Source organism: Dipteris shenzhenensis, chromosome 11 (genome assembly GCF_047967505.1).
Source record: "Dipteris shenzhenensis isolate YYH24624 ecotype China chromosome 11, Dip_SZ_1.0, whole genome shotgun sequence".
In the NCBI taxonomy this organism is placed as follows: Eukaryota; Viridiplantae; Streptophyta; class Polypodiopsida; order Gleicheniales; family Dipteridaceae; genus Dipteris; species Dipteris shenzhenensis.
Window position 1 is genome coordinate 22,287,943 of NC_141606.1, and position 72,089 is coordinate 22,360,031.

At 42.3% G+C, this 72,089-nt stretch overlaps 1 protein-coding gene across 1 annotated transcript; it reads right to left on the reverse strand.

Moving 5' to 3' along the window:
• Positions 1–3,110: 3,110 nt before the first annotated feature.
• On the reverse strand, positions 3,111–35,215 carry LOC147896771 (uncharacterized). The gene is made up of 6 exons (XM_087381147.1): positions 34,964–35,215; positions 21,058–21,101; positions 20,859–20,960; positions 20,301–20,426; positions 3,536–3,607; positions 3,111–3,281 (listed from the first exon to the last, which is right to left on the reverse strand). Exons 2-6 carry the CDS (start codon positions 21,082–21,084, stop codon positions 3,111–3,113), a joined length of 498 nt encoding a protein of 165 aa, XP_087237273.1. The 5' UTR covers positions 21,085–21,101; positions 34,964–35,215.
• Between the last annotated feature and the right edge of the window lie 36,874 nt (positions 35,216–72,089).

Below are 72,089 nucleotides of genomic sequence, written 5' to 3' on the forward strand. Positions count from 1 at the left end.
CCGATCTTTACCATGACATATGCAGCACGAGATAGGATTAGTAAAGGGTATGCTTCGTTGGCTCATCTTGAGCGTCAGTGTTTTCAGTCCCACTTTCAGCATCCCGATACGAAATCCCTGCTATTTGACACATTGGTGAGACCAGCTGCGATGTATGCAGCTCCTTTCTGGGCAGGAGACCTTGGCGCTGCAGATTGGAGACGAGTAGAGAGGTTACAGATCATCATGTTCTCTCGGCTCATTAGGGCCAAGGCTACAGTTCCGCACGAGATCATGCTAGCAGAGTTTGGAGCTACTCTCCTTGCATTGGATGCAGCGTTTCAGTCGGTCATGTATTTGCACAGGGTTAGGGAGTTTGGAGACTCAGCAGCAGGCAGGGCTCGGTTGCCATGGTTAGCACTTGCATCTTCTATGGAGTTGGCACGATCTGGGGCCCGATACTGCTGGTACTTCAGACTCACTAGGTGGCTCACATCTCTTGGACTAGACATGGATAGACTGCCTCCCTTCCGATACAGCATAGATGCCCCTCATCTCGAGTTGACTCGCCACGAGCTTAGTCAGGTCATGAGAGCAGACTTGCTGCAGCTTCATACGTACCGCACTTGGATTTATCCCACGCAGCTTCCGACGAAGATGGCCACATATCGTGACCACTTCCTTCGGATCTCAGAGGATGGATTTGTCATTCCACCAGGCTACACAGGTATCCACATGTCCCACTCACTGAGGATTGCCCTTGGCCCAGCTTAGAGTCTCTTCGCATCAGCTCGAGATAGAGGCTGGTAGGATGCGACGCATGGAGGATGGACGGCGTCCAGGCCGAGAGACCAGGATCTGCCCTTGTTGCACCATGGGAGAGGTGGAGTCAGAGGAGCACTTCATTTGCAGATGCCCGCTATATTATGAGATCAGAGGGAGATTCCACTGTCTCTTCACGGATGGCTTTGGACCTCTCTCACGAGTGATGGATTATGAGGATCAGCATTGCCTAGCTCTTTATGTCAGGGAGGCCACTATGCTTCGACGACACTACCTCAGAGACCATCAGCACAGACCGGAGCGTGATAGAGCCCAGCCCGATAGAGCTCAGACACACGCTATACCAGATGACAGGTATCAGGAGGAGCACGAGGAGGTCAGAGCTCACACAGGACACATGCCTCCACCCTGTGGATGTACATATGAGATGGTTTGTAGACGCCGCAGGATCTTGTTACATAGGGGACGTACTCGCCGCTTCATCTCCAGACGATCCAGGATGATGGCAGCTTTTCGGAGGAGACTTACTCATGGAGATCTCGCCCCACCAGCCGCTCACCTCACTTTTGCTCAGATTTGTACTCTCATAGCAGGAGGCAGAGTCGATGGACAGGATTTCCAGTATTATTTTGGTTCTCAGACTCCGTGATACATGGACTTGTATCTTTGCATTGACATATTGTACTCATCCCCCCATTTTGCACCCAGGGGCGGTTTCCTTGCATCTAGCTTACTTTGTATTTAGGCTCGGATTTGACAGTATGTACTTTCACTTGCATTGTATTGCGTAGCACTTAGATGATATTCGATGATGCCTCTTCTTTGTGGCACGTTGATTTTGTGCTATCTTGTACGCAGAGTTCTTGATGTCCCATGGGCCCATTTTGGCCTTTAGTGGACAATAATACACTTTCTTTCTTTCTCTCTATGTGTGCAGGTTCTACTTCTTGCTCGAATGATTCATAGCAAGCTGTAACATTCTGTTAGCAAAGGTTGGGTTACCCCTCTATGGCTTTGATACAGCCTTTCAGGTAGTCACATATCTTCACATAGTCACGGACTTCGCCACTACAATATCTAAACGACCTAGGTTACCGTGGCTGGCCTTGACCTCATCTATGGCACTAGAGACAGAGGGGGATTAGAAGAGTCGGTATGCTTGAACACGTAGATGGTTTGTAGACCAAGGACTCCATATAGATAGATTGCCACCATTTCAGTATAGCTTTGTGGCTCCATCCACTCCGCTCACCTATCATGAGGTGAACCAAGTCATGAAAGAGGGTCTGTAATAGTTCCACATGTATGGGACTTGGCTAGCACCTCATGATCTTTTGGTAAAACTCAGCTTCTACAAAGATCATTGCCTACAAATCTCTGAACCACCATGCTATACTCAGATCCATCTTCCACATGCTGTGAGGATCGCGATTGGGCAGTTCCGAGTGTCTTATCATTCGCAATGTATTGAGACAAGACGGGCAGCAGGCACTCCACATGACATATGGATTTGCACTTTGGGTGATATGTAGGAGATTGGGAAAGAGGAGCACTTTGCATTCGGATGCCTTGTGTACTATGTGATCCGTGGATGGAACCACTATCTATTCAAGAGCAATTTTGGCCCACTCACAGATTTCTTGGCCCATCCTGGTCAGCCATGTGGAAATTTTCCTCCTTGAGCCCTGGTGATAGAGATTGCCTCGTGCAAGCACATATGAGAGCATAGGAGAGCCCATCAAAGCCCAACAACTAGAGGGCGATCACGGACTTCTTCTCTGACGATTCGAGTCAAGCATAGCATGGACAAGATGCAGTAGAGACCTAGAGAGTGTGACTTAATAAACTTGACCTTTAGACACCAGCCTTGGGCATGGGTGCCTGTTTTTAGTGGCCCCACCCTTAGCTTTCATTGTGTCTGGTTGTTTCCAGTCTCATAGACCCTTTAACTTTTTGAAAACATCTCTCTCTCTTTGTGTGTGGGCGTGCACGTTTGCATGTGTGTGCAGGCCTGTGAGATGCTAGTTACACGTATCATTACCTCATTACAATAAAATATTTCATGCCATTTCTGAGGACTAAGCATGACTTTGATTGCCCCAATATCATTCCTTTCATGGCACTATCCTTGCAATGCATTTCATAGTATTCAAGCCTGAAGAAAATGAGAAATCAAGCCAATGCTATGGATTTATTTATTGCTTCTTTTTTGTTGTAACAGATTGCCCCCCTTTCACGTACAAGGACTCAATCTTTACCTTCAAACTTCAGCTTTGCAGAAATCAGAATGTGTTAAAATTATCCTTTAATTACAGAATGATTAACTGCTTGTTCAAGAACGTCCATGTCTACAAGAAGAATAGCCTTAAAATATGTGAGGATTCTAACTGCATTGTCTGAACTGCAATGTCCTTCAATACTGGAATTGACTGTATTCCGATTTCCTGCTCTGCAAGAGCTTTGTCATATGATTGGTCTTTGAAGGGTCGACACTCCATTGTGCCACTGCTGAACGTTTCCTGATAGATACACATGTGTTTCATATAATTGCAGACATTTACTTCTCATCAGTATGATTACTACCCCTGGAGAACCAGATTTTGCAATCATATGTGGAGAAAATAAGATCACAGTCTCGATTCAAAGGTTTCACCATACTTTACACATAAAAACATGGAGGTCCACATCTTGTGGAAACTCTCATTTCTACGGACTGAAACTAGAACAAATTTGAATTATCAAAACAGGCTTAAATGTTGATGCAAATCGGTACCATGGCATCTCTGTCCCCAAAGGTACAAGGACTCGCAAAATCCTTCCATTTCCGGGTTGCCCTTATGGCTACCTGCAAAATGGAACCCAGGACATTGAATATATGTACTATGGACTTCAATATGTAAGTAAATTATATAGGCTCATCCTTCCTTATGCTATCAGAAAAGCAGCATATAAACAATTGTTTGTAAAGAAAATTTGGACTCAAAATCGGTGTAGTGCACGTGATGTGCGTTCGGATGAAACCTAATGCTTCCATTTACCATTCAAACAAGCACCAACTCTTTGTATTGCAAAAGAAACTATGCTGGATACTATTGCGATGACAGGATGGTGAGAGGCAAATGCCGTTGGACTACAAAACAAACCTCTTTGCTCCACCCTTTCCCCCTGCTGATCCTCCGCCACCCCCACCTACCACAGCTCTTCCACACACCATGCATCTGCACCTCACTGCTGATCTTCTCTCTTCCGTTCCATCTGCTTCTGGCCCAAGGTCTCATCTGCTCTTCCCAGCTCCATCTATTGCTCATCTACTCCAAACTGCTGTTGGTGCATACACCCTGCATGAGGCACAAGTGGGCCAATATGTGTGCCTCTTCTTGGTACTCTCCAGGTAAGAGAGGACAGTATCAGGGATAGAACCATTGCTGCAACCTATCCTTCACCTGCCATCTTGTGTGAAGAAGGCTGGCATCTTGTGGCACAAGAGAGGTGATGGATAGAGGACTCGCCATTCCATTTTTGCTGGCAGCAAGGAGGATGTGGCAATTGATCTAAAGAGGGACTTTTGTTCCTCCAGTATTGGTAGAGGGTTTCATGTGAAGACTCGAACATAGGGCCAGGGCGGCAGAGGAAGCGGGGACCTTGACTGTGGCAGGAACACAGACATGGCTTGTTGTACTTGTTTTGTCATGAAAATCACGGAGACCCTCAGTCTAGAGCCAGAAAACTTGGAAAATCACGCCAGGAGGTCCAGAGGGAGGGGACACAATAAGTTCTTCCCTTTGTGAATGGACTTTACAGATATTTAAAAAACAAAACATGGAATGCTACAACACTTCAACTACAGCAGTGAAAGCAAGAAAACAGAAGAACCATGGGGAGGTCCAGGCCATGATAGGAAAATCATACAAGTAGGGGCCAGGATAAGGACTGCCCTTAGATTTTGCTTGCCACCCCTGCCCCCCGTACCCCCTCTACAGCCCCCTTTATGATAGGGATTTAGAGATCCAAACTAAAAGGATAGTATTGGTTCAGATACAGCAGTCGAAGCAACCAAACATAAAGTGATGATGTCTTGCAATCATCATCAACCCAGCCTCTCCCTCCCTTGCTCTTTTCCACTCCCTCTGCATCAATGCCTCATTCCCAGCTCCCCTTAGTGGAATTATTATGGACAGAAGAGTGTGACCAAGCCTTTGAGCTTTTAAAGTGGTGCCTAATCACAGCACCCATCCTTATATCTCCCAATTGGGATATTGATTTTCATGTTCATACTGATGGATCCAAGTATACCATTGGGAGTGTGCTTTATCAAGCCGGTGACCATAAGAAAGACTACCCATTCTACTTCGCTAGTCGACAACTCAATGATGCAGAGATCAACCATACCACCACTGAAAGAGAAGCCCTAGCAATGGTGTATAGTGTTAAGAAATTTTGGCACTATCTATTGGCAAATGATTTTGTCTTCTACACCAACCATCAAGCATTGCTTTATCTTGTGAACCGTCCGTGTACAATAGGAACACTACATTGCCGATCACATGTCTCGTGTAAAGTCGGGAGAAGAAGCCACTGGAGTAAAAGATGACTTGCCAGATGCCACACTATTTCAGATAGATGTTGTTCCACATTGGTGTGGAGATATCATTGGGTACTTAATGGCAGGACGACCACCCCTGAAATGAAAGCACTGGATGCCAGAAAACTAATTTTAAAAGTTGTACCCTGTCAACTCATTGCAAGACAACTATACAAGATGAGCAAAGACCAGGTTTTAAGAAGATGTGTAATGCCTCACGAGATCATGCCAATTCTGAGTGAAGTTCATGGAGGCATTGTATAGGAGGACACTTCCAAGGGGAAGCCACGACAAGAAAAGTCCTCCTCGCAGGCCACTGGTGGCCAACACTTTGGCGACGGTAAGGGGATGCATGTCATGATGGGCATTCCTGAGCATATGCTTCAGCACACCCTAAACCCACGATGAATAGGATGCTTTGCTTTTGAATCGTGTTGTCATTGCTCAATTGATGAACACTTGTTTTGGGCACTTTTCTACAGATGGAAGTGTGGTTTTCAAGACCAGGTTGAGACAGGAGACAGTATGGTCCAAAATGCATGAAGCTGGACTCCACATTTTATGGCGCTCGAGAAATTTCTACTCAATTGAGTGCGATGAGAATGAGTTCTTCATACACACGTAGAAAACCAAGCGCAAACACAGGGAGCACCTCTTCATGCATGTTTACAAAAATTTCAAGCCCGATACTGCCTTAATAGCCCAGGAAGGCGCAAAGCTTGCAAGCTGGAGGCATGTGTATTGGTATGCTTTGATGACACACGTTTTTTGGGAGATGTATTTTTGTTTCATAGTGGAGATGTTTACTTAACAAAATGTTTAGTAGCTCCTCCTCGTTCCGGCGAACAAAGTCTAGTTTCTTTCTGCGTACCAATCAACGGTACTCGCATAGCGTCTCTGGTTCGCTCGTAAGACTGTTTTTTATTTCAAATCTGAGCTGACGGCGTAAAGCCTTACACTCATCATCGTACCAGCTATTATAGGGTATGGTCCCAGGGGGTGGTGGACGGGTGGACCAGGAGGTGGTGTGGGGGAAAGCGTGAAGAGCAGCCTCGTGTAGTGAGCGGGTGACTAGGGCAGCACGATCCTCTAATAAGGGTATGAAGTCAATGTAGGCGAGAAGTATGTATAGACGGCCAGAGTAAGTAGGTGAGTGATCGTGATCAAAGCGTATATCATGGTAGGTGGAGTAAGAACTCAGCAGGGTGGAGAGCGCTTGCGACCAGGAGTGGAAATGCTAAAGAAAAGATAGGTATGATCAGCCCCTGGAGGGAGAGGTGCTACAGTAAAGTCAGTGATGCAAGATGTGAAGGCAGGGGATCCCATGATGTAGTCAACAACATTGAAGCCTCCCCCATGTGGAAAGCACATGAAACCACCTGAGGCGGGCCATCTGTCAAGACCATTATAAATAATGAGATCATGCATCCTACCGAGGTCTAATAGGGCCTGCCCATAAGATGTGAACAGTCCTCGTTTGTCAGCCAAAACTCGTGGAATACCTGCCTCCTCAAGGTCAATGTTTGGTAGTAGAGTGGAATCATCCCTGAAGTCCAGGAGTGGTGCTTGACAAGCACTTGTCCTCGCGTTGAAGTCCCCAACTAGGAGGACTTCCCCGTGGCTAGAGAAGTCAACAATGGAGGGGGTAGGCTAGAGAGAGAGAGGGGGTAGGCTAGGGAGAGAGATAATGATACTCAAAGAGAGACATAATGAAATGGAAATGAAATAGCAAGAGCAATGAACAAAATGAAAGTACTCACATGTAGACCAAAGAGCTTGAAGGCTTGATACTTGATTGATTTGACACTAGACAAATATAGCTCTTATATAGAGCACACACACACACATACGAACACCAATGCATATGGGATAACTCCCAATGTGACACGTGGCATCCATAGGACACACTAGACTAGAACTCACACTAGAACACACCAAACTGACTCATCTTGACTCCATTTCCTAACAAGGACAGCCTAGAGTCTTCCAAGCATCACGCATCGAGGTCTGTTTCAATTGTCTTCTCTGGCAATATCCGCAGCCAATTTACTAACCTGAGCAATGAGATCCCACTGGCTGATCAACACAAATCTTCCAGCCCAATTGTTTCTCCAGAAAACCTGGACCATAAGCTCTAGATGATCTCCGAAGTAGGTGATCTTTTGATTATAGCATACTCCTTTACTTATAGATGTCCCCGTGACCACCACCAAGGCTTTAATAGGTTCATCAAGTCCACCTTCCAACAACCTGCAACCGAGCTTTGAAGAAGCACCAAGTCTTCCCCCTCTACCTTCCAGGATGGCTTTCACCCTCCAATCTCTTATTACGTAAGAAACATACAGCAAATTTTGTGCCCATAACATGCTACTAAGGTCAGAATGTACAGACAATGAATATACATACTAGTAGATCCACGCATTTGTTCACTTGCTCTGAAAGCAAGCCATGTACCTCATGGAGGCACTCACAACTTCCCTATGTAATCCTTAGTGCTTTCTTCAGTTTCCCAATTCCATCTGACTCTGACTTTTGTAATCCTTTCAAAGATATTTCCCTCATGCCAATGGTATCCTCTTTGCAATCAGAGAAATTCGGCACTCTTTGTCCTTCATCTCCACAAAGGTTATTGGTTCCTCTCCAAACCACCTTTCAATATCAAACATATATATTGGTACACCAGGTTCTGCAAATCTTACCTCAACAACGTTTGGAGTTGTTACCAAGAAAAGCTCCTCTTTGAATACCACATTTACTGCCAGTTTTGACTCTTCTGATTGCTAATTGGACTCCTTCCTCCTCTTCTGGTCAGCCTTCTTCATTTCGCAGTCCCTCGCAAAATGCCATGGCTAGTTGTAGTAGAAGCATTTATTTTCCTTCTTGCTCCCATCTGAATGAAGAGTCTTCATCATCATCATCAATCTTGTCATTTGTCTTATTGTTGTTGGGCTTGCCCCATTGCTAGGCTGGCCCTTCTCTATGCCTTTGCTCGTCTTGAACATTCAAGGACTTGTCATCGGATCCGTCGTATTTCTTCTCCTTGGCTTCCTCTTGCAAAAGCAGAGGCACTAGCTCCTCAAAATTCACTAGTGCCAATCACTGCCCTGCAATCATGGTTGTAACAAAACCTTTGTAGCTCCTGGGAAGCATGCCTAGCAGGATCCCTAGCAATCCTTGGAGAATCCTTCTTTTGACCAACCTCGGAGGGTTGATCCCTCACCGCCTTCATCTTGGTGATGCGCTTCGAGTCACCTCATCCACGTGCATGCTATACAACTTTGTCTTGAGGTTGAGAACCCTCGCATCATTGTTCACCTCATACATGTCTTTGAGGATGGCCCATGCACCAAAGGTGGTGTCGGTAAGATGAATATGTGGGAGGATTGAATCTGCAGTTGTGCCAATAATAGTGGCAAGGGCTGCAGTAGCCAATCCCTCACTGATGGGATTTGCTGCTGGTGTCACAAATCCAGCCGCATTTGTGATAGATTATGGCTTTAGCTCTAGTTTTTTCATGATTTTCCAAATCATCTGAACCACCATGTGGCTCTGGATCTTCATCTTCCATAATGGGTAATTTGTTCCATTGAGCTTACCTGTTTTGCCAAAGCTAGGGATCACTATAGTAGCAGCCATGATAAGGATGTGGGAGACTAAGGAATCTGTAGACCTACTAGAATCTGGATCTTACCTGTCCTTTAAACTTAGACGTTGATTTCTACAAGGTGAACTTTCTCAAGCTTCTCACCTTCGAGCTTCCATCACTTGTGAATGTCCCTAAGGGCTCTGATAACATGTTTGAAAGAGATTACTTGCTCCAGCCAACACTCCTGTCATTTGAATCTTCCTCAAGGTTCTCAATGCTTGTGAATCTCCCATAGGGCATGATAACATGTTAGAAAAGAGAGGTGGAGGTTGCTTGCTACAACCAACACTCTCCAGCATTGGAATCTCCCTCAAGGCTCTCAATGCTTGTGAATCTGGACCTTACCTGTCCTTTAAACGTAGACATTGATTTCTACAAGGTGAACTTTCTCAAGCTTCTCACCTTCAAGCTTCCATCACTTGTGAATGTCCCTAAGGGCTCTAATAACATGTTTGAAATAGATTACTTGCTCCAACCAACACTCCTATCATTTGAATCTTCCTCAAGGTTCTCAACGCTTGTGAATCTCCCATAGGGCATGATAACATGTTAGAAAAGAGAGGTGGAGGTTGCTTGCTACAACCAACGCTCCCTAGCATTGGAATCTCCCTCATGGTTCTCAATGCTTGTGAATCTCCCATAGGGCATGATAATATGCTGAAATCTCCCTCAATGTTCTCAATGCTTGTGAATCTCCCATAGGGCATGATAACATGTTAGAAAAGAGAGGTGGAGGTTGCCTGCTACAGCCAATGCTCCCCGCATCGGAAGACAAACAAAGAGATAGTGCCCAAAAATCACATAGTGTTAGAATCACATCCAACTTCTTTCCGTGGTATATAGTAGTTGTGCTGAAGAGAAAGATGCAGAAACAGCAATTTATATTTGTCTAGGGATGGACCAAATCATATACAAAATATGTACACAGTGTTGGAGTATAGATGGTCACCTCCCCATCTAAAGGCCCCCAAATGAGGGGTGCACGAAACATACAGCAAATTTTGTGCCCATAGCATGCTACTAAGGTCTGAATGTACACACAATGAATATACATCTAGTAGATCAACCCATTTGTTTGCTTGCTCTGAAAACAAAGCCATGTACCTCATGGAGGTACTCAGAGCTTCCCTATGTGATCCTTAGTGCTTTCTTCATGTGTCCCAACTTCCATCTGACTCTGACTCTTGCAATCCTTTCAAAGATATTTCCCTCATGCCAATTATATCGTCTTTGTACTCAGAGAAATCTGGCACTCTACATAAAATCTGTCAATTCGTGCATGAATGGGCATGTGTATTCTCCTGTTCGACCAAGAGTACAGGAGTGACTGTGCATAATATGAAAGGCATCATCCAACCAAGTGTCCCTGCCACTAAACTGAAAGAGGAAGGCATCCCAGGTTGCCCTCTCCAAAGAATGAATTCCACCCTGTCTGCCTCTCTTTTTGTTTGAAGGCAACTCAACCATGTTGAAGTCGCCACCAATGATCCAAGAATCTGCAATGGGGACCCAAGAGAGTAACTCCTTCCAAAAGGAGATCCGCTCCCCTCTGTTGTTGGGAGCATAAAGATTGAGAAGACCAATCTTACGCCCTCCAATCAAAATAATGATCCATTGAGCTCTAGAAGGGGAGATAATAGCATGACCAGCAACCAAGGGGAGAATAGAAAGAGAGACCGCAATGCAAGTACCTCCCCTTGTGTCCATAGCAGGCGAAGGTATGTCCTGAAAGCAGTTCGCCAGACTTAGAGCAATCACTGGCATCCAGCTTGTGCTCCTGGATAAAAAGGATATCAATAGCACCTCCAGTGACGCCTGGATGAAGCTGGTTCCGGATCAGCTGCCTACGGCGACGGTGTGGAACTCCGCCTAGGCCCTGTATGTTCCAGCTGACTATCATCATCGACAGGAGGATGCTGGATGAAAAGGCTTACCCGACCTAGTAGAGGAGACCAGCTTCCCCTGGGCCGAAACACTCCTGCTGAGGGCAGGAAACTCAACAGGTGAAAGGATCCCCACACCTGCTGAAAGGGAGGCCCTGTCAGAAGGAATCCCAATGACCGGGACCCCTAAGGTGGAGGGCACAAACTCCTCATTATCCATGAAAGTCGCCGAATCTGCCAGTGCCGAAAAAGAATTCCTGATAAGCAAGTCTGGCCAAGGAGTGCGAAGAAGACCTGCACTCGTGGAAGATGGAGGAGAAGGACCTGCCAGGCCTCTATCAGCAGAACTGGAGCTGGGGGTTGAGGAGGCCTGTGGCTGGGGTGAAGAGGAATCAGGAGCCCTCATCTGCGCCTGCACTTTCTCGGTTGTCCTGACTGTGGCAGGAACAATCTGTGGGGAAGAAGTACATGTAGCCCCCTCGTGGTCAGAAACCAAGGGGTTAGAAACCAAAGTGACTGGGGCTGGTGGATAGACCTCTTGGGTCTTTTTCTCTTCCTTGGGCAGTCTCTAGCAAAGTGCCCAAGGGTCCTGCAAATCCTGCACTGGTCCTGTCTACCTAAAATCTCGACTCTCTGTCGAAAGAGAGAGCCGTCTGGACGCTGAAGCATAATGTGGTCATCTGAGATGTTAGGGTCAGAGACAATGAGCTACTGCCCCCCCCTCTCCCTCTCTCAGCCAGCCCCCTCTCCCTCTCCCTCTCAGCCCCCCCTCTCCCCCCCCCTCGCTGCTCCTCCTCTCCCTCCCCTCTCGCCAGCCCCCTCTCCCTCCTCCCTCACCCTCCCTCTCCCCTTCCTCCTCCCCGCCCTACCTCTCCCCCCCCCGCTGCCCCCTACCTCTCCCTCCCTGCTGCCCCTACCTCTCCCTCCCCGCCCTACCTCTCCCCCACCCGTCAGCCCCCCTGCCCCCCTTCTCCTCCCCCGTCCCCTCCCCCGTCATCCCTCTCCCCCCCCCCCGCTGCCCCCCTCCCCGCCAGGGAAAGGCTTGGAAAGAACCTGGAAGGGGTCTAGAAGAAGTCGGTACTGCCAGATCGGTATGAAACAATGCAAGAGCCTGGAGAGGACTATATGGAGCTGGAGCAGAAGCATTACCGCTGGAAAAGGTCTGGCAGGTAGGCAGGATGTCAAGGGCAGCAGACGACTGGTTGGAGTGCAGATTGAACCAAGTCAAGGGCCTGGAAATAGGCTAGAACCAAGTCAGATAGGCCTGGGCCAGTGGCAGGCGGGTCATAAACTGCAGCAGGCCAAGAGGGTCGATTGACTTCAGTCACTCATTTTTGGGCTCCCTTGGGCCTATAAAAAGAAGCCATTGTATGGATCGAACCATCCATTTGCTGAGCATATTTTGGGAGCACTTCAGCCTGGTTCAAGGTGCTGTCGAGGATACATAAGGCAGCAAGGGACCTGGCAGAGTGCAGCAAACGAGGAGCTCATAGGTCTTCACCATTGACTGTCCTGTTAGAAATTATCCAACAGAGGGTACGCACATCGGAAGACTGATAGTAATGCCCAAGAGCTCACACAGTGTGGTGTGGGGTGTGGAATCACAAACTTCTTAACTTATGTGCATAGATGTGCAAGCCAGTAAATAGACAATGCTCAGAGACGAATATAGAAGCAACACTTTATATTTCCGTCCACCGTCCAGAAACTAGGACAGGATACAATACCAAAAGGTTCTTCAACTACAAGCCTAGCACTTCTAGATCTCTGAGCCCACGTGCTCCACCTCGAGCATATGTAGACTCTCTGTCTAGATCCCTTCCACCTTGCTGCTCCTGTCCGCTGTCCTGAGGGCTGCTCCAAGTGATGAGTGAATGAGGAATGGTCCTCTTTTATAGGCCCAAGGCCTGCATGGAGAAAACCGACCAGCAGCCTGAATCTGGCCGACCCAATCAGGCCGACCAGGCTGCTATAAAACCGCACTAAAAGGGCTAACTTAAGCAGGGCCCTGGCCCACAAAACTAGGGCTTTGGCCCTCACTTCAAGGGCTGATGCCCTCTTATATATGGAGGGTCCAGCCCCCTCTTGCCCTGCCATTTCTAGGCTGGCTGGAACCAGCCCTACCAGCCCTACACCTGGCCGACCAACCTGCTGGTAACCCCCGCCACGTTGCGCTTCTGCCAGCCCCTTCTTCAGCGCCGTACAGCTCCGTACATCCTGCTGTGTCATCGCGCCTTTCATGGGGATCTGTTGCAAGCCGTACGCCTGCCATGAAGCTTTGTCATGCTAGGCCAGATCCAGGGCTACATGCCCCCGCCATCTTTCCTGCACAAGGTCTTCTTTGTGCTGCCCATGTAGCAGCCTAATCATTCCTTGGTCTACCTCTCCCATGGCTGGTATCACTAACATGAGCGGGATTAGATGGGAGTTGTGATATTGGAATGGGCATTATATGATTACACAATGAATACAATGGCAAGCCCCACAAACAAGAACATTGCTAAAAAGCGTGAAGACACGGAGAAAAAGGACAAGGAAATTGCAAAGAGCTTAGGTTTGATTTTTTGTCAGTAGAATAATGCCCTTGGTTGGCTCTAAGCTTATGGCATTTGGACTGTCTCTTGTAAAGCTAAAGTCTTCATTGTTAGGATTTCTTCTCTTGTTTTTGTGAGGGTAACCGTTTTGGAGACACATTCTTATTTTGTGATACACACGTAATTTGTGGCTGAATCTTCTGATTGGCTGGCTTCTACCTTTCACCCATGATTTACTAAGTTTGTGACATCCACCGTTGTTTCCTTGCTCCAAGACTTCTCCAAATGGCTTGTACTCGTTGTAAGGCTCTTCTGTCAAGCTCTTCACACCCATGATTTACTAAGTTTGTGACATCCACCGTTGTTTCCTTGCTCCAAGACTTCTCCAAATGGCTTGTACTCGTTGTAAGGCTCTTCTGTCAAGCTCTTCATTATGTGACCCTCCTACAAGCCCCGCACGGATACAGAGGGAGAGTATGGAGTCCTTTCTTTCTTCTTACATGCAATATATTTTGTTAGTTGCTTTATGCTTACCTCTATGCTACTTTCGTATGCTGCAGCATACTTTGAATTCTCTTCGGGAGTAGCTCATCGAAGCAGGAAGTGAATTATGCCAGCAGAGCCAATGGTTGAGGTAGAACGTGCTACTTTAGAGATTTTAGAAATGCAACTAGACATGCGAGATGAATAGCCTGCAGTAGCTTCACAAGGTGCTTTTGCTATGCAGCCCACAAATAGAACAGCTAAGACTAGAGGGTACACAAATGCTACACGAAGACCATGACAGCTGTGCAGAGGCTTTTTTAGGTCAACTAGGGCAGCCAATTGCAAAGTTTCAATGACATATATACAAGAATGTGTTTAGGATGGCTATGTGGATCTCATCTATAGTACCATAGAGGACAATCTGGCGGATCTTCACTAATAGTTTTGGGGGGAGAATTTTCAAAAATTTTCAAATGGGTTGGCTATGAGAGACCTCTTGCAAAAGGGGTATTGATGTTGGAATGGTCACCTCCCCATCTGTAAGCCCCCATATGAGGAGAGCGTGGGGGAGGGAGACCTAGGGCAGAAGATGCCCAAAGAAGAGAGAGAGAGGGGACTGCCACATGGGCGGCACCTCACAAGAGAAGAAGGCTGCAACAGATGGCGCGAACTACAGTGCAGATGGCGGGGCATCCAAGTGATGGAGTGGGCCTGCAAGTGGGCAGATCAGAGTGGTGCAGCAGAGGCGGGACAGACCAGCACATGGGTCTCGGCCAGGAGAGAGGCTGGTTGGGCTGCTTTGAGGCAGCCAACCAGGCCTTATATAGGGCTGACCTAGGGGCTGGGCCCTTGCCTAGATTGGAGGGCCAAAAGCCCTAAAAGTGTGGGCCATAAAGGCCTAGTTTTGTGAGCCCTTAAAGGGCTGGACCAGCAGCAGACCGGTCGGCCAGTCTGGTCAGCCAGTATGAGGCTGGCTGGTCGGTTTTCTCAGCAGGCCTTAGGGCCTATATAAGCAGAGGCCTCAGGCCTCATTTCATATCCAGCAACCAGCAGTTCCAGGGCAGAAAGGAGCAGCAGGAAGCCTACTCTCTCGGCCTATCTACAGAAGGTGAGAGAGTGCAACAGGTGCTGCAGACTTAGCTCTAGGGAGAGGCTGGACCTTGGCTGTCTTCTAGGGCAGCAAGGTGCTGAGATCATCATACCTTCTGGAGCAGCCATTCACAAGCAGGCTGGAGCAGTGGAACAGGGACCTGTGTGCTGCAGACAAAGCTTGGCAGGGGCTGCCCACCTAGGCTGATTCACAGGCAGTAAGGTGGAGAAGAACACACTGGACGGAAAGTCTATAGACGCTCGAGGTGGAGCACGCGGGCTCGAGTCTAGAGATAGCCAGCAGATAGGAGAAGGACCTTGTGGTAAGATCAGAGGACCACATCATTGGTGGGACTCTGGATCTATTTCTTTTGTATTGTGTCCATAGTTTTGGACGGAAATATATATTTTGGTGGTTTCTCTATTTGGCTGGTTCATTGTCTATTGATGAGTCTGCACATCTAATCTATGTGACGCACATTAAGTTAAGAAGTTTGTGATTCCACACCCCACACCACACTGTGTGAGCTCCTAGGCATTACTATAAGTCTTCCGCTGTGCGTACCCTCTATTGGGTCTTTTCTAACAATTGAACTACCGTTTCAATCTATATCTGATAACTTGGGTTTGGGATATTCTTAGAGGGTTTGTAAAGATCAAGCCCTTAAATACACATGAAACCACTGCTCTAATGTCAAAATACCATTGTGCCACATGGCACGCCTTCCTAGTATCACTAGAACTTTTACAAAGGGCATTTTTGAAAAGTTACAGATTCAGGATATCTCATTTTGCTCCTAGCGTATGGTTCAAATCACTAAATCTGCAGTAGTCTCAATGATCTTTGAAAGTTCCTCAGCGTCCATGAGCATCCACTCTTTGATATCAGCTTGATCTACTGCTTTGACTTTTGCGCTTGTTGCATCCTCTTGATCTGCAGGCTTCACCTCTACTGCTTCAGCTATCTCCAACAACGCATGTTCAATCAATGACTCTGGACGTTGATCTTCCCGTTTGGATAGTTGTCACCATCTCATATCCATGTTGTGTGAAAATTTGTAATCGGCACTGAACATCATGTTGCACCATGAGTTCATTGCAATGAGAATTCCTTCATACAAACATACTCACATTCATGTCACACCTTCACTGAGCAGAAGTCGCCGCTCTCTTTCCGTTGTTGAAGTTGATCTCTAGCTGGATGGCTTGATCACCAAGGCAGGCACCTCCTGGTTTCAAATCTCAGCTTTCTTTGGATCTTGGCTCTTAGATCTCTCATCCAGGCACGACACCATGTCTTTGACACCACAGCTATCCAAACTCCAAATAGGCAATACTTCTCTAATACCATGTTTTTTTGTCCAGAAAAAAGAACATTCTATTAGTAAACTCCTAGTGACATGGACGCCAAGGAAAAACCAACCCGCCAATGAAGGGTGCAATCTTAAAATACAAGGATATCTCCCTGGCTGGCTGCTCCATGGGGAGTTACCTCGTACAAAGGGCTGAACAAATAGCCAATGCAGGGGTCTATAATGCCATATTATACCACCATCTATGAAATGAAGGAAGGGCGTGGCTCCCATATATTGATAAAAGCCTCCCTCCGGTGCCTAGCACAATCAAAGTCTCCCTGGGAGCTATCCCATCTATCTTTGAGAGTAAGAAGTGATATCTACCAAATGCTCGCTAGTGTCTCCGAGGCTGATTTGGTTTGCTACCGATGGCCTGCTTGTACCTAGCTGTCCATATGTGCCAGGCAATGATGCTTGCTATCAGCTCCCATCTATTACAATGTCTAGGTATCCACACCATCTTTGAGAAGTCGTAAGTATGGGTGAAGGTCACTCCAGCCCTACCAATCTAAGGGACAAGCTTTCTCATACCCACAAGCAGGTCCTCGTTCTGTAACCTAGGCCACTGCTCCCCAGGTCAGGACCATCTCATCCTGAATCCTAGCAAAGACCATCCTCAAAGCTCTCCTCCAAACCTCTTGTGCCAGCGGGCAATCCCATATGCAGTGCCTTTGAGACTCCTCTGGGAAACCATATCATGAGCACGTAACTACAAAAAGACCAAACCAAATCCAAGAGCCCACTGCAAGGGCTCTGTGTGCTAACATCCAAAGGAAGTGGGAGATCTTCCTTGGCCTATAATTGTCCTAGAGCCTGCACCAAAAATCCTCAAGAAACTCTGAGAGAGTCTCTATCTATGCCAATGCTTTGCTGCAGTTGGCATGCCATCAATCCTTCCCATCAAGATCCTCCTACCTAATCTCTCCTCTAAGTCGATGAGCTATTTGTCTCTGAGCAAGTGGGAGCAACTTCGTAAAAGAAAACCACTCTCTTACTGTACTGGCGACGGTCCAAGCAAAACCTCCTTAGGAGAGGTGGTGTTTTTGCCCAATGGTATGTCGGCATGCCGACTCTAATCCACACATCGATCTAATCAAGGCCCTCCTCTGGCTGGATCTCATGAATCTGTGAAGGAGTAACTCCTTCCATGGCTCACTGCTAAGCATCATTCCTCTGATAATGAACTTCGTGAGCAACGGTTTGGTCTGGCACTCTGGGTCCACGATGCCTAGCCCTCCTTTGCCAAGCCACCTTCGCCCTAGCCATGGCTCACTGCCAAGCATCATTCCTCTGATAATGAACTTCGTGAGCAACGGTCTGGTCTGGCACTCTAGGTCCACAATGCCTAGCCCTCCTTTGCCAAGCCACCTTCGCCCTAGCCATGCAGCCATCCCTTCCTAACCACATGAAGTTCTTGATCAATCGCTTCACTTGACCGATGCAAGGTCTAGAAAAGGCCCTACAAGAGGTTATGTACCACATAGTAGCAAGCAAAACCTGGATAGTAACCACTACTCTACCTACTGAGGATAGCTTGGCCAAGCTCTGATGCAAGAGCTTCCTCTAAATGCTCCTACAGCTTTGACATGATGTCCAGCCCTACATGGCATCCCAGATATCGAGCTGTTGTCTCTCTAGGTATCCAAGTAAAATCTTTGTGCTATCTCTAGTCTGGGTTTCACAAATCATTGAACCAAATCCCGTAGGACTTGTGTCAATAATGCTCCTACAGCTTTGACATGATGTCCAGCCCTACATGGCATCCCAGATATCGAGCTGTTGTCTCTCTAGGTATCCAAGTAAAATCTTTGTGCTATCTCTAGTCTGGGTTTCACAAATCATTGAACCAAATCCCGTAGGACTTGTGTCAATTAATAAGAGCTCCCAAAGACAAGCAAAAAACCTCTATGGCTGAAACAAATGCCCTGAAATTGTCTACCCCTCCATCAAGATACACTGCCATATCATCTGCAAACTTAGAATCAAGAAGCTCCTCCAAAGCTGCAATGGGCATCCTAATGCCACGAATACCCATGCCTCTTCTCTCAGAAAATTGCCCATAGCCTCTGCGATAAATAGAGTAAGGGGGCAAAAGGGACATCCCTAACTCACTGATCTAGCTAAATGAATCTATCCCCTTGGGCTCCCTTGACTAGAACTTGGCTATGTGCAAAGGAGTAAAGTGCTCACACCTCTACCTAATGTATCGGGGGAAGCCCATCCTGTCCAGAGTCCCCTCAAGAAACTCCCAATCCACCCTATATAGGCCTTCTCAAAGTCAAGAAGCAAAACCAATAAGTCCTCATGATGGAGCCGTGCCAATGTTGTGGCCTTCCAAAAAGTAAAGATGTTATCGAAAATGCTCCGGTCCCGTAAAAAGCCTATCTGCGTGGGATGAATAATGTTTGGTAAGAAAGGGACAAGTCTTAGGCTGATGGCCTTAGCTAGGATCTTGTAAGCAAATCCTAGCAAAGTAATGGGCCTTCACTATGAAATCTCATCAGCCCCTCTTAAAGATTTCCATGGTCTTCATGACGTCTTGAAAAGCTATGGGAATGCCTGAGCTCATAAGCTCCCAATGAGACTGAAAAGGGATCAGCCAATAAACCATCCTCTCTTGGACATTTGCCTTTAGTCAGAGTTGTGATTGCTCTATCCAGCTCATCGGTAGTGAAAGGCCTCATGAGACTAGCCGTGAGCACTCTCCTCGTACTTGTTAGAGAAACCTAGTCTAATATCCTTCTTTAGATGCTTACCTCGTAACTCCACGTAGTGGAAATATATTGTGTATGCAAGTGTCCAAACTCAAGAAACACTATGATTGAACTTCAGACAATACATGTACACAAGAAACAACTCACAGCACTTAGATCTGTTGGAATAGACAGCAGTAGGACAACCATACTTTCTCATGATGTATCACATATTACCATGCAGCAGTGTGTTGCATTGGATCCTCCATGGTGAGCACAAGTTCTGCTTTGCATCCTCAGGTTGTTGCTCCTCAGTGAGCTTCAATGACCTTCAGCAAGTGCACTACAAGGTCCTAAATGGGCTCTATATATAGGCATGGGGACCTCAGTTTGTCCCCCTCAGCCGCTGACCGACCAGCCCTGTAGGGGGCTGACCAGCTTTAAATTAGTAATCAGGCCGACCAGATCTTCTTGGCTGACAACAACAGGCCTTCCCAACATCTGACCAAGGGACTCGTCCACCGACGAGGCCTTTTACCTTGGCTAACCAGGTCATCTTGTCGACCATTGGTTGAACAAGATTGAGTATACGATCCATGGAAATGCTCTCCCACCTCCAGAAAGGTACTTCCGATGGTTGTAAAAGGCCAGGTGTCTTGATTCATTGTAACATATTCATAAACACATTCTTTCATCTTTGGCATTACAAGCTCGTATGTCTTCTCCAAACATGGAGGTCCCACACATGGCTATCATGGCACCAATGAATGATCAGCTACATGAGATTGTTCCGACTAGGTGTTACCACAACCTTACGATATCTTGCAAATGTATGGCCTCTTCTAGGTAAAAGACATCAATAGGCCCCAAACTTGATCGCAATAGCCTTAGACGGAGGCTCCGGATATACTTGTTCACCTTTGGAGTCTCTTTAATCTTCATTAGAGCACTCTCTAATACCATGAAACTCACAAGCATGATCATTGGAATTCGGCAGTAAAGGCATTAGCAATCAAGCTGTTGGAGTGTTGTTCATATTGTGATGGCGATACTAGAAAAAGTTAGATTTGTAGCACAAGTTGAGACAAATGCTGGTGTTGCGACACAAAATAAGGAATGTGTTGGAGTTATGACACAAGAAGAGGCTGAAAAAAATGTAGAACAAGTCTAAAATAGATGATCTTCCATATAAAACCAATTTGAAATAAAGCAATCATTTATTTGGGTTAATTATGATATGGTCATTCACAAATTAATTTATGAGACAAACCTTTTCTCGCATGGGTTTCAAATTCATTGCATCGATTTCCTTCTCACTACCCAACGAAATCCACTCTCCTCGTTCATATATCCTTTGGGCCCCATCTTTAGTTGGTTTCTCAGCTGTTGCAGCCTCCTAGAGAATGAAAGGTAACATTCATGGTCATGAGAGTAGTGTTGGTTTGCATCAATAAGTTTTAGTACAATCAGGAATATTTGTTTTGCAAACAGAACTGATACAAGGCAGCAGCCTTTCACTAACACAAATTGTTATAGCCCATGTAAACACACACTCACACACACATAGAGAGAGAGGGAGATGAGCATACATACATGCATGCATGGATGTAGACATGCACACATACATGCGTGCATATGTATACAAACGTGCACACATCCATATGTGCATATTCATGCACGCACATAGGTGCTGCATGCATGCATGAAAGTCCCCATGGCATCCCAAAAACATTGTGCAAATTTGCAATAGAATTGCCTTGTTACTAGACCAAGCGAGGGATTAATTGTTTACTTTATCTGCCTTGCAAGTTTGCAAAATATAGGTCACCTGATCAATTATTTTATGTGCCTCCAACGTTGTGCAAGCTTCTGCATTGCTATCATCACGATGTTTGTTGTCATTGAATCCAACTGTCTCCCCCTTGTAGTTCTACACAATATTTATAGATGTGAGTGGCATGTTGGTGGAGCATCAAAAAAAGAGAATACTCCTAAAGTGATCAGACAGCCAAAGGAAACATAACTACCTTGTTTGATGGCATATCTGCTCCCATAAAGCTTCACGGAGACCCTAGGAAGAAGCGATCAATCAGATTAAGTTTTAGGAGCTTAAATGTTTTATCTAGATCAATTATCCATGCAAAAGTGGTGAGGATAACGCATTAACAATCACATAAAGATTTTAAGCATAGAGCGCCATGCAAGCAGCCAGCTGTGGTTAGACATACTGCATTTAATGAAACTTTAAAAGTGGCAAACCTTCAGATCATGACAACATTATGGGAGTAAACTGGGAAAAGTCAAAACAAGGGCTTCAGCTTACAATCCAAAAAGGTTTTACAGCTTAGAGTACAATATGAGACCTCCTAAGAAAAGACAATGAGCAACAAGTATGAGCAAATGCTACAGAAAGGTGGACAACTGCAAATACACACAAACCCAACAAAGAGTTCGATCCTAAAATGTGGTTACACATGGGAAGATCTGGGTGGAAAGGAACATCCACGAAGGCTGCCCTATGGTCAATACAGGTTGTGGAATTGAGGCTGACATGTAGCTGAGGGAAGGATGTCACACAGCCAGCAAAGCATCCTTTAAGACATGGAGATTGGCTGCTGAGAAGGGAGAGAGATCCAGGAGAAGAGAGGCTCGCAGAACTGCTGTGTATGCAGAGATTAAGGGCAAGCTTACGTGGCAAAACTGTAGGCCAGGCTGGGGTTATGTGTGAGCCAAAAAAAGGAGCCAAGTACTAGAGCGGTTGGGGCATAAAAGCCCCAACTTCCTTCCGCGCCCTTTGCCTTTCCATTTTCTTTCCTTCCTTCCAGCCTGTTGGAAAAGTAACCCTCCCCATCTATAAGCCCCCAAATGAGGAGAGCATGGGGGAGGTGTACTTAGGGTTAATGGGGCTACCACATGGGCAGCGCCGAGGCTGCCATGTGGGTAGCAAACTCAGAGGGAAAACCAAGAAGAGAGGGCTGCCACATGGGCAGCGCATAGGCTGCCATGTGGGCAGCACACTTCACGTCTTACCTGGCAGTATGGGATTGTTGAAGGTGCATGGTGGAGAAAGAAAGAAAGAAAGAAAGTCTATTAATGTCCACGGGAGACCAACAGGTCTATGGGACAACAAAAAACCATCTAGTACATATGCTTTAGGGAGGGCACATGGCAGCTCCTAGGGAGTGCAAAAGCAACCCTGATTATTTAGAGTACCTGCATAATAGTCTGAAAGAGTAATCAACCATACATCAGTTTAAGACCGAGAGTTTTGGATTTAAACTCTTTGATTAAAACTGCCCATTTTCCATCCTTCCTAGCAGCCCTAACTTTAGATAATTCCGTTGCCTTATTCTTCAATTGAACTCGTGTAAGTTTCTCAGCTAGCCATATCTTGGTCTAGACCCTTTCAACTTTTAAGATTGTCGAAGAAGCTTGATCCGTAAATATCACGACTTAAGCGTAAGAATAGCATGTCCTTTGGAGTGCCGGAGATTAGTTGTCCCGTCTTCATCATCATCATCATCATTATCATCATCAAACTTCCATTCAATATTAGGCATGGCTGCTTTGACATGTGCTAAAGTCACATTGAAAGAGTCATCATCTTTGAACCATCATTCAGGGAGCCCCCCCAACTCTAATCTTCAATGCATTTTCACGTCTGGCTTCGTGTTCTTTGATCTCTTCTTGGATATTAGTCTTGTTTGCCTTTGTGTCGAACTCCTCAATCACTTCTTTCTTGATTGATTCTACTTCAGTATGAACCATATCTTTGACTGTAGAGACTAGTTGAGGAGTAGCAGGAGATATCTTACACGAGTTCACAACCTCAGCAATTACTGCCTACTTGCCAGGTCCCTCTAGAACTTTAAGTCGAGGTTTTACTTCTACCAGCTTACGCCTTAACTCTCTGGTTGCTTGTTGCAAATAATAAATATGTTCATGTTATCCAATGATCGGTCATTTGGACCCTTCTTGCAAGTAATTGTGTGCATACGGAGAGGGTGTCATAGCTGCAACTGTAGAGTACCAAGTCCTGATAGTTGAGGTCGATGGAGTTGAACGGGATTTGGAGGAGAGGGTAGGCCATTCCATATTGGCTATTTCTTTAGAACTCCCTAGTTGAACCTAACCCCCAATTGGGTTGGGGGTTTAGCCCAACTAAGGGTTAGAGACCCTAGGAGCTTACCCTGAGAAAGTACGGGGAGTACGAAAGATGTACAAAGAAAGTACGAGATTGGTACTACGAGTTGGTACGGGATGTACAGAAAGGATACAACGGATTGTACGACAGGATGTACAGGGAGGTTACAAGAATGTACGAAGAGGCTACGAGGAACTGTACAGGACTTTACGGAGAAAGTACGACGGGCTGTATGATGTACGATAGGTTGTACGAAGCTGCAGGAGGGAGAGAGAGAGGGGGTAGGCTAGGGGGAGAGATAATAATACTCAAAGAGAGACATAATGAAATGGAAATGAAATAGCAAGAGTAATGAACAAAATGAAAGTACTCACATGTAGACCAAAGAGCTTGCAGGCTTGATACTTGATTTAACACTACACAAATACAACTCTTATATAGAGCACACACACACATATGAATACCAATGCATATGGGATAACTCCCAATGTGACATGTAGCATCCATAGGACACACTAGACTAGAACTTACTAGAACACACCAAACTCCCTTATCTTGAGTCCATTTCCTAACACCTCCCCATGGATGAAAGGTTAGTGACTACTGGAATGGAACCAATAACAGAACATGACAATGACGGTCATCGGACAACTCAGAGGTTTAGGAGACCAATGCACCAACATCCTAGAACTCACATGCCAGGCCTGATATATAGACCTATCAAAGCCAATACATGACTCCCATAGTACATCCCCTCCTGGCTCCAAGGACTAATTAGGGACATGGAGCCATACACAATAAATATAAAAGCAATACATCATTTTAAGAGCATTATCCAAGGCAAAGGACCTTTATTGACTCAACACACATGATATATTGCATTCATTTTTTGGAAACATCCCAGGGCAGAGTAACCAAATAGAATATGCTTAGAAAATATATGGATCATCATCTCCATTGTCCTTTGGAGGGAAAGAGAGATGTCGGATTTCAGTAGTAAGAGTATGAACTTGTGTCGGAGAGTCATCATCTTCATGTCACTCGTGGCTGTTGCAACCCAACTAGCATGGTCCTTAGTTTGCTGTTTGGCAAGCTTCTGGTAGCATCTGTCCTTCATATGACCAAGCTTGTTACAAAAGGTGCACTTGAGAGGCTTGAATGACCTTGTCTTTCCATGTGCTGGTGTAGACCTGGGTTTCCATCTGTTGGTGGAGGTAAAAGCCTCTGTAGTATCTGAAAAAAGAGATCGGAGATTCTTTGTTGTGACCATCTTTTTCGAGAAGAAGAGTCACCATATTATTGTTACCAAAAAGATTCTCGAGACGAGCCCATATCGCCTTGGCCATTGATTTGAAGTCGATGTGATGAATCAAAGTATCATCGAGGCAAAGTCCGATGATAGCAATAGCTTTTGAGTTGTGTTGTGGAAGCATCATCCTCAATAGCATCCCATACATTTTCTTTCATAAGGAGCACCTGAACCTTAGTTTGCCAAGTAGGGAATCCTTCCCCCTTGAACTTCTCCACGAGCAATGAGTTTGAAGAGAGAGAACTCATTGTGTACCTCGAAAAATGGCAACTTCAGTTTTCAGCACTTTAGGAGCGGAAAAAGAGATGAAACTGAGTGATGGAACTGAAGGCAGAACAGGCAGAGGACATAGATGTCATCATGCGGGAGATGAAGTAGCAATTTGTAGGCAAAATGAGAATAGCTCAGCTCATGTGGAGAAGAGGCGATGAGCACCAATGGCACGCATAATGACGCCAATGGTCGATGTAGCAGCGGCTCTTTTTAAGTAGGTCATTTCTTCAAAAATGGGCTCCAAATGACGTCGTTTTTAGGGCGAACAGTAGTAGAAACATCTCCACAACAGCAAGCATCTATTTTCTTCACAAAAAAGCCCCCAAACCAGTAAAAACTTGCTGAAATTGCTCGGTTCCATGGTCTCCTCTCGTGCATAGCCAGCCTTCTTGCTCCGTTAAGCAGCCAGCCACACCAGAATTACAGCAAGCTATTGATTAGCTCTTTTAGTTTTGTTGTAGCCCTGTTGCTAACAGAAGTCAGGCCATGAAGTTTAATCCCACATACTCAGCTGTGCACGGTTTTTTCTTACTCCATTTGCATCAGGGAGTCAATCGATAAATATTTGTAGAGGAAATGACTTAAAGTTTTTTAGTTGAAGTACAAAATGATGTCCTGAAATCAGTGACAATCTTCCTCAAGATTGTAGTGCCCTCTTGGAGACCCCAGAAACAAGAGAATAGCCTGTTGGCTGACGTGTACATAAAGTAGTCTTTTTTGTTCTAGTACACAGCCTTGTCAGTCCAGTGGTCAAGTTCCACCGTTTGTGAAGTTTGGAAAGTATTGAGAGGTATTTTCTCAGTCTTGGATATCTTTCATGGATAAAGAATATCTGGATAAGGGTTGGCCCCTTAGTCTTGTGTTCTTTATCCAAGCTTACAATTGTCTCTCTACTCTCTGAAATTCAAGCAAGCAATATTTTACGTACTCCCAAACGCGTGGGATATGGCACGGACCAATGTGGTTAAGTTAACGGGCCTAGATAAATTTTGATTAAACGATGGAGTTGCCATGGCAGATAAAGAAATTTGTACGTAAGATAAGAAGCGAGTACTGCGGACAAAGGAATGACAAGAGAGGAAAAGGATCGTCACGAAGCGATTGTGGCATCCGCATTCTGATGGTGACTTTTGGACTCGTTGGGTGCACGACAGACCAGGCCAGGGGCTATTTAGAGGCTCGCATGCCCGCCGACGTACGTTGCACACTTCAAACTTGATTGCGCTATCTCATGCACAAGAAGATCGATTCGTTACGAGAGTAGAAATAACGGCGAAGTCCTGAGATAAATTTTCTGTGCTTATTAGTTAGTTGACGCGCATTGTAATCTTTGCCATGGATTATTGTAAATCCAAGGGTTATTATGATTGAAGAACAAGCTTAAGATTTAATCTCAACTGTGCCATCCCATTATGGGAGTCTCGCCCCCTACATATGCTGCCGCACCATGTGGCGATTATGCATGCCACATCATGGTCGCACCATGCCACATCCCCAAGTGTTCCCCTCACTCCAGGCCTCCACATGGGGGAGTCGGAGCATTTGCCAAGAAAGTGGTCGGAATCCCGTGAGCAGCCAATGTATGGTTGAAGGACTAAGGTTTAATCTCAGTCGTGTCATCCCATTATGGGAGTTTGGCCCCCTACATTTGCTGTGCCATGTGGCAATTATGAATGCCACATCATCGTCGCACCATGCCACATCCCCAAGTGTTCACCTCACTCCAACCTTCCACATTGGGGAGTCGGGGCATTCTAGCCGAAAATGTGACAGGAATCTGGCTCGCACCCGTTGGCCGCTCACAAGATTCCAACCACTTTATTGGCAGGAATACGTTCCCCCGCCGACCCCCATTACATGGCTTGTGGACACTACAAGAATAAAACTAGTTCCGAGCAGGTAGGTGTATTGAGCGAGAATATGTCTCAGATGAATTTCTTAATTTGGTAGAATCATTTTGTAAAGTTTTATTTGAATGTTATAAACATATTAAACGTTTGGGCAATAAGATGTATTTTCTTACCATTCCCCAAACATTTAGAGTTAATATTTTCCATTTATAAAACCATGACACGTGGATCAAGGAGAGTTCAACTTTGCATTTCGCATAATGCTACATACCCAAAGATGACTGAATTTATACAATGAAGTAAGAAGATAAGATTGTGTTAAAGTTTTTTAAGAAGAAAAGATGACTAACTATTCCATTGAGTAATAGGATAGCATTGTGTAAAATTTTCTAAATTTATACAATTGAATTTATAAAATGAAGTAAGCTAAATGAAAAGTTTTATGTGCCAAATGTCAGGTGTTGAAGTACAAAATGATTGTCACTGATTTCAGGACATCATTTTGTACTTCAACTAAAAAACTTCAAGTCATTAACTTTGCAAATATTTATCGATGACTCCCTGATGCATACAGAAGCTGAATGGAGTAAGAAAAAACTGTGCACAGCTGAGTATGTGGGATTAAACTTCATGGCCTGACTTCTGTTAGCAACAGGGCTACAACAAAACTATGAGAGCTAATCAATAGCTTGCTGTAATTCTGGTGTTTGCTTAGACATCTTGCATAAATGTTGTTCTGACTAATTGCCTCATGCTTTGACATTTACTTAAGTCACATAGAGAAATCCAAGTCAAAGTATTCAAGTTGTCACTCTTTGAAGGATTATTTTTTATTGCTCATATTTCACTTGTAAGGCACTAGACACTACCCTCGGGTAAGACCTTGCCATGGAAGCTAAGACCTTTTCTAATAAGTTTGATGGAACTAGTTTCCATACTTGGCAAACAAAAGCTAAGTTTATGCTTATGAAAAAGGGGATATGGAATGTTGCGAATGGAAAGGAAAAGAAGTCTACAAAAGAAGAAGCTAATTGGTTGATCAAAGACAAGAAGGGCTACTTCAACAACAAAGCAAATCTGGCTGAAGGAAGAACTCCATCAGCAAATGAAGAATCAAACTTTGAAAATTGGGGGCTTTTTTGTGAAGAAAATAGATGCTTGCTGTTGTGGAGATGTTTCTACTACTGTTCGCCCTAAAAACGACATCATTTGGAGTCCATTTTTGAAGAAACGACCTACTTGAAGAGAGTCGCTGCTACATCGACCATTGGCATCATTATGCGTGCCATTGCTGCTCATCGCCTCTTCTTCTCCACATGAGCTGAGCTATTCTCATTTTGCCCACAAATTGCTACTCCATCCCCACATGATGACATCTCTATCCTCTGCCTGTTCTGCCTTCAGTTCCATCACTCAGTTTCATCTCTTTTTCCGCTCCTAAAGTGCTGAAAACTGAAGTTGCCATTTTTCGAGGTACACAATGAGTTCTCTCTCTTCAAACTCATTGCTCGTGGAGAAGTTCAAGGGGGAAGGATTCCCTACTTGGCAAACTAAGGTTCAGGTGCTCCTTATGAAAGAAAATGTATGGGATGCTATTGAGGATGATGCTTCCACAACACAACTCAAAAGCTATTGCTATCATCGGACTTTGCCTTGATGATACTTTGATTCATCACATCGACTTCAAATCAATGGCCAAGGCGATATGGGCTCGTCTCGAGAATCTTTTTGGTAACAATAATATGGTGACTCTTCTTCTCGAAAAAGATGGTCACAACAAAGAATCTCCGATCTCTTTTTTCAGATACTACAGAGGCTTTTACCTCCACCAACAGATGGAAACCCAGGTCTACACCAGCACATGGAAAGACAAGGTCATTCAAGCCTCTCAAGTGCACCTTTTGTAACAAGCTTGGTCATATGAAGGATAGATGCTACCAGAAGCTTGCCAAACAGCAAACTAAGGACCATGCTAGTTGGGTTGCAACAGCCACGAGTGACATGAAGATGATGACTCTCCGACACAAGTTCATACTCTTACTACTGAAATCCGACATCTCTCTTTCCCTCCAAAGGACAATGGAGATGATGATCCATATATTTTCTAAGCATATTCTATTTGGTTACTCTGCCCTGGGATGTTTCCAAAAAATGAATGCAATATATCATGTGTGTTGAGTCAATAAAGGTCCTTTGCCTTGGATAATGCTCTTAAAATGATGTATTGCTTTTATATTTATTGTGTATGGCTCCATGTCCCTAATTAGTCCTTGGAGCCAGGAGGGGATGTACTGTGAGAGTCATGTATTGGCTTTGATAGGTCTATATATCAGGCCTGGCATGTGAGTTCTAGGATGTTGGTGCATTGGTCTCCTAAACCTTTGAGTTGGTCATGCATCCATGCATGATGAGCCTCTGAGCCATGCTAGGTGAGCTTCTGAGTCTATACCATGCTTACTAGCCTCTAAGCCATGTTCACTTGCCTCTGAGTTAGCATGGGAGCCATGTCTAGTTATTGCACAGTCCGATGACCGTCATTGTCATGTTTTGTTATTGGTTCCATTCCAGTAGTCACTAATCTTTCATCCATGGGGAGGTGTTAGGAAATGGACTCAAGATGAGGGAGTTTGGTGTGTTCTAGTAAGTTCTAGTCTAGTGTGTCCTATGGATGCCACGTGTCACATTGGGAGTTATCCCATATGCATTGGTATTCATATGTGTGTGTGTGCTCTATATAAGAGTTGTATTTGTCTAGTGTTAAATCAAGTATCAAGCCTACAAGCTCTTTGGTCTACATGTGAGTACTTTCATTTTGTTCATTACTCTTGCTATTTCATTTCCATTTCATTATGTCTCTCTTTGAGTATTATTATCTCTCCCCCTAGCCTACCCCCTCTCTCTCTCTCCCTCCTGCAGCTTCGTACAACCTATCGTATATTCCCATACAACCCGTCGTACTTTCTCTGTAAAGTCCTGTACAGTTCCTCGTAGCCTCTTCGTACATTCTTGTAACCTCCCTGTACATCCTGTCGTACAATCCATTGTATCCTTTCTGTACATCTCGTACCAACTCATCGTACCAATCTCGTACTTTCTTCGTACATCTTTCGTACTCCCCGTACTTTCTCAAGGTAAGCTCCTAGGGTCTCTAACCTCGAGTTGGGCTAAACCCCCAACCCAACTTGGGGGTTAGGTTCACATAACCACATGTTTGTGTGGGTGGAGAGTTGGCACGCTTCCTCTCCAAAAATTTTAAGACCAAGGAACCTGTCCTTCCTTCATATTAGTTTAGCATTTTTGAATATAGCACGTAGCAATTTGAATTTGACATATAGCACTTTGCATTTAGTACATAGCACTTTTTATTTAAGTCATAATGCTAAATTGTATTTTATTATAAATACACAAAATAGCATTTTCATAAAGTATTGAGAAATGTTCTAAAAACTTCAATTGAATTGTCATTTCCTCTTTTGAATGCTAATATAAAAAGCTACTTTTTCTTTTTTACTAATTGATGTTCTCATGTTTGTGAAATTAGTTAAATGTTAACATAGAAGTACCTATTGTATTTATGTTGTCCCAGATCAAAGTCCAATGAACGACTTGCAAATTATGAAATCCATAGAGCTACAAAATTAATTTGAAGACATTTTACAAAGATAAGAATTCAAAAAGTGTAACATTGATTTTACATTTTAGAAATGAGAGAACCAATTATTGTATTATATAACTAGATAGCACTTTTGCATTTTATAAATATCAATATGCTAAACTCTAAAACATTTTAATTTAAAAAATGTAATCTTGACTTTAAATTCTAGAAATGAGATAACCAATTATTGTATTATATAATTAAATAGCACTTAGCATTTTGTAGATACCAATTTGCAACCACATGTTTTGTTTTTAGAAAATTAAATTTAGCATATTGCAAAAGAAAAATGCAAGTACAACTTAATGATGATAGCATAGATTAATGTTATGAAGAAGTAGATTACCTGTTGGACACGACTAAACACGAGAAAGAAGCAGTTTTACCCTCACAAAGAACTTTAAGTAGACCTACCTCATTACAACAACTGCCCAAGGCTGAGGCCAATCTTTCTTGGTTAATGCAACAATAAGAAAAGGGACAGGGCGATTGAACAATAAGGAAGAAAGATGTATTAAGTTGGAGGATTGTCTTTCTTATTTTCACTACATCATATTGTCTACCAAATTGGCATGCATATTCGATCGCAATTCTACCGATGGCATTATGACATAGTCTCTGTTCATGGAGGCAAAGTAGTGTCGACATCCTATCAGCAATCAGACCTATGACTCGAAGCAATAAGAATAGAGATGGTGGTCATATTTTTTGGCTTGAAGCCTTTAACCACTTTGACCAAATAGTTGCAATGCTGTTTACAGTTGGAGCATTCACTAACCTATCCATCAAAAGTTCCCAAACCTCCTCCTAGTACATGTAAACTTGCATGGCTGCTCCAGGCAAAGTGAGAGAGAGAAATGATTCCACATGATGGTGCCTATAGAAATCCCTGTGTAAGATTCTCTCTGCATGGCCTGGTCACTGAAAAAGCTATCCAACTACTCCTATAGGTCTTAATGTTGGCACTGGAGGAGCTGAGACTACCCTATAACCCAGAAAACTATGATTCTTTGCAAGGATCCTTGACCTTGATGGAAGAAATCAAAGGCTCCACCATCTTGTGCTTGGCAAAATCTTGGTTGCTGAAACATTCCTCTAATAATCGCCCTAACCAAAACGTCTAGAGCTAGGGGGTACCCAATGAAGATGCAAACACCCTACTTCTTCCCACTATTAGGATCAAATTTTCAATACTCCAGCTCGTACCCCAGGAGAAGATAGCCTCTTCCACAAATATTTGTTACAAAAAACAAGTGCACTTGAAGCATAAAAATATCCAACGTTCTGCCAACAAGATCCTAGTGTAATACGTGCCTAAGTATGAGTCTCTAAAGTACTCAAAATGTATATCCTCACCTGGAGGAGGACATACAGCAATGATGGCATTCCAGGGGACTACATTTCTTTCTAGCATATCCGCAAACACTGCCCTATCATCATGTAGGCTTGTACACTTGCCACACATATTGAGAAGGGTTGTGCCAACAGTGGCATGGATCACTTGACCCTCTGCTAGGTGCTGCCACAGCAGCACACACATCCATAATGCCCTGGAATGCTGGATCGTTTGGTCACTGTCCCAACTGACCAAACTATGATAGGCATTGAAAAAGTATCTAGGATCCAAAACGCATCAATAACGCTCTGGGATGTGATCTTCTGGAATGCTATTATCAGAGCTCTGTGTTTGCACTTGGCCAAACATTTGCAAGGCTTTCTTGCCATGCCCATTCTAAGCACATGCAACAATCAGAACACTCTAGGAGACTACATCCCACTGTTGCATCTCTGTAAACACTGCCCTTGCATCATCTAGGCTCTGACACTTGCCATACATATTGACAAGATCAGACCCCACAACTACATCCCCTTCCTATTCATATAACAGTAGCATAGATAGTACTCAAGAGACCACATCTAGGGAGCTTCCCACTACAGCATCAGATTCAAATCCCATTGCTATGATCTGGACATGTTCCAGACTACTCTTGTGGATTGGATCCCTCTCATGTACTCATAAAAGAATAACTCTGCTTGGTGTATTATTTCAAAAAGTTCAATAGTAACTACAGCCTGGCCATTTTACACATATTCAGTAATTAATGCATTCTATGCAACTGCATCTTGACTCGCTAGCAACAGCAACATAAAAGACTGACACACACATTCAACATGCAGATGCAAGCTCAAAGACTTCAGTCTGGTTTAAATAAGTTGCAGGGCCTCCTTGCCCTACCCATTCTGCATCATGTGAGCATCGGACAAACTAGCTAGCTATTTTCTTTCCATCACACCACAGGGACAAAATGAATTTGGCTGCCACACGAGCACAAGATAGATCTCCTTATTCAATTGGATTTAGGGCAGCCTCAAGGCCCACCCTGCCAGTATCATGGTCTAGCAATAGACCTTGTTGAGGGCACATGAGCTGGCGCAATACCCAACCAAAATGGGGCCAATAGAAGGGGTTTTACAGGCTTCAATGGCAGGCTGCTTGGTTTGCAATAACATGTCAGGGCAGGTTACAGCAGATCATCCAGAAGGATGCAGGAGGTGGGGCCTGACTGTTTTATTTCCTTCACACAGTGCCCTGCCAGAATGCAATCAGCAAATTGTGCATACCTAGTAATAATTGCACCCCACGACAGCATATCCGGACTCTACAATTTGTCAAACACATTGCATGTCTGTTCAAGGCTTCCACATTTCACATACATGTCAGCAAGATTGTTGCCAACTAGTAGATCCGGTTTCAGCCCCCACTAGATGATCTTTTCATGGATCCATCAGCCCTGCCCTAAAGCTCCAATACTGTAAGAACACACAAAAATGTCACTCTATCTGGCCTAATGCCATCCAATCCTAATATTTCAAAAAATTTAAGGGCCAGAAGACCTGTCCATGCTCAGCATATCCTGCACTCATTGCACACCCTGTAATGTCACTTCATACACTATACGAAACTTCATGTCCTTCGTCAAGAGTCCACATTTGGCATACATGTCAATAAGACTACTCCCTATGGCCATATCTATTTCAATTCCAGTTGTGCCAATCCGGTGATGCATCAACCTGCCCATCGCTATGGCTCCTACACTACCACAAGCCGTTGAGCCACTCAGGAATGTAGCTTTGCTAGGCTTTGATACCCTTATCCTGCAATTTTAGACCATGCCCATATTTTGCATACCTTGCAATCATTACAGCCCATAAATTGGGCAATTGGTCAAAGAGTTCATGTGCTTCATCTAGATTTCCACATTTGGCATACCTCCAAAATACTATTTGCAAGGATAACATCTGACTTGAGACCACTGCTAAATATTTGATGATGTATAAGCCTGCCTTACTTTAAGGCTCCTATGTCATTACATGCTTTCAAAACATTCATTACGTGCACGGCATTATGCACATCTTCTTGGGAGGTGTATAGGATACCCAATGCTGCAAAAGGTACTGAAAATATGATGGAGGTCACTATTGGTGAGGGAGAAATCGAGGTTATTCACATAAACTCTGGATTTGGAGGGGACAGAGCCACCACTACTGTCTCTGTCTCTGTCTGTATCTCTCCTCTATCTCAACTATTGAGGTGTCCAAAGAGCAGTTCTCTGTCTCTGTCTTTGTTTCTCCTCTATCTCAGCTATTGAGGTGTTGTCCAAAGAGCAGTTGGCTGAATGTGGCCATCATCCCATAGGCGGCCTCAAGTTCAAGTGAGTTGCAACTTGAACAATGATTTCAGTTACAGAGCACAAGCGACAGGGCTGATCTTGAGGAATTTCTTCCTCTGAAAAAGACAACTACTACTTCCTCCAAAGAAAGCAATGAAGAGGAACACGTAGAGAAGAGAATTTGCCGATATGACAATGAGGATAAACCTAGTCGGATGCCTGTTGCACAGTTGCGGTGTCCACAGGCGGAGCCTAACGGCCATAGACGAGGTAAAATCCCTTTCCCTATCATTTAAGCTCACCTCAATGTACCTGACATTTGGTTGCTTCAGCTCCTCCAAATTATTATTGCGTTAGAGATCAGATGGAGTATTTTTAACATTTCTGTGGGACAAGTAGGGAGTTCAACACACTCCAAAACTTGGGCGAGTTAATCCTGTAGATCTAGCACTTTCTTGCAGAGATCTAGAGGTCAGCCCATTTGCCTGTGAGTACTCTTCACCCAACCCAGTCAAACTTAAAGCAGGGGCAGCCAACACAGTCAGGCTAAAAGCAAAGGCAGATGTGCAGCAACAAGGAAAGGAGCTCGTTGTCCAGGGGAATGTAGTAGAGGATTGTTCAAACCTCTGTGAGCTAGCAAGAAAAGCAAGGGCGTGTTGTTCCTTTGAGTTCCATCGTCACTTTGTCAGGCTTTGCAACAGCCTTTATTTTTCAATGGTCGACCATCGCTGCTGTTTTTGAGGGGCCTTTCAAGATCGTCGTCATCACCATAGTCATCGTCATCGCTGCTTCTATACTTGAAGGAGAAGAGGCTCACGATCTATGCTGCTGAAGAATAGAAAACTTGAGTGTCTTTACACACTTGTTGGGGCTCTCAAACGAACCAGAAGGAAAAAGGTGGACAATTTTCCAGCAAAACATTCTGGACGTGCGCTTGTTGCACAACTTAGAGAGGATCACGAAAGGAGCATCGCACTCATATAGATGTTGCTACCTCGACGATCTACTCAATGCATAAAAAACCTGCATACTGGTTCATGCGTTAGCAGTGGCGTTGAGGTGCCTATGACACTACCAACCCTCGTTTTGCTGTTCGTGATCGGAATTTGCACGATTGATTCGTCTTCGGCAACTGATCCGCGAATGGAACTCGGTAATGGAGAGCATATGCCACGATTCATAGAGAAAAGGATGAATTGTCAAGTTTCTGGAGAATTGGCAGTTGAGAGAAGGGAAGTATGGAGGAGGGAAGGGCCATGCTTGGCCCTTTGGGGGCGGAAGTCGGCCGGATTCCGGCGATCGGCCAGCGGTTGGGAGTTAAAATCCAGCTAGCTCTCAACGAGAAGGGCTGACACGTGAGCTTTCCCGGCCGTCAAAGTTTGTGGGAAGGTGCCATGTAGATTTTGTGTCGCTGGAATGTGACGGTCATATTTCGAATTTTAAAGCGATTAGATAGGACGTTGGAGATCGGGTGTGATTTTTTGGTGAGCTTTTTGTCATGAGCTTTTTTTCAATTTTCATGAATATTGTGAGCTTTTCATTCACCTGAGAGAGAGAGAGGGGGAGGGTTCATGGAGTGGGGTGGGTTGAAAGTTTGGGTTGTGGTTGCAGTTAAGAGGAGAGAGGGGGGGGAGGGGAGATAAAGGAAAGGGGGAGGGACGAGCGCATGGGTAAGGTGGCATGGAGAAGGGAGGGGAGGGGAGTTGGAACATATATTCATTATCATAGTGGAGAACGTAGAGGGGGAACTTATAAGGTATGCAAAGAGGAGTGCAAGGAGGAGAGAGAGGATGAGGAATGTGAAAGTTATGTTCATCTACTAAATGCAAAGGGGAAGGGAGAGCATGTGGGAAATTTGTTCATTTTCAAAGTGTATAATTTGACAAGTTTGACCTCATATTTGGATTCCTCGTCGAATTCCAGTCATTTTGAGTACCAACATGACCATATTTCGATAAAAAATTTAAAAATGGTGTTTTTGTCATGAATTCAGTTTTGGCCTGTTTTGGGCCTATTTTCAATCTGCGCTAGCGCAGACTCAAAATAGGCCCAAAACAGGCTAAAATGACAAAAACGCCATTTTTTCAATTTTTATCGGAATATGGTCATGTTGGTACTCAAAATGACCGGAATTCAACGAGGAATCCAAATATGAGGTCAAAATTTTCAAATTATACACTTTTAAAATGAACATATCTCCCATAGTTCCTCCCTTCTACTTTGAATATGGACATATCTTCCATAATTTTTTGCCTCCTACTGCCACTCACATCCGCCCCCCCCCTTGTGCATAGTATACACTCTTCCACCCCTCCCACATGCTATATCCTATATCCTCTTGTGCATAGTATCCTATATCCTCTCCCCCTCTTTCTAACCTCCCCATCTTTCTTATAACAAAAACACATATGGATTTCTAAAATAAGCTCGCAAAAAAAAAGGAAATGGTAAAAAAGCTCACATTAAAAAGCTCGCCAAAAGATTTTCCCCTTGGAGATCTAGTCTCCACCGACCCGCGACCTTGACGGTATTGTGGGGCGAGAAGATGTATAGGGGCAGGTTCTTCTACACATGACTCTATAGATTCATTGGAATCTGAAACGATTGAGTGCAAAAGAAGAAGAGGGGAGCCATCAAGCGAGAGGAGCCAGGAAAGAAGGAATATAGATGGAAGGAGAGGCAAAGCGATGGGAACGGTGTGGTGAGGGAACTTTGAATAACATGAAAAAGGAGACATTTTGACATTTTTGTGCCGTTTAAGGCGAGGGTTTTCATTTAATATTTATATTTCCAATCCATAAACCCACGACTCTGGCTCAATGAGAAGCAAGCATTTCATTTCATGGCACAATGCTACTTGCCTAAAGAAGAACTGGTTTATTTATTGCATTCGCCTGAAGCTGTCTACATGGTTTAGGATGAGTGCCTTATCATTGGCTAGTAAGGGCTCGAATCTTGCTGTCAGCTTGTGGGCGAGCAATGGGCTGGGGGTAGAGGCTACCCATCCCATGAGTGCTCTTTTTTTTGCACGGCCACACATTTTTGGACATGTGGCAACCACACAAGCCCACGTCCCTACTTGGCCAGATTAGCCATTGTTCACAAAATACAGGCAAACTATGTACAATGAAACCATAGATTTTCAAATCTACATTAGAGATTTATTTTTTCAATTTCAAAAGGTCATAATACTTTTCTTGTTTGAATAATAGTTTGGCCTTAAAGCGTGGAGAGTTTCAAAGAAAACTAGTGAGGTGGAAAGTTATAGGTTTCTCCTTCTATCCACAAACGTAAAACTTCTCCGTGAATACTCCTTATATCTACATGCCTAATTAGGGATGGGTTAGGTGGGAGAGAGACAATGGCATCATTTCGTGTCCTTAGCAGGTGGGGATAAGGACGTACCACATTGTTCTATGCTTTCCAATCCCTAAAAAAGAGGATCTCATTCTAGCTCCAAGGGTCTTGAGACAATGGTCGAGAATGGGAGAAAAAGTGGCTATTCCCACTGTCCTAGACCTACCATTTGGTCTAGGATGGAATAAAAAATAGATTTCCTATCCTAAAGACATGCTAGTCCCATCCATGTGCTAGTGCCCTTAGGCCTAAGATTTATTGCCAGTTTTGTGTTTTTGCCCATCAAATAAAGGCCATTTAAAATTGTGGCCATCAAAAAACTGAGATTTTTGAAATTTCTTCAGTTTTTGCCTTTCAAAAGTCTAAGAAAGCCCAAAAACAAAGGCTATTTAGGATTTCGCCACTCAAAATTATTTGTTGGGGTACAGGTCAAATCTCAAGCCTACCCCCCCCTCCCCCTCTTCTCTCTCCCCCATTAAAATACTTCTATGAAATTCCTTTAACAATAAGCATAGATATCTTTGATTGATCCTCACATCTAACCCCATCTTTTGCACAAAATACCTTGATTAGTTTCATGCCAATGAGTGATAAATATGTCACCATCCTCCACCGTGTTGCATGTACTTGATTGACCTCTAATGAGATAGATGATTGTCCCTCTCATGAGACACAACCCCTTTGCATATACATAAAGACTTTTACAATTGATTTCTTAACCTCCTCTTTGAAACTCATATTGTGATCATGCTCTGATCATGATTAAGTGTTTCTATGGACCTCTTATGGAGAAGTTCAAGCGTCTCCTATCTATGATGATTTTCTTCCACATTAAACCCTATACCAAATGGAAACTTTACATTTGAGTGTCGTTTCTTTGCACTATCATATTTTATGTTTGCATGGCCTTGAGTCTCACATGTTGTGGCACTAAAGCTAAGGCTTGGCTTGCAAGTAGATTGGTGTGCTTATCGTCATACAAATCAAAATTTTGTATCAATGAATGTGTCGGTAGCACATCAGTAAAGCATAGGTATAGAAATGTTGGTAGAAGCATTGGCATTCTATGCTTTTTGTCCAAAATAAGCATTGGTGGTTGACATTTATCACTATTGATATGAACATCAGCCACCATAACTGTGTGTGGAAAAAAATATCGAGCGAAAGGGGGCTCCAAGGAGGAGCCTCATTCTACCCCTTTTTTTTTCATGAATATGAATTGAAGTGCGCACAAGTATAGTGCTACAAGGTATATATAGAAATAAGCCCAGTAATGTTTGTTTAAGATCTGAAAAAGAAGCTCACTGCTTCAACCACAAATAAATTTATGAAACCTCTCCCCCCTTCCTCCTCTAATGAGCACCTAGATGTGGACTGATCTGTCCAAAGAGGAAACCCTTTTGATCCATGCATCTGAGAATCCAAAGTCTAGAAGGGTACTCTCCAAAAATCCCCTATCCACTTTGTCGGTAAGCTTTCAAAAGCTCCGGCCGCTCTACATGGCCCAATGTGAAAACTCCCAAAAAGAATAGATATTATTAAAAAATGCTTCTACCAGGCATGAAGCCTGTTTGTGTATCATGAATGAGATTTGGAAGAGAGGATTGCAAATGAACATCAAAATAATAACTGACAAAAAAATTGAAACTTACAAATTTTGCCTCAAAGTGACTCTTGTTGCCTCTCCCATGGGGTGAGAAGTATGTGCTTTTTGTTGTTAGATATACATGACTTATCGGTTGTAATTGAACTTATCACGATTGCACTCTTGTCGCCTCTCCCATGGTGTGACAAGTGTGTAACCACTCCCATGGGGTGAGAAGCATTTGCCTTTTGTAGTTTAATACGAACGACTTATCGTTGGTGATTAAACGTATCAAGGTTGCTCTTTGAGCTCATTCTTGGACTATCGCCAATCACTTTTGTCTATGTGGGATGGCCTTATCTTAGATCTTTGACACAGGGAACTCCAAGAATTGCTCTACTGACACGGGGAGCTCCTACACCTGCTATGCTGTATGACCATATATGTTAGTGTAGACCCATTATAGGCTCGTGTATAACCTTATATAGGTGTTAGTAAGCCCTTATAGGCCCACATAGGTCAACGTACATCTTATAGGCCCATATATGCCCTTGTAGGTCCTTCTAGGCTGATGTTATCCCTCAGAGAGAAAGAAAGTTAATATATAAATGCATCTAAATAAGTAGATATAGGCTCATATAGGCCCTATATATGCCCATGTTGTCCCTTGTATGACCATACATATATCTATGTAGACCCATTATAGGCTCATGTAGAACCTTATATAGGTGTTCGTAAGCCCTTACATGCCCACATAGGTCAACGTAGAACCTTATATGCCCATACATACCCTTGTAGGTCCTTATATGTCGGCACTTAGAGAGAAAGAGAGTTAATATATAAACACATCTAAATAAGTAGGTATATTATTTATTTATGCTTACAATTATTATGCATAACATGTGTAGAGTATAAGAGGGGCCCCTTTAAAAAAAACAATGTGGTGTATTGACACATGAATCGAAAATGCCAAAAAATACATCATTGGGAAAAATGATAAAATTTTATAAACCAATGATGGTACTAATAGGGAACATATGAAGCAATATTTTGAGCTATGATCACAACAAGCATACACCGTGAGGCAACATGTGAGGAAGACTTGACCATGGGTATTGAATGTCTTCAAGGTCATTCTATGCAAGTATGTTGCCAATTTATTTATTTAAAAAAACTAGGAGAATATGGGAGAGGGGTGAAAAACAGGAAGGTGTTTGCCCCCTTTTCAAAAGAGATATAAACAATCATTGATATCATTGAAGAGCTACGGTTAAACTAGAAAGTGGCATTGTAGAAGTAGAAGCAAGAGAGAATAAAAACAGACTTTGGATTTTATAAAACCATTTATAGAAAACTAAAACAAATGTAGGTAGAGATTTTAAAAATATAAAACATATAAGAAATTACAAGGCATAGGGGAATGGTCAAGCCAAAGAATTTTAAAGAAGAAAAACCCCAAGATGGACAAGACAAATGTAGAGACTTTTTGACTCGAGGTTTTGAGGAGGAATTATTCCCCAACGAAAGGCCAAGCAGGTGATAACTGGACTATAGATGTGATAATGAACATAGGAGATGAAAAGCAATAAATTTTGGTCTAAAATCAATGATGGTTGTGAGCCATTAGATGAAATACCTCAGTGAAACTATAGAGCCTAGTAGACACGACTTGCACCTTAGAATTTTACAAATGCTTGATAGAAGGAGGTCTATTTTATGTAATGCTTGGTGCAGAGAGGTTTATTTAGACCCTATAGTGGCAACTCAATGGCAAGGGCGTTCACCCACTAGAGTGGCTATGAGTATATGCCCACTTGAGTGGCTATGTGGGTGTTTGATTCCACATGGGGATGTTCTAGATTTGTTGTGTATAGGGCTATGCCCACCCCTTTCCTTTGTGTGTGTGTTTGGGTGCATGAAAAAAGAAACGGTAGGTTAATTTCAAAAATAAGGATTAGAAATGCCCAAGATTATTTGTCGAGAGATAATTCCCTCCTATAGCTCTAGAAAGGGGGGCACTTGACTTCAAAATCCCACCACAAGTGCATTACCATCCACCAAATCACCATCACCTTCAACTTCTTCATCTTTCTATTCTTTCCAACAACCCCCATCAACCTTTCTCCTCAGTACCTCACTTACCCCTCTTTCACTCTCATAACCTTCTCCTCTTCTCTACTCCTAATTGCCTTGACTATGATTTCATCCCTTTTTTCTTAAGGATTGAAAGTGATGGCCATGTTCAAGGCTACTATCCAATTTCTTGTCGAATGTACGTGTTGCTAAGTAATAGGCAAAGTATTGGGAGGAAGTACAGACTTGTGTTTGTGGTCCCCATTAAATCTTTTTCCTAGGCTAGACCCAACCTGCTTGTAGCTATCCCTTAGGTAACCCCTTTACTACTGTTGACTACGTGGAAGCCTTTCCGTCCTCCACAAATGGTCTCATTTTATAAGCTTGTCAACAAATGTGACTTCATATGTTGGACTTATGTTCATGAAGTAGAAAGGATCATCTGTTTCCAACCTCAAGCTATTGTGTCATGGAACATGGAGCATGCTCATACGATTCACCATGGCTGCAAGGATGATCTGATCAATTAGTTTGCTAAAACTATGCTAAATCAAAGAGCATGTGGTGCCTTTGAGACATTTGATAGGATAACTTTCTCAAGAATAGGACAATTAGTCATGGACATGCTCATATGATTCATCATGGCTACAAGGATGATCTAATCAATTAGTTTGATAAAAATAGTGCTAATTCAAAGAAGGAAAGGAACTACCTATGCTAGAGTGATATAAAGATTTGGAATACTAAGTTAATCTTGGGAACCAGAATGTGCAAAGCCTTCACAATATGAAGACTAGTATGTATTGTAAATCATGTTTTCTTCACTATTTGTTTATTCTCCATGAAAAATATGTACTGTACTTATTTAATTGTAACTTATTTTAGATTTGTAAAAGTATGCCTTTATCTTTGTAATGTCGTGTCAAAATTAGCGTTGGAATAGCTACAGGCTACTAGTTGGTATTTTCAGTTCATTGTGTCAACTTTTTAAAATTTCCATAATGATGGATGATTTGTCCCGATGGTTAATATATGGCATGCAATGTTTCATCGTGATACTTCTAAGGATTAAAAAAATACTTCTATTTCTTTCTTGCTATGACTATTGTCCCCTATTTCATAAGGACATTGACCTTGCTTTCATTGCTTTATTATAGTTAGCATCTCATTAAACATATAACAAGCTTTATGGCTCACCATCATTTCCATCATCATATCATATTGTAATGCCTATGATTTTTGAGAAGCATCACTTGCATTTTTACAATCACATTATAAGGTAATCTAGATGGAAAATGCAATTATATATTAATCCAATTAAAAATTAAGATGGTAAAATGCAATTGTATATTAAAGCAATTAAAAATTAATATGAGATGTAACTTATTCAACCATGTTTTAAGAGGGGCATATAATAGCTCCATGCTACATGGAGGGAAGCACAAGGTGCTAGAAATTTCATGTAATCCTTTATTTAATTCCAATGCAAGTTTGGAAAGGGCACACAAAATTCCATCCTTGTGAACTTGTATGAAAGGGGAGACTTTATACTTAATTGACCATGCTTATAACAATTATGCAATAGTAGGGCATGCAAAATTTGCCCTTTTGAGCTTGTACAAAAGGGTGGGCTTTTTTAGTTCGTGAACGGTGTGCAAAAGGGTGGGCCAAAAGGGAAGAAGAAAAAATAGGTGGCACTTTTAGAGCTGATAGGAAATTCTTCCCTTTTGGAAAAGTTCCTCCCTTTAGGGAAACAAAAGGGAGAAATTAGGCCACCCATCCCACCCACTTTACTACTAATGAGTCCTTGTTCAAGGGTTGGTGTTGCCAATCCTATGAGATGTCCTTTTTAAACACCGATGGGGCACATGAATTGCCTAAAGAGAGATTTAAAATTTGGTATTTTTTATAAGATTTTGTGGTAACTTCTCATTCTAGCCATTATACAGATAGTTCATTATCTTAATCTTGACGTGTATGTTTATTATCTAGCATCTGATATCCTTTATTAATTTCATTTGCACTTGATCAATCTTATTTGGTAATGTGGAAAATATGGATCTCGTTTTGTTTCTCTTCTCCCAATTGATGCATCACATTTATGACTACAAGGAGCTCTTGTCAGGTTGAGACAATAGGGAGAACATAAATGAACAAAAGTGGGAATGTGAAGGTGCTATGATTTACATGTAAGTTTTTTACTCCTGAATTTTATTCTTATTTCTTATTTGCTTAAGGAACATGTCTACCATCACTATGATGTGCATCCTCATTACTTCAATGCTTTTTCATTGTAGTATAAAAACCATAGTAGTGCATTGTGATTGTATGGGTGACACTTCCATGTGGAACACAATAACTTGGCACCCTCTTTCCCCCTTCCCACTCCCATCGCCACCTTCTTCCTACCTCTATCCACTCCTAGCAAAAATAATTGCTCCCTTCTCACCCTCTTTCCCCCATTCCACTCCACATTGCCCATTAATTTGCACCACATTCCATAGAGTAACCCTTAACAACAAGTATAGCCTTGTACCTAGTATTTTGATCATCTATAGAAGGCTTGATCTTGTATACCCATTTATAGCCAATGGTAGCCTTTACAAAACCCCTCGAGTCCATGTTTGGTTGTCCATGATTGCCATACATTCTTCTTTTATGGAATCCTACCATTAGAGCTATTTTATAACTTCTTAAAAAGATGAAAGTTCGTGGATCTCCACGAGCTTTTCCATACATGCGTAGTTGGTGGCATAACTCCACTTGATATATAAGAAAATTTCTATCATGGGTTGATATTTAGAACTATGCAAAAGAGATCTCGATAAAATTTGTATCAACAACAACTGATGTTTGCATAACAACCTTCACTTTTCTATGAATAAATGCAAACACTGGATTCGTAAGAACAGCTTATTGTGTAGCTATGGACTATTCACTACTAGCTAGTATGCCATCAAACACACTTCTAAAAGACTCCATGAGCATTGGAGTGGGCATGGATGGAACAACAGACTGATCATGATAGTTACTAGCTCCATCAACTATAACATACCTAAAAATAAAGACCCCCCCCCTTGGGCCTCACATTATGAAAAATATGTACAAATCTTAAAATATTGCATATTTTTCAAGGTACATACCTTATATTTTGAGGGTGGGGGGACATTAAATTTTCATATTTTTCCCTTGCATATTTGAAATCTTTTAAGGAAATCCATGCATATTATATATGGACCTTGTCCCCCATACCCTAGATTTTGGACAAGGGTAGTAACATATTACATATTGAGTTGGCGCCCCAAGGTCCTTGCATACTTTGTATGGGAATAGACCTATTAGCCTTTAATTTCCAAGGATACCTATTGGTAATAAACACATATTCTTATGTGGTTGTAGAGAATCTCTTAAGATGGAGAAAAAACCCCATGGGGATTGGAGCTACTGTGCCCTCATATTAGGAACAATGCCCAAATTGCCTATAATGATGATTTTGAGATAGATTTATTAATTGAGATTCATCTCTCAACTTAAAACATTTTGATTCCAATGTCCAAGAACACCACATTAATTGCAACATCTAGCATGCATTTCTATCCATATTCCCAAGGAGAGGTAATAAAGTTAATTCCCAAGGAATGGGACAAATGCATCTTAAAACACAAAATTAGGAAATTTGGGAATTTTTGAATTCTTGGGAGCTACCAAATGAGAAAAATCCCATTAATTTTGGAATTTGGTTAATATGGGGCTCACATGAAATAGTATGTTTGCTAGAATTACAAATGCTATTAACCCTAATCCCCCATTTTTTGGGCATGGTGTGATGCTAGTGCTAATAAACCTAGGAATATTCATCCACATGGTATAGGGTTGATAATACTCATATTGGTGGTGTTTATAAAACACTGCCTATAAAATATTCATATTGGCGGTGTTTATAAATAGTCATATTGGTGGTGTTTATAAAACACCATCTGTAAGGCTTACATAATCTTCTTACATCACAAGGATGTATCCTTGGAGGATAAATATAGATTTTATTATACCTTTTTTGCATGTTTTGGTGTGATTTTTATTTTTTAATAGAGTTTGGCAGTTGTATGCATCCATGTAAATACAATACTATCTATAATCTTCCATTGCTTAGGATCTTTTGTGTTGCACATCCAAATTTTATCCCAAACCTTTAAGTACACATTCATTGGTAGCATTTTGGCAAATTCAAATAGGTCCCCAATATTGTACAAGTATCTTCTTGTAGTTTTCTGATATCCTATCAACATCTATATCACTTTGTGCAATTGCAATCCATATTGGTTAGATTGCATTTGAGGGTTGAGTGAGCACAAAAGTACCATTCTTGGCATCCACCATTGTATTAAATGCATCTTGGTCATTTGCATGAAGTCCCATAATAGTGGTTATCCAGTTCTTTTAGCTCTTTGAATGGCATCCATGTCATCTATTGCAATACATATGCCTTCACTATGTGTCTTTGGCCAACAATCTTTGGACATTACTTCTTCCTACACATTTGGAGCTTCTAGAGCATCCACCATATTTTCCCAATACTCAATCACAGGTGCTATGTACCACGTCAACTCAGCTTCAGACCTTGCAATGTTGACCATCTGTACCAATACTTAGGTAATGTTTGATGCCACTAAGCACCTCTTCATGGTCCTTTATGTACTCAAACATGCGTAACAACATTAGGGACTCTGTTGGAAGCACGGGCTCCCCAATATTATCCCTCTTCCACAATTTAATGCCACCTTCACTAGGTAGCCACTCAATCACCTTTGGATGCACCATATAAAACCTGTTTTGAACATCCTTCCAATGCATCATGTCTAGTGCACAAGAAGCCATTGATGACAGCTGTAACACTTAAAATAAGAGACATGGGTTATAAGGAATAGTGTGGCCTTAAAAAGACATGAGAAGGGTGATTTGGCAGAGGATGGCATGCTGAACTCAACCAATACTATTCTAAATGCACTAAATTCATGAAAGTCATTGGATCATCACCAAGGTGAGCTTACTCAAAACAACTACAATTTGGTTGCATTTTTATCACTCTTGGTGGCACAAGGGTCCTTCAAGATGATCCAACTAGGATTCCTCACGGTGGGTCATACACATGAAAACATTGATGCCTTATTTAGCAAACTCTTTGAGAAGCTCAGGACAAGCATGGCTTTCACTTTTCCATGCCTCATACATCATTTTCAATTTTGTCAAACTTCAATGCATCACTTTTTAGACGAAGATATGATTCCTCTCATCAAAATAAATCATTTAGAACTCATACTTTACAAATAGTGTTATGGATAAATTTGACCAAGGTAAAAGGCATAAATATATGTGTGTGCTTGTATGTGTGGCAATAGTATAATAAAATATGGTGTGCATAGGGCCCAGGGTTGAGGTGGCAAGGCATGACCATGTGCCACCCTTCCATGTAAGAGGACCCATAAGGTGTGTTGTACATAATCCATGGTAGTAATATTATAAAATGGTAAGGTGGCATGGTTCCTCCATGCGCCACCCCTCCAGCTAGGCGGCCCCATGCCTGCATTTAGTGAGACATGGCCCAAGGACCATGGGAGAAGTAATATAAAATAGGTGGAGATGGATATTATATTGGATTATTCCCTCCATGTAGGATAGGCCCATGTGGTGGGGTGTAGATAGTCCAAGAATGCAAGTTAAATAATGGGGAAAGTAGGATGAAGTGGCAAGACTCCTTGTGCCAACCCTCCACTTGTCCTCCTAGATGTTTGAATGTATTATAAAATTGGGAGGAGACCAAGGGAGTATCTTAGACTTGGGATATGGGGTTTGATTTATGTGGAAAAATGAGGCAAGGGGTTGTCACACACAATTGAGAGTGCATACCCACCTAGCCCACATGGGAGATTCCTCCACACACACCATGCATGTGGGAGGATTCATTTATTGGGAGAGACCCTCTCTCTTGGGCTATAAAAGGAGGGGGCTATTCCTTGATGGGACACGCTCATTCTTGTAAAGCCACCTAGCTAGTACTTTGATTTCCCCCCCATCATTCTTTTCAAATAAAGCATGACTCTCTTCCCTTGATGTCTCCATCTCTACATTCCACCTCCCATCATGTGCATGCTCCTCTTCCCCCTTGTGCCATAGTCCCACCCCTCTTAATCCCTTTTCCCCACCCATGTTAACACTTCTCCCCTCACGTTCCCTTTTCCTCTATGGCTCTCGAGCATCGCCATGCCTAGCATCAAGCCTCATGCCTTGATTTCTTTTCTAGTTAACAGAAGTGGTGTGGCTGCTGGGATTCGAAGTATCCATGGCTAGTGGCATAAAATTCATTGACATCCGTTACTCCTACGACTGTGTGCGGTTTTGCGGCATCTTCTGTGTATGGTTCTCTACTTCTGTGTCTCTAGCCTACATGCCTTTTGCTCACGGTTCCTGCTCATCTTCTGGGTTCCTGTGCGCACATTCACGCATCTTCTGGCCATGCGTGCATCCCCGTCATCTTACGTGCGCACCGTGCATCTTCTGGTTATCCGCGCATCGAAACTGTTCCTGCGTATCCAATCCGTGCGTCTGCAAAACTGTTCATGCGCATCGTGTCTTCTGGTCATCCGCGCATCGAAACTGTCCATGCGCATCTAATCCGCACGTTTGCAAAATGGTCCTGGGCATCTGCAACAGACCTCGCGCCCCTCTATCCTCTTCTTCTTCTTCTCCTTCTCTTTCTCTTCTCCTATACTCTCCTTTTTATTAAGGAGTGGGAATTGAACCCAAGACCTCCCCATTCACAAAAGGAAGGCTTACCAATGGGCCAGCAAATAGGAAGTGATTAAAGTGTAATGATATTGCTTATATCTTGAAATCTCATGAATTGTAACTCTCTAACCGTAGGGAGTTTCCTCTTGCTGCAAAAAGCAAAAGTACTTCACTTCATGTGCTCCATTGATATCTCATACTAGATTGCAGATTCTGAAATTTTTTTCAAGTATGCACGCCACATGAGGAGAGTGGATATTTATGTCACTTCTTGACGGGTTCAAGGATTTGGCACTTGGTCCTCTGCTCATTACAGCTACCAATTGGCGAGATCTCTTCCTTGATCTTCATGTCAATCTTCAACAACTGATTGTACAATGCATTGCTTGAGGAGACGACGGGTGGGATGATACATCGTGGATGATTTAAGGTGAAGACCTAGTGATACACTGGGAGGGCTTTGATTCCAGTTCTACTCATTGTGCGGTGATCGAGCTACTTGTTGCATCAGAGGTAATTAAAGGGGTGACATTCTTCCAAGGGTGGGATGTTCCACAAGCTTGGGGTGAGATTTGGTGCATCTGCTTATTAATTCCTGTGGATAAGCTCGTCTTGAATGATTTCTTCTTGACCTCACTACAAAGGTTTCTAGGGCTTCGCTATGGTTGGTAATGTTTTGACCAAGGAATCCCTTTGTACCTTATCAACCCTTTGTGCCACATTTTGAGCTTCAAGTTGTAATTCTTTTTGGTTGAAAGATAAACTATCAACAAAGGATTGTAAGTTTATTTGGCGCTGAACGTCTTGCTCAAGTATTGAGTTCTCCCCTTCCTCTCCTTCTACCTATCTTGGACTACCAGAAACCTGGGATGTCCGGATTTTAGTCTTGGTGTAATGACATCTTGGATCCTTCAATTTGACGGAGCATACAAACCTTCGACCAAGGCTGCTGGTGTAGTTGTGAAGCTCACTTCACCGGGGGGGTGAGGTGTATTGTTATAGCAAGTCTGCACCTACAAGTACTTGCAACCAAGCTGAGTACTCGGCACTCATTTTTGGGCTAAAAGGCACAAGAACATCACATCAAGCAACTTGAGGTGCAAGGAGATTCTCAACTCGTGTGTGAACAAGTTAGCGGAAGGTGGAAGGTGCGGAGTGAAGGCTTGGCTCCACGACATCAACAAGCATTGGAACTTTGCAAACAATTTGAAGAGGTAAAAATTCAGCATATCCCTCGAGCTCAAAATTTAGTTGCTGATTTCTTGGCACGTGAAGCTTGTACTTCAATCACGCATGAAACGAGTGGAAGCACCACCCCAACAAAGCTGCAAGCCACAAATGAGGGTGATCATTTGTAAAGAATGCAAAGGTTGTGGTCATCATGAAACTCAGTGTTGTGCATATTTGTTGATACGAGTTTACCGACTTCGGAACACCATCAAAAAGGTCCTTAAAGGCATTGCTCAAAAGAAGGATGCCAAACCGCACACCCATTAAAGAAATAGCATGGTGACTACAAGAACTGGATGAAGCTGAAGGTGATGTGCAAGCTCTCCAACTGTTGACATTTGTCATGGCATTCTTGTTTTCCTTGATGAACAACCTCATGCAGCACTGTGTCTTTAACCCTCGCCTGTAAAGATGGATATAATATCATGCCTCAACCAATAAGGGTTGGTCCTTTTAAGATTGTCTATGAGCTATTCTATGCTGAAGATTCTTCTCGTATAACATTTCACAATACACCAGTTACACCCTACCCTGCCTATGTGTGCTTTGTGGATGTATCTTCACCTGATTTTTAGTTCAAGATACCTCTTTCCATTGTTTGCCAATAGATAAGCCTCATTTCGCCTCTTTCTTTTCCATTTTCCAAGCATGGCTGACATTCCTATGTTCTATGGTCGGGTTGAAGAAAATCCAAATGAGTATCTTGTGGCCTTCAAGCGCCGTTGTGTTTCTCTCAGCTTTCTTATTGAAGATAGATGGTTGTTGGTTCTTCCTACATTTCTAGAGGGTTTGGCTCAAGTGTGGTACGACAAGTAGGCCGAAGACGTTCGCCAAAGTTGGCCAAGGTTGATAGCAGCTCCTATGATCGAGTATTTCGACAAAGAAGAGGAGCCAGAGAATGTGTACCTGTAGGTGGCGAACCTGAAGCAGTCAAAAGGTGAGATGGCGCATTGATATGTGGATCGAGCGGCCATGCTCTTGGACCGTTTAATTGCCACGTAGGAGGACAATACCAGATTTCGAGCTGGAATGACTCAGCATGTGCTGGACTACCTTGTAGCAGGAGCAAGTGATGAATTCCACCTCAAGCTTAAATGGGAGAATCCAGAAACCATGGTGCTAGCACACGAGATTGCTCAAAAGTTTGATAAAATTCAATCTGACCCACTTCAAAGAAGATGGTTGTCCCTCCGCAACCCCCTCAATTCTTGCAACAATAACGTGGGGGGTCCAACTCAAGGGCATACCCCCACCCCCTATCAGGGATGTACCCATCGCCTCCACCTGAAATGTATGGTCCTTCCTTAGATGCTTACCCTCAACAAGGTGTATATTCTCACCCCCTGCCTGGAAGATTTCCCCAGCCTCGCCCATGAGCCCCCCTCCTTTCTACCCCCTGACCCCTCCTGCTAAAGAACCCGGAGTCACTGACCTAGCCAAGGCCCTGAACGATCTTTGACTTGAGGTGGTAGCCATAAAAAATCAAGCCAATCGCCCTCTAAGAGAACGTGCCAATGTTGTGTGCTACGAGTGCCACCAGAAGGGTCATTATTGCACCAAATGTCCCAATATTCCAAGGGTGAATCTTCTAAGTGGATCAGGCACCGAGGATTCTGACATAGAGGTCCTTCACCTCGGGAAGAGAAGTCGTACCACCTCGGACCCCTCTCCAAACCATGGACCAGGCCGCCCTAGGAAGAAGGTGTCCTTCTCAGAGCCCTCAGATGCTGAGATGGTAGACCCACCAATAGAGAAGACTAAAAGATCTCGCAGGGGTAAGTGGTCGCCCTTGGATTTTCCTATCGGCTCAGGGCAAGAAGACTATTCGGTCGTTCAGGACCTTGCTCATCGGTCTTTGAGCATCACGCTTCCTCAACTAATAGCAGTAAGCCCCAAGGTGAGACGTGAGCTATAGCAAGGGCTCTCAACAAGGAGGAGCAAGAAAAAGGAAAAGGTACGAGAGGTTTCTTCTATCTCTGAAGAAATTGATCGGCACCCGCATATAGTAGATGTCATCATAGATAATTGCCGTATCAAAAGTGTGTGTGTTAATGGGGGAGTTGCATGTGATATCATGGTGCCCCGTATCATGAAAAAGTTGAATTTGAAATGCACAAGGCGTTCCTCCACTCGAATCAAGGTAGCAAATGGTCGATGACTTGCCACCATGGGAGTCATTGAGTTTTGCCCATCACTATCAATGGGTTGACCACCACCGCCAATTTCTATGTAGTGGACATTGAAGATAAAGGCAGGAATTACCTAGCCATACTCGGGAGACCATGGTTGAGAAAGAGTGATGCAGTTAGCTATTGGAAGACAAGACACATGTCTTTTGGTGCTTCTAAGGAGAAGATCCCGGTGCAACCAGGTGCCACTAAACCAGAAGAAGAAGAGGAGCAAGACAGTGATACTTATTCATCCTCGGTGTCTGAATCAATGGAACATTCAAACGGGGGGGAGGAGTCCTCAGAGGAAGAAGTTTACATGATGGGGGTGTCTCCGATCTCGCCACCCACAAAAAAGGTAACAGCTAGTCCTCAATAGCTTGAATCTATGCTTTCCCCTGACCTCACTCCGAGTGAGAAGGACGAGTTCCTAGAAATGTTCAAAGATTTCCCTGACCTCTTCGCATCTAGCTACCACCACCTTCGCCATGTGACAGCCATAGAACAAAAGATAGAGCTGAAACCTGATGTGAAGCCAGTGGCTCAAAAGTATTAGAGATTAGGGCCCCTACAGATTGATGCTTTGCACTCAAAGTTACAGAAGCTTGTAGAAGCTAGGTTTGTTGTTCCGGTTCACAATACTGAATGGGTTTCACGAGTGGTAGTCACTCCAAAGAAAAAAAACAAGTGGCGGGTCTGCATCGATTATAAGAAACTCAATGCGACCACCAAGAGGGACCATCATCCTTTGCTTTTTCAAGACCTCATTCTTGAGAAGGTAAGAGGTCATTAGATGTATACTTTCTGTGATGGTTACTCCGGGTTTTATCAAATTAGAATTGCCAAAGAGGATGTGCTTAAAACCACATTTGCCACACCCTAGGGGACGTTTGCATTCAAAATAAAGCCATCTGGCCTCACCAATGCTCCTGCTACCTTTTAAAGATTTATGCAGATGATGTTTGCTCCTTATTTGGGGGTTTTCTTGGAGGTGTTTTTAGATGATTTTTGTATATTCTTGGCACGGAAGGAGCACGTCATGAAGGTTAGGTTGGCCTTCCAAAGGGTCAATGATGCAAATGGCAACCTCAACCTTGATAAATGCACCATTGGAGCCACTCAAGGGAGGTTGCTAGGACATATTGTCTCATCCGAGGGCATCAACAAGCCTGACCTCGAGAAGGTAGAAGCTATCCTCAAGCTCTCCCCGCTAACAACCAAACATCAGGTACGCTCATTTGTCAATCTAGCAGGATACTATCACCGCTTCATTGATCAATATGCTGCTTTGACACGACCCATGACTACGCTATATAAAGATGGGGTTGATTTCTCTTGGGATGAGTATTGTGATCATGGGTTTGTACAAATCAAGAGTGCTCTAGCTTCAGAACCCATTCTACGCAATCCTGATTGGTCAAAGACTTTTTATATCAATCCTGGGTTTGGTGAGCACACTCTGGCGGGTATTCTTCTCTAGCAAGGGGAGGATCGGTTCATGTATCCTATTTGATTTGCTTCTTGACAATTGATCAAAAGTGAACGACGCTACTCTGAGGTTGACAAGCATGCCTTGTCTTTGGTGTTCTGCATTGAGAAATTTAAACATTATGTGGCTGGAAAGTCCTTCATTATAATCTCTAGCAATGGTCTTGCAAAGCAGGTTCTTCAATCACCAAATCCCATGGGCCGGTTAGCCAAATGGTTAGCAATTCTACAAGAATATGATTTTTCTTTCAAAATTGTAAAGGGGGGTTGTTACAACCTGAAGAATGCTTTGATTGATTTAGAGGAGTGCCTCGATGTAACCCTTGTAGTGGCCATTGAAGTTGGGGATCCATGGTATGGTGGTATCTATAGATTTTCGACTGCGTTCTCCTTTCCTCCAAAAAGTACTAGCTATGAGAGAAAGAAGATCCATAGAGATGATAGGCACTACACTCTCTTCGATGGGGTGTTGTACCGTCAAGGCATGGATGGGGTACTAAGATGGGCCATTGATACAAATGAAGTACCTAAGGTATTGAAGCATTATCATGATGGAATTTATGGAGGCCACTATGCCGGTGACTATACAGCTAAGAAGATTTTACATGCTAGGTACTATTGGCCGACCTTGTTCAAGGATGTCACTATGTATTGCAAAACTTGTGAACCATGCCAGTTCTTTGGTAGGAAGGATTTGTGTCCTGGGCAACATCATCCAATGATGTCCATCCATCCGTTTCAGAAGTGGGGAATAGATTTTGTTCAGCCCCTGCCTATGACTGCCTGCAAAAAGAAGTATCTTATGGTAGCCACTCAGTATGTCACTAAGTGGGCTGAAGCTATCGCCCTCCCCGCTACAAATGGTAAGGCAGTTTCAAATTTCATATTTGAATGTATCTGCACAAGGTTTGGGACACCCATGGAAATAGTATCTGACCATGGGAGTCCATTCTTAAATGAAGCAGTGGAGTTGCTCATGGATCGCATGGGTATTGATCATCGCACTTCTAGCATCTATTATCCAGTGTCCATGGGACAAACAGAGCAGACCAATGGCCTCTTTTGTAAATCCATGGGGAAAATGGCCACAAGGAATAGAAGCCAGTGGGATCAAAAGGTCGCTGAAGCCATGTGGGCTTACAACATCACCCATAAAACGTCTACAAGTTACACTCCTTTTGAGTTGGTGTATGGTACTGAGGCCGTTTTACCACTAGAAATAGAGATTCCGGCCTTGAAATTGGCACAAGAATAGAGGATGATAGAAGATGAACATGTAGAGGCGAGGTTGGTACAACTTGAGAAGCAAGATGAAACTTGATGCCTTGCACTTCAACAAACAAAGATCCAAAAGAATCGACAAAAGGCCCGCTTGGATTCTAAGATTCGCAAGGGATGGGAAAGACACTTTGCTGAGGGGGATGTTGTGCTATACTTTGATGTTAGATTGGACCACCAAATGGATAAAAAGTTTCTTCCACTATGGACCGGTCCATACAAAGTCATCAAGGAACGTAGCAATGGGTCTGTACAAGTACAAGAGCTGCATGAGCCATATGGCAAGAAGGTGATCAACAAGCGTTATCTCAAGCCCTTCTTTGTTCGTGGTGGTCCCAGGCATGGAAATGCTATGCATTCCCTGCCTAGGGGGGGGAGCTATTATGGATAAATTTGACCAAGGTAAAAGGCATAAATATATGTGTGTGCTTGTATGTGTGGCAATAGTATAATAAAATATGGTGTACATAGGGCCCAAGGTTGAGGTGGCAGGGCATGACCATGTGCCACCCTTCCACGTAAGAGGACCCATAAGGTGTGTTGTACATAATCCATGGTAGTAATATTATAAAATGGTAAGGTGGCATGGTTCCTCCATGTGCCACCCCTGCACCTAGGCGGCCCCATGCCTGCATTTAGTGAGACATGGCCCAAGGACCATGGGAGAAGTAATATAAAATAGGTGGAGATGGATATTATATTGGATTATTCCCTCCATGTAGGATAGGCCCATGTGGGGGGGTGTAGATAGTCCAAGAATGCAAGTTAAATAATGGGGAAAGTAGGATGAGGTGGCAAGACTCCTTGTGCCAACCCTCCACTTGTCCTCCTAGATGTTTGAATGTATTATAAAATTGGGAGGAGACCAAGGGAGTATCTTAGACTTGGGATATGGGGTTTGATTTATGTGGAAAAATGAGGCAAGGGGTTGTCACACACAATTGAGAGTGCGTACCCACCTAGCCCACATGGGAGATTCCTCCACACACACCGTGCATGTGGGAGGATTCATTTATTGGGAGAGACCCCCTCTCTTGGGCTATAAAAGGAGGGGCTATTCCTTGATGGGACATGCTCATTCTTATAAAGCCACCTAGCTGGTACTTTGATTTCCCCCCCATCCTTCCTTTCAAATAAAGCATGACTCTCTTCCCTTGATGTCTCCATCTCTACATTCCACCCCCCATCATGTACATGCTCCTCTTCCCCCTCTCCCTTCCCCCTTGTGCCATAGTCCCTCTCTTCATTCCCACCCCTCTTAATCCCTTTTCCCCACCCATGTTAACGCTTCTCCCCTCACATTCCCTTTTCCTCTATGGCTCTCGAGCGTCGCCATGCCTAGCGTCAAGCCTCATGCCTTGATTTCTTTTCTAGTTAATAATAGTTGCTCCAATGTGATGATATCATGAGTTGCTTATATAGTGATGCTTCCATATGCAACATCATTGTTAAACTCATAAGAATAAGATGGTCCTAAGTAAATATGTATAGCAAGATACAAATAAATATGCATACCCAATCATGCAAATGATATCCAGTGGGTATGACACTTTGCATGGGCATCAATGGGAGTGAGGTTAACGAATGTGAAAAAGTACCATATCCCCATAGGAGACAAGCACAGAGGCTACAAACACACAAATGATCAAACTACAAAGCTTTTCTTTGATGCTTTTAGTGGACAAAAAACTTGGCTAAAAATATCCCCAATCACATGAGGAGTATGCTTTCATGGAGGCTTTTATCCATGACCTAGTCTACGCCGTCCACCATCAAGCTCTTTGCAACTCCCACCTATTCCACCCCATATCCGGTCCCTTCTCATCTCTATAACTCCCCATCTTTGCAACTCCCACCTGAACCTTCCCATCTCCACTCCCCACTGTGCTCTCACCTATGCCTCACCATCTCTCCTCCCATTCTGGAAACTCCACGTACACCTACCCATATTTGCTCTCTTTCTCTTTTGATGTCAACTCATATAATAACAACAATTGGTGTAGAGGACATCATTATGGCCTCTATCAGTAGAATAGGAATATGCTAATTGTCCTTTCAAGTCATTATATGCATCATTGTTTCCATTAGGATAGTTGTTATATGCATCGTTGTTTTCGTCAAGATAGTGCTCCATATTTTCATTTAATACCAATGGTTCTTTCGATGATATTATCAACCTATATATCGACAATAATATGGACTTTTGGACCCAAAAACTTACCACGACTGATCCTGTAGTCATGTCACAAAAAAAATTTTAAGGCCCGCAAAGCATTGGAAGGTAGGCGTAAAAAATAGACATGCATGTTATAGCATTCAAGTGACCAACTATAACCGACCAATTCAATTCTTTTCTCCAAAACAACCTGAATATAAAAAAGAGAGAGAAGCCACCCTAAGATAAGTAAGCCACCCTAAGTAATGAGCCTATCCCCACTGACACATTCTCATACATCCTAAAATGAACCAAGAGACATTTTAAAAGTTTACAAAGAAACCTTGGTGGCAATATTAAGGAAACAAACAATCCTAGAGTGAGAGTTAATATAAAAAATAGTGGGAAAATCAAGTAGTAGAGAACAAAATAAAAAAATTGGCATTTAATTAGAAAAATATAATCATGTCGGCATTATTTATAAGGATATTCTTTCATTATGTGCAAGTGAAAGAAAACTCAATAAATAACCTATGTGTGTGTGCATGCACAGGTGTGTATGTATGTGTTTGCATGCATGTGTGTATGTGCATGCACACATGCGTGTGCACATGTGTGTACTCCTGACTGCATCTAAATGGATTTTACATGGTTTTTGCATAAACTAGATCACTAGGCCCCCACTCCATAACTCAGATCAAGATGAGTGATGGTTGGTATATTAGACTACCTACCATCCTTCTATACATAGTGACATCCTCAATATACTTTCGATCATCTACCAACTTGATGTTCTAATCAAATGGTGTGTCTGCAGGCTTGCATGCCATCATTCCATATCTTTCCAACATATATACTGCATGCTGTATTACATCATGCGCATAGCAGTAGGTGTATCTATCACCTCAATCCCCAAGAAGTACTTGAGCTATCACAAGTCCTTCATATCAAATTATCTTGCCGATTTTCTTTTAATGGTGGTTGCAATTTCTCCTTCATCATCGCTTGTAATGATAAGGCCATTAACATAGATCACAATTACTACCAAACCATAAAACTTACAGCTAAAACGATTGTATTGGTGAAATGGGGTCTCTCATACATGAGAGAAAGAGATGCTTCACAGAAAGAGAATAGTCAGCTTTGGATTGGCTACACCCCATTGCTCATCCTTTCACACCAGGCTCTTGGCGCCTGTTTCAATCCATAAAAGGGTCTTTTTAGCCTACATACATAATTGGGGTACTTTTGAATGGATATAGCCCTATGGTTGGTACATATACACCTCTTCGCTTAACATTCCATTCAAGAAAGCATTTTTTAACATCCATTTGGTAAATCTTCCAACCATACCTAGCAGCTAAAGAAATGACAGCTCTCACGATTGTCATTTTAGCAATTGGGCTTAAAGTCTCATCATAATATAACCCTTGGGTTTGTGCGCACCCCTTAGCAAAAACTATCATCATAATCTAACCCTTGGGTTTGTGCACACCCCTTAGCAACAAGTCTTGCTTTATGTCTTTCTAGGCTTCCATCAGCCTTGCATTTGACTTTGTATACCCATTTTGATCCAATGGTCTTCTTGCCAAGAGGTAGCTTTATCAACTCCCATGTCACATTATTTTCCAAGGCATTCCTTTATTCATCCATATATTTCACCCATTCTTTCTTGTGAACAGCTTCCTCAAAGGTTGATGGCTACAGATGTCGAATTCTTGACACCATGTAAGCATAATGCATCTTCATATACCCATTATATATGAGCATTTCAATGAGACCCTTTATGATCTCCTTAATTGTTGGTTGTAATTCAGCTTCCCCTCTTCTGACATGTGGTGGCACATGTTTTCTAGCCATTCGCTTGACTCCAGATGTAGACACTGATGGCAAACCATATTCTTCATCCATGCTAGCATCACTTGAATTTTCAGCTTGGGCATCTCATACACTTTTCTCCTTCCTTTGTCCTTTACATGGTTTCTCAATCTACCCATCCAATGGTTAATATGCATTTTATAGCCCTTGGGTTCATCTTCTTTTTGACTTGCTCTGGCACATGAACGTAACATACACACACAAACAACTTGAAATATGCAACCATAGGCTTGTTGCACCAAAGTTTCTCAAATGTTGTCATGCCATGAATCATTACTGTGGGTGTTTTATACATTATGTGAATGGATGTCTATACTAACTCTACCCAATAGTAAAGTGGTACATTCATTTCATTCATCATGGCTCTACATGAAAATGGGCAGGGCATCATTCTTGTGCTTCAAGAAATACACCCAAGTATACTGGCTGTAATCACCAATGAAAGTGATATAATATCTTGAGCCATTCATAGACGCGTTGTCACAAGGACCCCCACATATGTATATGGAACAACTCAAGTGCATATTTGCTGATATTTTCTCTCCTTGGAAATGGCAACCATGTTTGCTTTCCAAACTGACAGGCTTCAAATATGTGTCAAAAATGTAAGTGTCCAAATGTTGGTAGGCCTCTAACAATTTCTATTCTTTGCATTTCCTTCAACCTCCCGTAATTAACATGGCCTATCCTCCTATGCCGCAATTCAGCCTGCTCATCCTGCTTGCTTCTCTTGGCATACATTGATCTATGATGAGTAAGTGGCTCTCTTGCAACAAAAGTGAACAATCTACCTACAATTATAGTACCTATGATAAATAATTGATAGTAGTAGTACATGCCCTAAGAATTTGGAAGCAGTATTTAATGGGCTCAAAATTCTTGATCAAGACTGATCAACAAAGCATTAAACATATTTTGATGCAACCATTGATTTCAGACAGACATATCAAATGGGCTTCTTTTATTCAAAGTTTTCACAATATCAGCCTGGTAAAGAAAGTATGGTTGCAGATGCATTAAGTTGAAGACCACAAATCAACAACATTTTATTTAAGACTATGGTTGAGAATCAAGTGGGAAGATACATAAAATGTTTGAGGTTAGATGGAGGAGGAGAATAATATCTGATGAGTTTGATGATTATTTGGAGAGTTGTGGCATTATATTGAATCTACTTGTAGGTACACACCACAACAGAATGATGAGGCTGAAACTTAAAATAGGGTAATTGCAGAGTTTGATATCTTGCCTCTAGAAATCATCCTACCTGGTCTTCCACCTCTCAGAAACATCCCTTTTTATTGAATATCCCTTGCAAGTTTTGGCCTACCATCTAATTGTTGAGATATGGTGCCATGAGCACATAGATTAAAGGCTAAGGTATGGTATAGGAAAGAATTAAAGTAGCCACGGATACCTTGCACACACGTTAATCCCACTATCTTGAGGACTTTGTAAATTTGAATTGCCATCAGCTATGGTTTGCATAGTCGAGACCATGTTTTTCAAAAAGTCTCATGCATAATGGTCAAAAAACACCCTCTGAGATGTTTTATTCAAATGCGGACATATCCGATCTCCACGTGCATCAATATTATCTATCTTAAGGCATGTGTAAAGTATTATTGCCATCGGAGATGGTTTGAATTGTGGAAAATGCATTCCACCATATTTTTCACCAAGTCTCATGCACAATGGTCAAAAAACACGTTCCAGGTTCTATGATTCAAACGCACACATATTCGATAGCCACAAGACTTTGCAAAGGTGTCAATACCACCTATATTAAGGTGCATACAAATTATCATGACTGTAGAATATGGTTTGCATGGTCGAGTAACACTTCTCAAATACTATTTTTGATGTTTTGTGCATGACAGTGAAAAATGGGGTTTGTGGCACGTTCAACCATCCAAAGCATATTTGATGGGCATGATACTTTGCATGTACGTCAAAGAAGGTAGAATTAATACGTGTGCTAAGTATCATGTCCATGGGGTATGTGCACGTTCGAATAACACACCTCAGAACGTGTTTTTTGATGGATGTGCATAACACTTGGTGAAAAACGGGATTTGTGGCAACTTCGACCATCTAAAGTATATGTGATGGGCATAATACTTGGCAAGAATGCCTCAATGTAGTTGGGATTGATGCACATGCAAAGTATTGTTCCCATTGCATATGTGCACATAGCAACAACACACCTTAGAGCATGTTTTTTGACAGTTGTGCATAACACTTGGTGAAAAATGGGGTTTCTAGCGACTTCGACCATCCAAAGTATATCCGCCGATGGTCATGATACTTGGAATGCATATCAAAATAGGTGGGGTTTATGCACCTCAGGCATGTGCGCATTCGGATAACAGACCTCACAACATGCTTTTTGACGATTGTGCATAAGACTTGGTGGAAAACGGGGTTTGTGGTGAGTTCGACCATCCAAAGCATATTCGATGGGCATGACACTTTGCACACACCTCAATGTAGGTGAGATTCATGTGTGTGCAAAGTATAATTTCCATCAGGTATGTGCACATTTGAATAACACACCTCAAAGCATGTTTTTTGAGGGGTGTGCATAACACGTGAAAAACCGGGGTTTATGGTGACATCAACCATCCAAAGCATATCCGATGGACACAAAACCTTGCACGCACCTAAACATAGGTAGCATTGATGTGCATGCAAAGTATCGTGTCCATTGGGTATGTGCACGTTTGAATAACACATTTTAGAGTGTGTGTTTTGATGGTTGTGCACAAGACTTGGTGAAAAATGTGGTTTGTGGTGACTTCAACCATCCAAAGCATATGCGTATGATAATTGGCACACACCTCAACGTAGGAGGGATTCACACTTGTGCAATACACTTGGTGAAAAACAAGATTTATGGTGACTTCAACCATCCAAAGCATATTCGATGCACAAAACTTTGCATGAACGTCAACATAGGTGGCATTCACATGATTTCAAAATTTCATCCCTATTGGGTATGTGTGCATTCAAATAACACACCTTAGAGCATGTTTTTTTATGGGTGTGCATAACACTTGGTGAAAAACGGGGCTTATGGTGGCGACTTCGACCATCTAAAGCATATCCAGTGGGCATGATAGTTGATAAATAGTTCAACATAGGTGGGATTGATGTAGGTGCAAAGTATTATTCCCACTAGGTATATGCATGTTCGAATAACACAACTCAGAGCGTGTTTTATGACTGACTGGTGTGCATAACACTTGGTGAGAAATGGGGTTTGTGGCGACTTCGACCATCCAAAGAATATATGATGGGAAAAATACTTGGCACATGCCTTGAAATATATTGGAATCATCCATGTGCAAAGTATCATTTCCATCGGGTATGCACGCATTCGAATAACACACCTCGGATGTGTTTTTTGATCGTTGTACATAATACTTGGTGAGAAATAGGATTTATGGTGACTTCAACCATCCAACGCATATCAAATGGGAATGATATATTGCAAAGGACTAAATATATATGGGATTCATGTGTGTGCAAATTATCGTGCCCATTGGGTATATGCACATCTGAATAACACACCTCAGAGCGTGTTGATGGTTGTGCATAACAATTGGTGAAAAATGGGATTTATGGTGACATCGACCATCCAAAGTATATACGATGGTCCTGATAATTTACACATGCCTCAAAATATGTGGTATTAACATGCATGAAAAGTATCATGCCCATCGGGTATGTGCGTGTTTGAATAACACACCTTAGATACTATTTTTTTATGGGTGTGCATAACACTTGGTGAAAAATGGGGATTATGACTACTTCGACCATCCAAAGCATATCCAATGGGAATGATACTTTGTAAGTACCTCAATATAGATTGCATGTGCAAATTATTTTTCCATCGAGTATGTGCACATTCGAATAACACACCTCAGAGCATGCTTTTTGAGGTGTGTAAATAACACTTTGTGTGAAAAACGGGATTTATGGCTACCTCGACCATCCAAAGCATATCCAATGGACATGATATTGTGCATGCACCTCAACATAAGTGGGATTGAGTCACATGCATAGTATTGTGCCCATCGGGTATATGCTCATTTGAATAACACACCTCAAAGCATGTTTTTTGTCAATTGGGCATAACACTAAGTCTTGGTGAAAAATGAGGTTTATGGTGACTTCGGCCATCCAAAGCATATTAGATGGGCATGATACTTGGTACATACCTGAACATAGGTGGTATTGATATGCTTTCAAAGTACCATTCCCATATAGAATGTGTGCATTTGAATAACATACTTTAGAGCGTTCTTTTGGATGGTCGTGCAAAAGGCTAGGATAACAACAAGGTTTGTGGCGTATTCGACCATCCAAAGCATATCTGATGGGCATGATACTTTGCACAAACCTAAAAATAGGTGGGATTCATGCATGTGCAATGTATCCTTTCCATCGGGTATGTGCACATTTGAATAACACACCTTAGAGTGCATTTTTTGACTGGTGTGTATAACACTTGGTGAAAAACGAGGTTTATTGGCAACTTCGACCATACAAATCATATTCAATGGACAAGACACTTTACAAACACCTAAAAATATGTGTTATTGAAGTGTGTGCAAAGTATCATGCCCATTGGGTATATACACATTTGAAAAACACACCTTAGAGCGTGTTTTTTGATGGTTGTGCATAAGACTTGGTGAAAAACAAGGTTGATGGTGACTTTGACCATCCAAAGAATATCTGATGGAAAAGTTACATTGCATGCACCTCAATGTAGATGAAATTCACTTTCATGAAAAGTATCATGTGATAGGGTATGTGAGCCTCCGAATAACACACCTTAGAGTGTGTTTTTGGATGGTTGTGCATAACACTTGGTGAAAAACTAGGTTTGAGGTGACTTTGACCATCCAAAGCATATCCAATGGACACAATATTTGCACCTACCTCAACATAAATAAGATTAATTCATGTGGAAAGTATAGTTTCTATTGGGTATGTGCACGTTCATATAAGACACGTCATATACTATTTTTTGACAGTTGAGCATAACACTTGGTGAAAAACGAGGTTTATGGCGACTTCAACCATCCAAAGCATATTGGATGGGCAAGATACTTGGAATGTGCCTCAAAATAGGTGGTCTTGATTCCGCATGAAAAAGTATTGTTCCCATTGGGAATGTGCACACGCGAATAAGAATGGTCACGATACTTTAATGTGCCTCAGCATAGGTGGGATTAATGTATGTGAAAATCATTAGGCCCATCAAGTATTTGCACGTTTGAATAACACACCTCATACCATGTTTTTTGAGGGTTGTAAATAACACTTGGTAAAAAATGAGATTTATTGTAACCTAGACCATCTAAAGCATACTGATGGACATGATACTCTGTAGGCACCTCCAAAGAGGTGGTATTGAGGCATGTGAAAAGTATTGTTCCCATCGGGTATGTTCTCATTTGAATAACACACCTCAGAGCGTGTTTTTTGACAGTTGGGAATAACACTTGGTGGAAAATGGGGTTTATGTTGACTTCGACCATCCAAATATTATTCAATGGGCATGATACTTGGCACATGTCTCAATATAGGTGTTATTGATGTGCGTGAAAAGTATCTATCCCATCGAGAATATGTACATTCAAATAACACACCTTAGAGCATGCTTTTTGATGGTTGTGTATAAGACTTGGTGGAAAACATGCTTGTGGAATATTCAACCATCCAAAGCATATTCAATGGGCATGATACTTTGAAAGCACCTTAATGTAGGTAGGGTTCATGCATGTGAAAATTATCCTTCCCATTGAGTATGTGCGCATTCGAATAACACACCTTAGAGCGTGTTTTTTGATAAGTGTGCATAACACTTGGTGAAAAATGAGGTTTGTGGTGTATTGGTCCATCCAAAGCATATCCAATGGACATGATACTTTGTATGAATCTAACGATATGTGGGATTGATGCATGTAAAAAGTATCATGCCCATTGGGTATGTGCACATTCGAATAACACACCTCAGAGCGTCTTTTTGACGTTTGTGCAGACTTGGTGTAAAACAAGGTTTATAGCGACTTCGACCATCCAAAGCAGATCCAATGTACACAATAATTTTCATGCATGACAATGTAGATGGGATTCACTTCCATCAAAATTATCATGCCCATCGGGTATGTGTGCCTACGAATAACACACCTAAGAGCATGTTTTTGGATGGTGGCACATAACACAGTGAAAAATAGGGTTTGTCGCAACTTCGACCATCCAAAGCATATCTAATGGACACAATACTTTGCATAAGCATTAAAATAGGTGGGATTCATGTATGTACAAAGTATCATTCCCATCAGGTATGTGCACATTCAAATAAGACACCTCAGATATTATTTTTTGACTGGTATGCATAACACTTTGTGAAAAACGAGGTTTGTGGTGACTTCGACCATGCAAAGCGTATTAGATGGGCATGATACTTGGCACATGCCTGAACACAAGTGGTATTGATTTTACATGAAAAATATATTTCCCATTGGGGTATGTGCACATTAGAATAACACATCTCAGAGTGTGTTTTTTTATGAGATTGTGTAATTGACTTGGTGAAAAATGGGGTTTGTGGCGAATTTGACTATCCAAAGCATAGTTGATGGACATGATACATTAGAAGCACCTCAACATAGGTGGGGTTCATGTGCATGCAAAGTATCATTCTCATCATGTATGTGCGCATTCGAATAACACATCTGGGGTGTGTTTTTCTATGGTTGTATATTACACTTGGTGAAAAGCGAGGTTTATAGAAAATTTGACCAGCCAAAGCATATTCGATGGACATGATACTTTGCACATGTCTCAACATAGATACGATTATCACACGTGTAAAGTATCATGTCCATCAGGTATGTGTGCATTCAAATAACACACCTCAATCGGAATTGTGGCAACTTCGACCATCCAAAGCATATATGATGGGAAAAATACTTGGCACACATCTTAGAATAGGTGGGATCCACGTGCATGTAAAGTATCATTACCATCGAGTCTGCGCCCATTTAAATAACACACTCACAGTGTGTTTTTTGACCATTGTGCATAACTCTTGGTGAAAAATGGGGTTTATAGAGACTTCGACCATCCAAAGAATATCTGATGGGCATAATATTTTGCATGGGCCTCAACATAGATGGGATTAATGCATTTGCAAAGTATCATATCCATTGTGTACATGCACGTTTGAACAACGCACCTCAGAGTGTGTTTTATGATGGTTGTGCATAACACTTGGTGTAAAACAGATTTTATTGTGACTTCGACCATCCAAACCATATTCGATGGGAATGATACTTTGCACGTGCATTAATATAGGTATTATTGATGTGCATGCAAAATATCGTGCCCATCGGGTATGTGTGCATTTGAAAAGCACACCTTAGATACTATTTTCTGATGGGTGTGCATAACACTTAGATACTATTTTCTGATGGGTGTGCATAACACTTAGATACTATTTTCTGATGGGTGTGCATAACACTTGGTGAAAAATAGGGTTAAGATCTTGCACTTTAAATCAAGCAAATTACCTTTAACGTATCTATGCATAATTTATCCATCCATATTGCAAAGATCTCATCCAAAGTAACAATCATATGGACACTTTCTTTATTATAATTTGCTCCAAAAGATATTTGCACGGTGTCAAGGAAGTCTTCCACAAAAGTAATATAGTATTACGCATTGATTCCCAAGATCAAATTTAAAACCTATCATCTTGTGAAGAAGAGCATGCACAAAAAACAACACAGTGTGTTTGAAAATTTTAACAAAGCAAAATCCAAAAAAAAGGGATCAAAGAAATACTTACATCCCATACTTTCATGATCGGTGTCCTTTATTAGCTCTGTGTGGAGGCTTCTCAAGTCTACCAAATGCATTCCATGAACTATGAAGCTACATTAGTTGTTCTTCATAAGGTGCATCCTTCATGACCCATTGCAATTCTTCATTTGTATTTCATGAAATAAGGCGGCAACATGTTTTGGACAATTCAAAACGATTCTTGTGATCCTCTTCGCACAAACTGGTTTGGTTTGCTCAAGCATTTTATAACTACTCTCTTGCAAAAATTTAGCCGCTTGGATTGAGTGTTGCCCTGAAAGCACCAAGTAAGAGTAGGTATATATCTCTGAAATGGATACCTGAGAGATCGATGTATTTGTTTGTGGGTCAAAGGGCATCAAATTTACTTTTGTGGAGCAATCCCTTGGGTTCCTTACACATTCCCTGATAAGATTGCATACATGCTGATCCACTAGGGGTCCATACATAGTCCACTAGTGCTTCAAAGTAGTTTTGAATAGGAATAGAGAACCCTTCCATTTCAAAAGGATAGTACTTTGAAGAACTTCTGCCCCAACTCCTTGCTTCATGTTCCAATTATTGAAGTCCTCTTCTAATGGACCTACCTTGATTGGTAGAGCACCCTCACTAGTTCTATATACTATGACTGTACCACCTTCATCACTGCCACTTTCCCCATGTACTTCTTCATGCTCAGATGTGTCCCTTGGCATAGTTAGCATCTGTCTCACTTTATTGAAACCCTCAACGAGCATATCGGAGTTAGTATTATCATCAAACACAATATCCAATCCCAGTTTCTTTGTTGAATCTTTTTTGCTCTTTTGGTGTTTTGATTCATCATATGAAAGAGGTGCAAGGTGATGGAATTTTAGGCCTAGTTTAAGGAAGATGGCTTCATCACATTCCATATTCACAATACCCTTTGTTACCATGGTCACTACACCTACATCTTTGAAGTTTGGAGTATTTTCCCTTCTCATTAAACAAATGTACTTTTTTAAATGGTCTACCATTTTCACTATACATATCCATGTACCAAACCCATTATAGATCTTTTCATCCATTGAATGTTTGGTTGTTGAGTTTACCCTTTTTGAGTTTAAATGGTCTACCATTTTAACTATACACATCCATGCACCCAGCCCATTCTAGATCTTTGCATCCATTGAATGTTTGGTCGTTGAGTTTACTCTTTTTGCTGGTTGTGCTTCCATTACCATCACTCATACTTGGTCTCTTGCCTTTAGCACCCTTCTTGCTTGATATGTCAGTGCACTTTATTCCCATTATCTATTTTAAAGCACAATGTCAAAACAAGATAATTGTAAACCCAACATCATAGTATGAATATGCACTATTTTTTTCATCTTTTTGTGAACAAATTTGAAATGACAAATGAATATAATGCATTTACAAATCTTTCAAACTTAGATTCTTGGTTTGAAAACCGATCTTATTTGGTTTTAAAAATAGATCTCCTTTGGTTTTAAATTATATGTTCTTTGGTGTTTTAGCCTCGTGCCTCCGAGGCCTAATCTAATTGGGGCTCAAACCCCCTGAGGCCTATATCTGCTTGAGTTATTCGTGCCAATTTGTGGCTTGAGCCTGTAACCGCTTGTTATTTACGGTTGAAACCGTGTGAAGCTTGCACTCTACTCCTTCCATGGCTGCAACCGTTGAAGTAAATCATGAAGCCTAATCACCTCTAATCAGCTATTACCCTACATTCTGTGAGACTGTACCCTGTGGATGTTAATATCTCTCATATTAGTATATGGTCCTCATGAACATATGAGAGGCTAAGTATAATTGGTGAGCTATGGCCACCCCTTCTAGCTATGCACAATCTAATCTGTGTCCAATTTTGGCCAAGATTGATCGGTCATTTGATGTCCTTTTCTCCTTTTTCTTTTATAGTCTCCCTAGCTCGCAAGTATGGTTTCAATGTGTGTTTTGATAGTCATGAATGTATTTGGTAGTCGTATGCTTATATTTACATAGCAACTTCCATTTCTCTTTGCAAATATACAAACTCCTTTCCTTCAATCCAATACAAAGTCTTTTTAAGTTTTTTGATGGCTAGCATATTTCTTGATGCACACCATTGTACTCGACTATGCATGAGTCTTTTCCAATGCCTTCTCTCCTTTTAAAAGTTGGTAGTCCTATCAAATGTGATTATGTATTTGTTGGATTTTATTGAAGAGGTGTTGTGGTAGTTGGACAAGTCACCTCAAGATTTAGATAAACATAGAAGTGGCATGTCAGATGGAAGGCTGAGCAATGTAAGAAGATGAAGGTTGGTTGATTGTAGTGAGCATCCTTTTCTGTGTATGTCTTTGTTTCCATTGCATAAACACTCATAGTTTGGTATCATAGCCATGTTGCATTATCTATACCCCATAGTAGCATAGAAGCAAAGTCTTGAAGCATAAGTGAAGCAACAGTGGAAGGAAGCATCAATGCAGTAGCAAAAAGCAAGCCTAAATGTAGCACGGATGTGAAACAATGCAATAAGAAGTAGCCAACACAATAGAAGAGTTTGGTAAAGCTCATTATAGCAACAACCACTACAGTAATAGCAAGTGACACATGACACACATTTCATTATTTTTGGAATGTGCAATGCCCAAAATCATTTTGTAAGTACGTTTTGAAAGTGTACTCCCCAAAATCATTTGGGAGGGGAGGAAGGGGAGAGAAGGGGAGGGGAGGTACACACAAAGGAAAAAAAATTATGTGCACACATAGTCACGGCTGCACCCACATGATCTTGTGTTTTGGAAGGGAAGGGGGAGCAAAAAGAGGAAAACAAAGGGGAGGATAAGAAGAGGGAGAAGAGAGAAGAAGAGAGAGAGATAGGGGAGAGGAAGAAGAGGAAAGAGAGAGGGAGAGGGAAGATGAAGAACAGAGAAGAGGGAGGGGAGGGAGAGGGGAGAGAAGAAGGAGGGCAAGGAGAATAGCCTCCTTTGGGTTATGGGAGGCCAATATATAAGCCACCAAACCCTAAAAATTTCAGATTTCCCTCTCTTTTCCCTCTCCCTCTCCCTCCCTAGAATTCAAACTTCCCCCTCTCCCTTTCCTTTCCTAGAATTCAAACTTTCCTCTCCCCTCCCCTCCCCTAGCTTTCCTTTCCTTCTCTTCCTCCCCTCTCCTCCCCCTCCCCTTCCATTCCCCTTCCATCCATTTCCTTTTTCCCCTACCTTCCCACCATGTGGCTGTCTTTTTAAATTTATTTTTTCCAAACAAAACAATAAATAAATCTATTCGTGGAAGCTAATGTTGATAAAGGAGGAAAGAAGAAAGAGCATGAGGGGTCTTCACCATCCATCCCTCTCTCCATTCCTTTCCCTCTTCCTCTCTCCCTCCTGAGAAGATGAAGGGAAAGAAGATCGGTTTTAAAACTTATACTTTTAGAAGTAAGAGGTGCAAGAAGATTGGTTTTAAAACTGATCTTCTTGGGTGGAGGTAAAGGGTCATGGAGGATGAGGGACCTTATCCTATCATCCTCAACCAAGATCAGAAAACCAATCTAGATAAAGAACAGAAGGTAGAAGAGGATCAGGAGCCTTGGCCATTCATCACCCTATGTCCAAGAATAAGGGCAAGAATATTGGTTTTAAAACTAATCTTCTTGGGGGCAAGATGAGTGGCTATCGCCTTTCACCCCCCGCACTCCCTTCCCCCCTCCCCCTTCTCTCTCTCTCTCTCTCTCTCTCTCTCTCTCTCTCTCTCTCTCTCTCTCTCTCTCTCTCTCTCTCTCCCTATCCCTCCCCCTCTCTTTAGTTCTCCCTATCTCCCCCTCTATCTCTCTTTCCCTCCCTCTCCCTATCTCTCTCTATCTTCATAAGTGATCTTCTAGGGTGGAGGATGAAAGGAATGATTGGTTTTAAAATTGATCTTCTTGGGTGGAGGAAGAAGGGTTACAGAAAATGAAGGGGCCTTTTCATCCACTGACCAAGATCATTTTGAAACCATTCTTGGTAGGGTCCACCAAGATTGGTTTTGAAACCAATCTTGGTATAAAACTAATTTTTGATGTGTATAAGTAAACAATTTTGAAAATTTAATTTCAAGTTTCCAACTTCAAAATTTAAACTTGCCTTTTTTTTTTCAAATTTGAACTCTATCCATTTTCATAGTTCATTAATCTATTTTTGGCTAGAGAGATAGACTGTCTATGTTTGAGAGAGAGAGAGAGAGAGACTCAGAACGTGGGGGCTTCTATTTGGACACACTTGGTTGGTGACAAAGACACAAGGGGAGTGCAAGAAGACTTACACAAGATGGGTCACCCTATGCCCCTGTACCCATGCCCCTTGTGTCCCCTAGCTATGCCCTTGATTGCTACCTAGCTATTTACCTTTGCCCCATGGTTACACCCCTTGGTTGTGCCACTAGTTTGATTACAATATAGGCATGGAAAATTGATAATATCTCTTTGTAAATCAAATTATGAAACAAGAATTACAATTTAATATTATGTTCATGCTCGAACTTGAGTTTACGTGCATACATACATACATACATATAATGTTTTCATGCGTTTAAATTATTTTTGTTATTTTAGATTGCTAATAAGTTAAGAAACAGTAAAGATTTTAAATAAAAAATCTTTAAATAAAAATCTATCCTATAGTAAAATGCAAATTATATTTCCTATTTTTCCATTTTTAGTACAAAAGGATTATGTGAGTAAACAAACTTTTTATGTGGAAAGGATAGTGCCATAAAATTACCTTTTGATTTGGAAAGGATCGTTTCAAAAAGTAAACTTTCCATTTGGGAAGGATTTTTAGGATTAGTCCAAATATAGACATTCGAGTCCAAAATTAATGAAATGTGTGTTGCACCAGCAAGAATAATAGGGATGGTATTCAAGGCTATGACGAAGGAGACCTACTTGGAATCATCAGGCGCCCCTCCCATCGTTGCATTGACCCGCATCGATGCTGCATCCGGATCGTCTTTGCTCGCCATGTCCGTCCGTCACTTTCCGTCAAAAAATGTCCATCAGTGATTTCCATCCAAAAATTAGAAATGCCACCTCGATCCTGGTTTTTGACTAAACCTTCGGACACGTGTCAACATCCACATGGTAAAGACATTGGCTTATCATAATACCGTTTTATCAATTACCTTGATCGTGGTAATGGAGATGGAAAATCAGCATACCATATAATCAATACCTCGATAGCGGTTTTGATATGATATCCATGTGTGTGAGGGATGTATAAACATACCATGATCAAGGTTTCTTTCTACCAAGTATGCATGTGAGACATGCAGCACCCTACCTCAATCCTAGTTTTGATGCAACACCTATGCATGTGAAGGACCCATGAAGCTACCACGATCGAGGTTTTTTATGCCAATTCAGCATGCCGATGCCCCCGAAACATACCTCGATTGAGGTACTTCTGTGCCAAATCAACATTTAAAAAAACCACACAAGCATACCACATAGGACTTGCCTCGCCAAGTGCTAAAATAGATGTCATGTCCCCACGAGGTATTTTTCCATATTATGAGGAGTAAGTGACACCCCAACCTCCTATTTACTTTTGTTAGAAGTAAGATGTAGTCAAATAATAAAGATTCTTAATTGGCCATGCAGTTTACATTGGAGTTTGGTGGCTTTGGACCTACAGGCTAAGAAATGTTATTTTGCCAAAATTCAATAGCAAGATATCCTGGCAATGTGTGTATGTGTGTGTGTGTGTGTGTTAATGTAAAGTGAGGCAAAATAATCTACTTAGTTAATGTGAAATGGACATTGGTTTACAATTTTGTATCTAGGTGAAAATGTCATAATTTTTATTAGGAGTAAAAATGACTTCTTTACCATATGATGATTTTTAGATTGGATGAAAAGAGAGAGCCCATTTGATGGAAGGAATATACAAGATACATCCTGGAGTACACGTAGTTTTATAACATTCAAAATTTGTTAAAAAAAGAGTACATGTTGTGATCATAAATGGGTTTTGGTATGAGTGTTGAAGCTCCCATATAGGGACATACTAAAGTATTGTTTTGTTCTATTGGGTTTCCCATAGGTTATGAAGGGGGAGAAGAAGTTACAAAACAATGTTTCCTTGCTACAGTTTTTGGGACGATTAACGAGGTGACTATGAATCTTGATGCAAGTCGTGGGCTGCTGCCTGTGCATGGGAACTTGCTTTATCACCCTGGAGAAAAACTACATTCTATATAGGTTCACGATAGTAGGGGAGGTTTGTTCTCTATAGTGCGTGGGGTAGAAGGAGAGTATCTTGGCATGATGACCCCAA

Coding starts and splice junctions, on each gene's coding strand:
- LOC147896771 (XM_087381147.1), bottom strand. CDS start 21,084: ATGGGAGCAGATATGCCATCAAACAAG. Junction 20,961..21,057: donor CAGATATGCCATCAAACAAG/GTAGTTATGTTT, acceptor AATATTGTGTAG/AACTACAAGGGGGAGACAGT. Junction 3,608..20,300: donor TGAAACCCATGCGAGAAAAG/GTTTGTCTCATA, acceptor TCCATTTTGCAG/GTAGCCATAAGGGCAACCCG.